This window comes from Barbatula barbatula (genome assembly GCF_947034865.1).
Source record: "Barbatula barbatula genome assembly, chromosome: 3".
NCBI lineage: Eukaryota > Metazoa > Chordata > Actinopteri > Cypriniformes > Nemacheilidae > Barbatula > Barbatula barbatula.
This window is the reverse complement of record NC_136764.1, coordinates 9,859,071-9,912,315: the sequence shown is the minus strand read 5'-3', so window position 1 is coordinate 9,912,315 and position 53,245 is coordinate 9,859,071. Positions and strand designations below refer to the sequence as shown.

The 53,245-nt window shown below is 38.3% G+C and overlaps 4 protein-coding genes across 10 annotated transcripts in view; all 4 read right to left on the bottom strand.

The window, feature by feature from the left end:
• Nucleotides 1-2,694: 2,694 nt before the first annotated feature.
• Nucleotides 2,695-4,993, bottom strand: sdhc (succinate dehydrogenase complex, subunit C, integral membrane protein). Its single transcript, XM_079451502.1, has 6 exons — nucleotides 4,948-4,993; nucleotides 4,379-4,438; nucleotides 4,188-4,289; nucleotides 3,353-3,414; nucleotides 3,051-3,214; nucleotides 2,695-2,930 (listed from the first exon to the last, which is right to left on the bottom strand). The coding sequence occupies exons 1-6, from the start codon at nucleotides 4,962-4,964 to the stop codon at nucleotides 2,826-2,828; spliced, it is 510 nt and encodes a 169-aa protein (XP_079307628.1). The 5' UTR covers nucleotides 4,965-4,993; the 3' UTR covers nucleotides 2,695-2,825.
• A 1,558-nt stretch (nucleotides 4,994-6,551) lies between these two features.
• On the bottom strand, nucleotides 6,552-22,244 carry atp1a2a (ATPase Na+/K+ transporting subunit alpha 2a). Of its 2 annotated transcripts, XM_079452365.1 has the most exons (24): nucleotides 22,112-22,244; nucleotides 19,329-19,424; nucleotides 19,128-19,187; nucleotides 18,616-18,819; nucleotides 17,272-17,385; nucleotides 17,046-17,180; nucleotides 16,848-16,965; nucleotides 16,476-16,744; nucleotides 15,755-15,953; nucleotides 15,262-15,371; nucleotides 13,862-13,996; nucleotides 13,633-13,712; nucleotides 12,549-12,658; nucleotides 12,295-12,470; nucleotides 12,061-12,197; nucleotides 11,718-11,868; nucleotides 10,628-10,796; nucleotides 9,898-10,052; nucleotides 9,607-9,730; nucleotides 9,100-9,245; nucleotides 8,174-8,304; nucleotides 7,959-8,060; nucleotides 7,761-7,852; nucleotides 6,552-7,550 (listed from the first exon to the last, which is right to left on the bottom strand). In XM_079452365.1, the coding sequence occupies exons 1-24, from the start codon at nucleotides 22,121-22,123 to the stop codon at nucleotides 7,522-7,524; spliced, it is 3,054 nt and encodes a 1,017-aa protein (XP_079308491.1). In that variant the 5' UTR covers nucleotides 22,124-22,244; the 3' UTR covers nucleotides 6,552-7,521. The 2 variants fall into 2 exon arrangements, with proteins under 2 accessions (XP_079308491.1, XP_079308492.1); XM_079452366.1 differs by lacking the exons at nucleotides 12,295-12,470; nucleotides 12,549-12,658; nucleotides 13,633-13,712; ... (9 more) ...; nucleotides 19,329-19,424; nucleotides 22,112-22,244 and having other exon boundaries at nucleotides 11,718-11,836; nucleotides 12,061-12,187.
• A 1,520-nt stretch (nucleotides 22,245-23,764) lies between these two features.
• Nucleotides 23,765-33,741, bottom strand: mpz (myelin protein zero). Of its 6 annotated transcripts, none has more exons than XM_079451485.1 (6): nucleotides 33,594-33,741; nucleotides 32,581-32,744; nucleotides 31,042-31,255; nucleotides 30,284-30,413; nucleotides 29,991-30,039; nucleotides 23,765-26,978 (listed from the first exon to the last, which is right to left on the bottom strand). In XM_079451485.1, exons 1-6 carry the CDS (start codon nucleotides 33,637-33,639, stop codon nucleotides 26,943-26,945), a joined length of 639 nt encoding a protein of 212 aa, XP_079307611.1. In that variant the 5' UTR covers nucleotides 33,640-33,741; the 3' UTR covers nucleotides 23,765-26,942. The 6 variants fall into 6 exon arrangements, with proteins under 6 accessions (XP_079307611.1, XP_079307609.1, XP_079307613.1 ...); XM_079451483.1 differs by having other exon boundaries at nucleotides 23,767-26,706; XM_079451487.1 differs by having other exon boundaries at nucleotides 23,767-25,378.
• A 7,685-nt stretch (nucleotides 33,742-41,426) lies between these two features.
• The window catches only part of lig1 (ligase I, DNA, ATP-dependent), a 12,689-nt gene continuing 870 nt past the window's right edge, over nucleotides 41,427-53,245 (bottom strand). Inside the window, exons 3-27 of the mRNA XM_079453208.1 lie at nucleotides 53,048-53,216; nucleotides 52,768-52,930; nucleotides 52,468-52,599; nucleotides 52,080-52,379; nucleotides 51,831-51,936; nucleotides 51,600-51,695; nucleotides 51,391-51,447; nucleotides 51,232-51,290; nucleotides 50,896-51,009; nucleotides 50,178-50,344; nucleotides 49,975-50,051; nucleotides 49,658-49,749; nucleotides 49,340-49,439; nucleotides 47,942-48,027; nucleotides 47,731-47,846; nucleotides 47,512-47,607; nucleotides 45,937-46,047; nucleotides 45,355-45,426; nucleotides 45,094-45,238; nucleotides 44,913-44,995; nucleotides 44,349-44,501; nucleotides 44,213-44,266; nucleotides 43,984-44,127; nucleotides 43,765-43,857; nucleotides 41,427-42,432 (exon numbers count right to left, since the gene is read on the bottom strand). Of these exons, the coding sequence (XP_079309334.1) occupies nucleotides 42,358-42,432; nucleotides 43,765-43,857; nucleotides 43,984-44,127; nucleotides 44,213-44,266; nucleotides 44,349-44,501; nucleotides 44,913-44,995; nucleotides 45,094-45,238; nucleotides 45,355-45,426; nucleotides 45,937-46,047; nucleotides 47,512-47,607; nucleotides 47,731-47,846; nucleotides 47,942-48,027; nucleotides 49,340-49,439; nucleotides 49,658-49,749; nucleotides 49,975-50,051; nucleotides 50,178-50,344; nucleotides 50,896-51,009; nucleotides 51,232-51,290; nucleotides 51,391-51,447; nucleotides 51,600-51,695; nucleotides 51,831-51,936; nucleotides 52,080-52,379; nucleotides 52,468-52,599; nucleotides 52,768-52,930; nucleotides 53,048-53,216 (2,860 nt within the window). The 3' untranslated portion in view covers nucleotides 41,427-42,357. The remainder of the gene's footprint in view (nucleotides 42,433-43,764; nucleotides 43,858-43,983; nucleotides 44,128-44,212; nucleotides 44,267-44,348; nucleotides 44,502-44,912; nucleotides 44,996-45,093; nucleotides 45,239-45,354; nucleotides 45,427-45,936; nucleotides 46,048-47,511; nucleotides 47,608-47,730; nucleotides 47,847-47,941; nucleotides 48,028-49,339; nucleotides 49,440-49,657; nucleotides 49,750-49,974; nucleotides 50,052-50,177; nucleotides 50,345-50,895; nucleotides 51,010-51,231; nucleotides 51,291-51,390; nucleotides 51,448-51,599; nucleotides 51,696-51,830; nucleotides 51,937-52,079; nucleotides 52,380-52,467; nucleotides 52,600-52,767; nucleotides 52,931-53,047; nucleotides 53,217-53,245) is intronic.

Genomic DNA, 53,245 nt, shown 5'->3' with positions numbered 1-53,245 from the left:
CGCACCATGAAACAGATTTGACAGTGGAGAACTGATAGGCCGTGTCATCTCGCCCAAAGCACAAATGAATCGCTTTATGCGATAAATAAAAGATACAGCTTGTAGTGTTATCATCTTAGCCTGTTTACGGACGTCAACAGTGTCTTCATCACTGATACGGATGAGACAGTAGTTACATCTACTGGTCAGGAGACTGTACTGCGAGAATTCCCAGAAAGCGCCGGGTTACATCATTCCACATAGTGCAGCCTATCGGGTTGTGTTGTTATTAGACGCCTATTTTTATCTACGACGTGCGTCCCGATATACCATTAAATGCTAGTGTTCTGATCAGCCCATTCCCATTTGAGAGAGCTCGCATCATTTTATAGAGATTCTGACGTCATTCTCCGCAGAGCTGTGACAGTCTACGCGGTCGAGCGCGGTCGCCCGTGACCTGCGCAATTCTTCTTCCTCGTCGTGCGAGTGTCCATAAACGCAGAAAACAACACCCATTCCTACCGGCCCGGGATTGCGCGCGAGAGAGGAAGAGCGCGATAGGGGAAGAAGATCGTCTCGATCATCAATTCAAATTACTTCAATCTAAGGTCAAGTATAAATGACATCAAATGGCCATCAAAACGAGCCCTCGTGTTTCCCCTCACCAGCCCAAGAGCACTTTGATACGCAGATTGCTTGAGTGGAAAAGAGGTTGATGAACAAGGCACAAAAAAAGGATTAATACCTTAAATTATGGGCCAAGTGGCACATGGACTGAAAATAAATTGTAGATAAAATATTCAGAAGATTGATTCTAATGAGAAGAGGAGTGGATGAATGAGAGCCCAGATGTGGAATGAATAAGCATGAATGAAAAGGAGTTCCTGTAAGAGGATTTCCTGTAGAGTTTGATCAGGCAGCACAGAGGTGATACCCCTCTCTATCTGTATCCCATAATGACTGGGAAGAGCCAATCACACCACTCTCTGGAAAATCAATAGACTGATGTCTCTCTCCATCTCTTTGACAGGCTTTCATTCTTTCCCTCTCTCGCTCCCTCTTTTTGTCTCTAACCAGTGCAATTCAGGTTAATTCTCTTCATGTTAGACAGACCTTATTGGAAAGACCACGGATGAGAATATTAGATGAACTGATCTGTAAGGGCAAAAGGAACACGGAATCATGCAAATGAAAATATGACCATTTATACCGCATTGGAAAGGATAAAGGCGTTTAAAAATAAAAGAAAGGTTGTGCCATTTCTTGTAGGAATAATCCAAATATAAACTCTTCATTATTTACATAAAAATAAAAGTTCAGAATAATTATTTTGAATATTCGGTTTCTGATAATTATTTGTTTAATCTCAGAAAGGAAAAATATGTCTTGGCAGATTCAGATTTCATTCCATCATCAATGCGTTAGCCGTACTGCTGAGTTAATACGTGCCTCATCACAAAAATACTGCAAAATTATACTTCAAAAAGCCATCACCCCCTCTGGTGACATTTCGGACTCATCTCTGCCGGGACTCGAACCCGGAGCCTCTGGATTAGAAGTCCAGCGCGCTATTCCATTGCGCCACAGAGACTGAGCCACATGATGCAACGTAAAGCGAGGTGATATATTCTGCTTCCCAACCCATCCTGCAGCATCAGGACCAATGCACGGTATGTGTTGTAATTGCTAGACGCACCGCTAGGGGCCGCCCGGCGCTCTTGTCTTGAAGTGCGTGCAGCAATGGCGGAGAACCGCATTTAGCATCCGAGAGGAAAATGGTTTATTTAATCACACATGAAATAAAAGTAACATATCGGGGATATCAGAGTACACATAAGAGCATGAATATTTTGGTTACAATAACGTTAACATACCATCTAATTCACAAGGCGTTAAAGCATCATTGCTGCGATCACGCACAGCATGCGGATCCTTACAAAAATAAAAAGGAACAGTAAAAAAGCTTTATCCAACGAATCTTGGTTTTATTAACATTATTCACGCATGTTTCTGATGTGAAAGTAGCTCAAGAGTTTAACTCCTGTGATTTATGCTATTCTTGACCAATTAATCGAGAGGACAAGTTTATAGATAACCCAGTTTCAGATAGAAACAAATGTTGATCTACTGGTTTAGTTGTTTTTACTGGAGGGAAATGACAGAACAGGAACGAGTGTTTCAATACACATTAACTCAAGTGATTGCGTGTAGTCTGTAATCCAAACCAATCCATTTTATGGTTTAACCATCTAAATGAAAAAGCCCAAAGCCATCTTTGACATTATCATTCAGGTGAACAAGAGGAGAATAATTTACCCTTTGCAGTCACACTTAAACATTTTACGAGGAGTTGTCTGGGTTCATTTAAAATACTAACAATATTTTAATCTGCATCCTGCTTATTATTTAAATTAAAACATGATTTTAACATAAAACTGCAAACAAACTAAAAATATAAAATAAATGTTTATCTTGAAACATGTGCAGACTACTGCATGGCTGGCTAGGAGTTGCTTTTGTCCTGAGACTGGAGTTTTGATAGGTATTTGTTACATGAAGCAATTTGGGTGACCACCAGAATTTGCTCATCAGTAATTCATTTAATTACTGCAAGGGTCACCCCAAATGCCAAGATAATTGCCCCATTCCAGTTTAATTTATTTTTTCTAGCAAAGCAGAAGGCAGTTGACAGAGAAAACACTGAGATGATATATATAGTGTTTATACATTTTTACATTTATTATATTAATGAATTTGGTCGATACAGACCATAACCAAAACAGACATAAAAAAAATACATTTTGTCGTCTTTGTGCGTTTCACTCAGTCCTCTGACAGCCACTTGTTTACATGGCAGCAAGAGCAACCGATGTGAGAACTGTCAAAGCAATGACAACGTATCCAGAACGATTGACTTCCGGTACCTTAAAGCCTTTTCCAACATCCCAGATCTGTGAGACAGACAGAAAGAGAAGGAGGGATTGAAACTAGATCTTAATATTACTTCTTTTATAACTTCAGGAGCCAAGTGTGTGAATGTACTCCACCAATGGATGTGTGTGTGTGTTTACCAAATGGCGGATGCCGTTGAAAGTGTGGTAAACCATTGGAAAAGCCAGAGCTATTTTGCTAAAAGCAAGAAAATGGGGCCCATATGACATGGAGTGAATCAGATCAAGGTAATGTGGGTAATTTTCCGGTAACACCAACGCAGCGACTGCAAACGCAGAGATTCCTGAGGAGAAGCCAGACAATATCATTATTAGATATTAATACACAAGCACTTAATCATCAGTAGAGAGAGGTTCTTTAAATGTCACTGAAGTACAGGCATTCTCATGAGACAATTATTGAGACAAAGTGTGTTCATTACCACCGCTAAGCCCCACTCCTGTTCCTCTATGTATGATTGACATCATCATAGGGATAGACCACCTGCAAAACAATTTAGTCATTACAATAACAAATATAGTAACAAAATAAAAAAAATACAAGAGAAGATCTAATTATTTAATTATATTATAAACTTTTAGAATGTAAAAGAATGACATAAAACATTTTCCATAAACCGGTAGTTAGGATTAAAAACCTTGAAACTAGAACGTGAAAATCTCTCCATGTTCCCACCCAGCACATCTGACCTTCACAGAGTGTTTCAAATGTCGGACACTCAATATCAATAGTGATTTTTCATAAGATTGATAAAGAAATTTGTTGATGTACAGACTCCCTAACAGACAGTTAGATGGGGACATACATTTGTGGTTTTAGGTGAAGTACAGAAATACAGACACAACGAAAGGACGTTGATTTAAAACAAAGGCACACATGACAGCTAGTATTGATAAATGCCTCAGGTCATCCAATCAAACAAGCGAAACTGATTAGCATTAACAGGTGGTAGAAACGTGTATCTAATCTGCCCAAGTAGGATTGGATTCTGTGACAAAACACGACACTCAAAAGGTCAGTTTGTTATTGCATGTTGTCGAAAAAGTATTCTTTCAAATATATTAATATATATTAATCAGAAACAATGGTTTACCGAACTTCACATGTTTTTCACAAGACCTGTTTAGGTTGATATTGGACGAACTAAACATAAGCTGAAAGTTTTCAGAATGTACAAAGCCGTTTTAAAAGCACGGCACACTGTGATTGGATGTTATTACTACCGTGCCAGACAGAAAACACTGTTATTAAATCACCTGTAAATGGATATATGAGGCGAAACAGGCCGGTTGAGTCGTGTGTTTTTTGCCCAGAACTTGGACATTTCTTCTTTAGCCGTGGTTCCCATAGGTGCAGCACTGGACAATACGGTACAGATGAACTTGAGTTAAAAAAACATACACAAACACTTTAAAACTTGTAAAAACGTTTATGCAAAAATACTCACTGTCTGTAGACTAAGCCAAACTGTGACCGTGACGAATATAGACCCTGTCGGGCCACCGTCCTTAACACAGAAAAAAGGACATTTCAGACAGATGACAAGGAGAAGATAGTAAATACACAACTGAAAGCCCCGAAGAAAACTGTTAAATATATGATACATTAAATGGCTTGTATCAATGCCTGTAAAAATAAGCCAACAATGCGAAATATATATTTCAGATCCAAAATAATGGCATTATGTATGAAAGCGTGATGCACAGGTAACGTTAGGAGACAAAGTAGGATACATGTTATTCTTATTAACACAAGAGCATATCAATGAAATAATTAGCAAATCAAATTGACATGGAATAATTATAAACTCCCTCTTGCATATAACGTAGTTGGCATAAGACAGACCAAAGTGCAGGACACAGCTGTTACATATGCGACATATTGTCAGTATAAGAATTCCCCAAACATCACGACTATCAAACTCCAGCCGTCAGTTTTTACGAATGTAAAAGCACTTTTACAACCAAACGAGAACGCAAAACTTTCCGATTTAAATTCGAACTTGTTCTTACTGACCTTAAAAGCAACGCCATGTTTTGGAGCTTGACTACCGGGAAGTGACGTCGGCGGATATGGTGACGCCAAGAACGATTACAAGAACTGTGGCCATTTTGATAAGGTCAAAACCAATGAACGAGTTTTATTGAGTTTTTACAACAAGTAAAGTTATGTACAACAATAATGTGAAAAGGTTTGATGGATATATTTAATATAAATATATATAATACAGCGTGTAGAGTACTGCAAATGGTTTATTGCACAATAAAGAGTTTTAACAGCTCAAGTCAAACATAATCAAATTAAGCTATGAAAACTGTTCATTGTATATTTTTCAAAATTATTGAATAGTTTACAGGTCTTGCATTTATTTATATATATATATATATATATTCTGATTTATTTTCTCTTTCTCCCCTGGTTGTATTATGGAACAATTTTATTATACATAACTGCGTGCACAAGTTGTTTTCATTTTTACACAGACAATGCGTTGTCCCTGTCAAATTTAAAAAGAAAACACAATTGGGGATTTGAAGAATGAAAAGGCAAATGTGAAAAAGAAATTGCCAAAACATTTTTACAAAGGTTTTTATTAAGGATCAAGCAATAATACTAACACGATTAAAATTAAAATTTGATTTTCATTTTATTAATTTTTTTATGTTTTCAAAGTCATGCAAATTACATGTTAATTAGTGGGTGTGTATGACACAAAAACGTCATATCCGTTTATGCCGTGGGGGAAAAAAACCATTCGAACATTAGAGCTGTTGATTTCATTTCATTTCATTGTTAATCTTGTCCTCAATTAATTAATTTATTTAATTTCGCCAGAATTTGGCTTCCATAGGGAGTGACTGCTGTGTTATTTTGTTGAATGGGATTTTTTTGGTTATAAGCATAATAAAAAAGTCTAATCAAATGACATAAAATCTCTTAGAAACCACAAATTAGGAAACATTGTAAAAAACTCAGCAACCTCAATTTATAAGAAAAACAGCTCTGAGTGTTTTCTTTTCAGTCTGGTGAGGTTTGAGAACACATCAAGAGTCATCCGAGTACATTCCTCAATAAAGAATTTCCCCAGATACTTCAAACATTGGTGCTCCCTCTTCTTCAGTTCATCACATTAATTTTCTAGGATTCAGGTCAGGGAACTGGAATGGCCATGGCAAGATCTTGATTTTTTGTTCAGTGACCCATTTCTGTTGATTTGGATGTTTGTTTTGAACCAATGTGCTGATGGAAGAAATAACCACGACCCATTATAATATTTCTATTAGAGAAAGTCAGGTTTTGATTTTTATATCTACTGGTATTTTATATAATACACGATGCCATGTATCTGAACAAGATGTCCAGATCCTCTGGTATAATATAGGTTCACAACAATAAATATCTCCCGACATTTTTAACTGTGGACATGGGGGGCCCTTTTTATCTCTGTGTGTATCAAATCTTGTGTTATTGCTGCCAAAAAAAACTATTTTTCATTTAATACGGCCATAGACCTTATAGTGCTTGAAGTTCCACTATATGGCAGATTAATATAGAGGAGTTTGTTTTTGCATGAGAGCAGAAGATTTGTTTCTTGAACAGTGTCCAAAACAACTTGTGGTGATGGAGGTGCAGTTTTCCTTTATTTTTATTAAATGCTTTCTGAACCCAAAATTCAACACATTTCTGCAATTCTCCATCTGTGATCTTTGAGAATTCTTTGGCCACTCAAAATATTATCTTTGCTGTGCATTAACACAATATAAACACACATTCACTTTCAGGCAGATTTTCAACATCTCCAGTCCATTAAAATGTCTTTGATCATTACCCTGATGTTGGAAATGAGAATTGTTATTGTTTCAACCATTTCCTTTTAAATCCACTTTCTATTTTTGGTAGCTAAACAATCCTTTGCTCCACATCAGAACTATGTTCTTTGGTGATGAATGATTAAGGGGGGGTTGGGCTTTGTGTTACGTAATGTTATTCTCCTGTGAACTAAGAAGTCCTGACTGTACAGCATCATGTTTCTAGTTACTTTAGTGTGCTCAGACAATTGAAATATTAATGGGAAAATACTTGGGAGATATTTTACTCATAAGAATTTCTAGTGGTGCCAATATACAGTATGTGGCCAGGGTGTATTAGTGAAAAACATTATTTTCACAATGTGATATTCCCCCCAGATTGTTTTACTTGAATGAAATGTTGGAATTTTGTAGATTTTTTAAATAAAAGATAAAAATGAGAAACAATTCAGATTTATTTTTACAGCCTTCTGCGTCATATTTACCAAGGATGCCAATAATGATGGCGGGCACTGTAATTTGAACCAAAGTTGGACTACATTTCACACACCAAGTGCAAACTTGATAAAAAGAGCAAATAGCAAAAGAAAGGCTACACGGTAAATCGGTAAATTCACAGCAAAAAAGGTAGTTGAAACATAAATATGCAGAACACGTATTGGTTGTAAATCATCAAATAAAAACGAATAGTGATATTCAGAATACATATTGTAAACATATGTCTATGGATGTAACATCACACATACATAGAGGGAGAGAGAGATTGCACATTATTTGCTTGTTAATAGTAGGTCTCTTTTTCCACCCAACCTAAAAATAAAAGAGAAAACAGGCAAAGTATTAGAAAACTTAGATTACAATTATATACTTTTTGTAGAGTTTTAAAGGAATAGTCATGTTGGTAAACTATAGCTTCACCCGACCCATATATCATCAAAAAAGTTTACATGTTTTTACATTGTTTTTGTCAATTACTGAAGGCTCCGGAAATTCTTTTGTAAACATTTGTGCTTCGCTCACCTCCAGGATTTCGGCGCAGGATTAATTTACGGATCTCGTCATACACAAAGATTAGGAGACTGTACGGAAAAGCACAGAACCACCACATAGTCCTGCACAGAATAGTAAAGGTGAAAGTTGAAGAAAGAAGAAGAAAATAAGCATCTCCAGGGAGCGGAATAGAGAAGTTTATACACTGTGTGTTTGTGTGTGTCTTACTTGAGGGGATACATCCTAAGGGCAATGTCCATACCGGGGCAATAGGACAGGAAGGCTGCCAGAGCTGTCTCTGTAAACAGCCCAAAAAGGAGAATCCTATTCCTGCAAGAACAAATGTCAGACAGCAGCATTTTGAGATGTATGCAAATGCCACCATGCATTCACAAGCATGGGCACACAAACACAAAGACGTAGACACACAAACACAGACTGACTTCATGCCCTGCTGGAAGACAGAGTTCCTACGCGTCTTGCAGATGATGAGGTCAGCCCACTGCACCACGACAATGCTGATGAAGAATGAGGTGTGACAGGTGAACTCAATGACCTTGCGCTGCTCGTAAGTCTGTAAGAAATACAGAAATATTCTATGAGCTATGTGATAGATACATTAACACATATTTCAAAGATGACTTTCAAAAGTCAAAAGTGCCCCAGAACTGTTTGCTTTACTAGATTTTTCTAAATATCTTCTTTTGTGTTCAACAGAACAAAACAATTACAAACATTTTGTCCTGGTAGTCATTGGTGGTCAAGAACTGTTTGGTTACAAGCATTTATTCATGTGTTTTTCACAACAAAGAAATGTTTACAGATTTGGAACAACTTGAGGATGAGTAAATGAAGACAGGACTATCATTTTTGAGTAAACTACTACTCTCTTTTTCCGGCCAAAGAATTACACCATGTCTACACCGGACAGGAGGTGACAAAAGACATTAGAAACGCATTAGAACCCATTATTTATTATTAATTTTGTCCACACGCTGTAGGTGTAGACAAGTGTAGACACTGTGCTACTTCAGTATTGGACAGAATGAAGTATACCATAATTTGTACATAACTTGTACAGTTTACTGTAGCTATTGGGTGAATGTCATGTTAATTTAATTAATAATCATTAGCTAAACTGATTATGTCCATGGTTTAGAATATTTATTTGCAAAGAAAGGGTGCTGAAGTATAAAAGGATTTGTATCTCCCTCATGGTCGAGTAGAAGTGTTTTTGTTAACTCACAGCAGAGTTGACTGTCTTGAGATTTGTATGGGATCTACACCTCGGATTTGTAGGATTTAACATTTCAGGCATCTAGTTGCATTGCACTGTGCCAAGAACATATTTGAACTTGTGTGTGTGTACCCATTGCTGTCCATAGGCATCTTCTAAGTCGTTCACTGAACGATCATCCCAGTCCAGCCGAATCCCGAACAACCATGAGGGCAAGAAACCATTCTCAGCCATGATCACAAAATAGGTAAAGAAACCCGCTAGTGCCTGGATCATACCTACACAAACACATGATCGGGACTTTTCATTACTTCTAAAGTTGATATACTTTGCTAACAGCATTTTACCCCTAACACCCCCCTCCCCTTGTGGGGGCATCTGTTACCCTCAATGTGGGCAAAACCTTACACACAGACAGATAGCCAAACGCCTATACAAAGATAAGCACATGCACATTCACAAAAAACGACTTCTCTATAAATACTTGTAAACCCCCAGAGCGTGAAAAGCTATTTTTTAGGTATGTTAATGTATTTTATCTGCAGCTCCTCACACACTATGAGGACATAAGCGTAACGGTTATAAAGGCAATGTGTTTGTGCCGGGTGATGTTTGCATGCAAGTTTGCACAAGACTAACCGATTTGCCCATAAGCCATACTGATGAGCCTCTCATTCACCAGTTTGTCAGTTTTAGGGTTTCGGGGCTGACGCTTCATAATATCACTCTCTGCAGACTCGTATGCCAGAGAGATTGCAGGAACCTGAGAGACGGAGAGAGAGAAAGAGTTGCTTTTTTGTCCTGCAGACAGATGTTATGTGTGTGCGTCACAGAGATTTTATGTCTGGTGCCCGAGGGTGATATCATACTTGACACGAGGTGGAAGTATGTCTGAACGCAAACGTGCGAGAGTGTACATGTATCTCTCACCATGTCAGTGCCCAGGTCAATGCAGAGGATGGTGACGGTGCCCAGGGGCAGCGGCACGCTGGCGATGATGAAGAGCAGGAAGGGTGTGATCTCAGGGATGTTACTGGTAAGTGTGTAAGCAATCGACTTTTTTAGGTTATCAAAAATCAGGCGACCTAAGATATGGCGAAATAAATGGTTTTAAAGATTTGTATATCTTTACAAAATAAACACAAAACAAACTTTTTTTTTGTTTTATGCTAATTTGCTTCCAAAATGTTAAACAGATGAATTTAACGACACCTAACAAATAACTGTATATTTTTTACTACAAAAAGGAATCTGTCATTAACAACTCACACTCATTTTTTACTGTATAAAGAAAGCCAAAGTGACAATGGCTGTCAAACCCCAAAAAGATATACAGCATGTATAAAAAGAGTGTAATATATAATATAATACATTTCTGTATGTTATCTGGCACCATAAAACATCACTGATATCAAACCCCATTTGTTCTCAAATGTGTGCTATGAATACAATACAATTTGAAATTCTTGCCACAAACATGAGCTTAACACAAGCTAGGAGATTGCAAGACTATCGAATGGCTTAGAATATATTATTCAGTATTATCCCCCTTGTGTTCTATTTTCACTGTCCTTGTCTTGATAGTTGGTGTTAACACTCCTCCACTTCACTCTCTCTCTCTCTCTCTCTCTCTCTCTCTCTCTCTCTCTCTCTCTCTCACCTTCCTCCACTCCAGTAACAATAGAGGCAAAGTTGTCGTCCAGCAGGATCATGTCAGCAGCCTGCTTGGAGACGTCTGAGCCTGCGATTCCCATGGCAACACCAATGTCAGCCTTCTTCAAAGCAGGAGAGTCATTCACCCCATCACCTGTGACTGCCACTATAGCACCCTGGAGCCAAGGTCAGTCAATCAGAATCAGAGTCAAAAATCACTCTGCAAATCGGGAAAAAGAGCTTTCAACAAATCATTATCAAGGACTGCTCTGTCGATGCTTCATAGGCCGTTAAAAGGGTAAAGAATATGTATGCTTAAAGTGATAGTTCGCCCCAAACATCAACATTAACTTAACACTCATTGTATGACTACTGCAGACCACAAAAGAAGATATTTTGGAGAATGTTCAGTACGGCACAAATTCACTTGCATTGGTTTTGGGTCCATACAATAGAAGTGAATGGGTGCCCCCAATGTGTGTTAACGATTTTTTTTTCAAAATATCTTTTGTTGTTCTGCGGAAGAAAGAAAGTCATACAGGTTTGAAATGACAAGAAGATTTTTTTGGGTTGAACTATCGCTTTACTGTGAATATTTATGCGGGGTGCGTTAAAGGAGTAGTTTAAACTTTAAAATAAGCACCCATTGACTTTCCATATAGGAATAAAAATGACTATGGAAAGTCTATGGGGGCTTATTTTGAAGCGAACTACTCCTTAAATGTGTGTGTGCACAGTAAGATGTGTATGTATGTGATTTTCTGCATCATGAGCATCACTAAATTGAACTACATAGGTAAATGATTCTCTTTAAACAGATTTCTTTAAACACGTGGCTGGACAAATACAGCAAACTTACACAATTGGTTAGATAAGAAAGCTCAAACAGAGCAATGTTTTGATGTGTTCCTCTTTAGTAAAATAATAGTTTTATTTTAATTAAAGTTTTCTCTATAGAACAGATAAGTAAAAGTGTTTCACTAAAGAAACAATAGACCTCAGCTTTTAAGACTTGATATTTCAGTTTGGCCTGCAACATGTGAATCAGAATTTTATGAAAGTTCTTCTATATGTTAACTTTAAACATTCTCACACACCTGTCTCTGGAAGCCCTCCACGATTATGAGTTTTTGTTGAGGTGAAGTGCGGGCAAACACAATCTCTGTGTGGTTCCTCAAAACATCGTCCAGATATTCAGAGCTCATGTCCTTTAGGTCTGAACCATGAACCACACAAGCCTTGGCGTCTCTGAAACACACACACACACGCACACACACAGACACACACACACGCACGCATACACACACACACATACACACACACACACATACACACCATTATGATGAAGCAATAAAAGCAGACCCATTCAAAATAAAATGATTACACCCACACACATTTGCACCCACGCTCTCCCGTAAACAGATAGATGCACACACAGACCGTGGGTTGACTTGGCTCAGAGGTATATTAAGTCTCTCTGCGATATCTTCCACCGTCTCGTTGCCCTCTGAGATGATGCCGACACCTTTAGCGATGGCCTTTGCTGTTATAGGATGGTCACCCGTTACCATGATCACCTGTTAAAAAGGACTTTTGTCACTATTGAGAGGGACTGAATAAAGTTCAGCCACAGTTAACGCTTTACTGTTAAGGGATGGACGGAATCTTGAATACCTTAATGCCAGCAGAGCGGCATTTGCCCACAGCGTCTGGTACTGCGGCTCGGGGGGGATCGATCATAGACATTAAACCCAGAAAACAGAGCTGATTGATGGGGAAATTCACATTATCGGTGTCAAACTCAAATCCACGTGGAAACTGAGAGGCCGAGAGATACAGGTGACAGAAACCTGGAGAAAGGCAGAGAATTATGGATGGATAGATGAATGGAAAGGAGGAAGTGAAGGATAAAGGGAGTAGGGACCTACCAAGAACTCTCTCGCCTAGTCCGCCCAACTCAATGTAGGCTCCTTGAAATGCGTCTTTCCAGTTTTCGTCCAGGGGTAATTCTTGACCATTGATCAAAATGGTACTGCACCTGCATTACCAAAGATCAATAATCACTATTGATCAGCAATAAAATTGTTACATATTGTCAATAGTCACAGGTATTAAGTAGAGTTAATGAAATAGGATTTTATGGCATCATGTATTTCATATGAATTTATGTTAATGATTACAGGTGGTAATAAAAATATCATAATTATGATAAATAAACAGCGTAGTTATTGATTAAATAAACAGCGTGATAAATAAGTAGTCACACCGCTGTTCATTTCCTATATTAACATTCATGAAAGACTGGAACTATTGCTTAATAATGATAAGGATTGTTGTGTTTTATATATGGACTGTATTTACTGTATAGAGTAGTGCAGAGAAGACGTATTTTTGTATGCAAACCCCAGAATTGAATTTTCATTTAAGAACTTCATCGGCCCAAAGTGTATGTTTTTTAAATGGGTTTTTGGTTAACAAAACCTTATTCTATAAGATAAAACACACCAGTTATAACCCGCTCTTGATTTTTTTAAGCTTTATTGTGTCCTCAAAACAGGGGTTAGCTAACAAGTTGCGAAAATCGGCTACATCCTTCGGAGGTGGCGTAAGACATTATAGCGCATATAAATCTCATAAATAATGCAACATGGACACAAAGCTCTTAAAACATAGATGGAGATTCATTACCGGAGTAACTAATTATCAGGAAAGTTTTAATAAAGTTTTTAAAAGTTGTCAGCGACAATAGTTTTGTCTGTTTATAGCCTCATCTTAGCTTTTTACTTCTGGTGATTGTATTTAGACTTCAAAAGTAATCGTTTTAAGAAATTTGTAAAGACTAAATTGAAAGACAAAACTTATAAATATCATAAAACTTTGTTGATTACAGATCCTATTTTTGAGTCTATAGGAAAATACATAGGCTTTTGTTCGAGGAAACCAGTGTGGTGCTAACTTCCAGGTTGGCCTACAAAAACACGAACGGTACTCTATTGAGATCTTATATTGCACCTCTCCAGAATTCTCTCCGGTGCTCCCTTCATCACAAGCAGATACCCAGTGGGACTGTCCTCCAACTCATGAATAGACAGCTGAGAAAAATAACAATAAGAAGGGATTTTAAAATACTTTTAATAACATCTGTATCACTAACCGAAGTATTTCATGTTTAAAAGAGGCCTTTGCTAAAGTTACAAGAGACTTACAGCAGATATGTTTTTTGACTGTGCATGTACTGTACCTGGTATTTGTTGGTTGAGTTGAACGGGATTTCTGCAACTTTAGGGTTGTTTTGTCTGAGTGTTTCAACACTGCCGGATGAGAGCTCAACACACTTTAGTAGAGCAGATTCTGATGCGTCACCTGATGTATCCCTCTACAAACACGCACAGACACAAAGAATGAAGTCACTATAAATAATTAAACATGTTTCCAAACGTATAGTTTTCAATTTGACATCACTTATGTCATGATTCTGCTGCATCATGACATGTTTTTCTTATTATAGTGGCAGGATCATGACAGAACCTCATGTTTAATGTGGAGAGAGGCCATTATTGTTATGGTCTTACAGAAACTCTCTCTGGTCTCGTCTTTGTTCCCATCCTCTCGTTATTGATTCATGCCCTTCACCTGTTCCCCTCTTAATTTGGTCCATTATTTAATGACCTTGTGTCTTCTGTCTTGTGCTGGTTCATTATGTCTTGTACTCTAGTTTAGTTATTTGTAGTTCATGTCAAAAGTTAATTTAAGTCTTGTTTAAGTGTAGTTAGTTTTAGTCCTGTCATGTTGTTGTATCTATCCCTGTTTTGTTCTGTTACCCCCACGTGGGTCTATGTTTTATTATTTATTATTAAAATATGTTAACCCCTTACCCGCTGTCTGCACCTGGGTCCTCTGTCCTTGTCTCACCACTCGAGAACCCGAGAACCATGACAACTTATTGCACCAAATAGAAAGTATTATGTTTCTTTTAGTGTCCAAATATGCTGGACAAAACAGTGTTGGCTTAAAGGGATAGTTTTTCCAAAAATGAAAATTCTGTCATTATTTACTCACCTTTAAGTTGTTCCAGATTTGTACAGATCTGTTTTTTGTTCTGAAGAACAGAGACAAAGATATTTGGAATGCTTGTAACCAAATAGTTCTTGGACCCCATTGACTACCATAGTAGTAAAAATGACTTTATAATTTGTTGGTTCTGTTGAACACAAAAGACGATATTTTGAAGAATGAAGGACAGCAAGCAGTTCTGGGGCACTTTTGAATATCATTGTTATTCTTAATGGTAGTCAATGGGGTCCAAGAACTGTTTGTTTACAAGCATTCGTCCGAATATCTTTTCTGTGTTCAACCAAACAACAAAATGTACACAGGGTTGGAACAACTAAAGAGTGAGTAATTCATGACAGAATTTAAATGTTTGGGTGAACTTTCCCTTTAAATAATGACTTGAGTTTGGAGAAGATCCGCATTGTCTGTTAATTGTCCAACCGATGGAAGACGGATGAAGTGTTTACAGCTTTGGAATGTATAATTATGTTTGTTATTCTTTTTGCCGTTTCGGGTGGCTTAGAAGAAAACACAAAATGACACCTCAGGCACACAAATGTCCAACAGATAAACTGTTCATGAAGGTACCTTGCGAAAAGGTATGTCGTCTTGTCCAGGTTTGAAGATAGCACGGTTACAGAGTCCTGCCACTCGGGATAGAGAGAACCAAGTTGCAGAGCTTTTATCGAACCCACAGCCTATACGTGCACACACAGACATAACAAAAAGAAAGGATTTGATCGAGTGTACCCAAAAAATTTAAGAGTATGTTAAGGGACACAATTTCTTCCAGCAACTGTTTTAAATACATCCAAAACACTGCCATTGATTTTCAGTCAGCGCTAATTAAAGGGACAATGTCCCCAGAGGATCAAAGGTAAAGTGCCTCGCTTAAGTACAATTCCCAGCAGAACTGTGATTGGAAATTGTAATTGACACTGAAACCTTTTGTTTAAGAAGCTGAGATTCCTACGTCATCAGGGACGATGTAACAAGTTTCCAGCAACAAGTAATCTTTCTGTCTACACTGAAAGCAGCTTGACTGCTGACCTAACCAGATTTGTCAGTAATGCATTCTAACCGGATTGGTCCTCTGTAGTATCAGCCTCATGGATCTGGTTGTCGAACCACATGTGAGCAACAGTCATGCGGTTCTGAGTCAAAGTTCCAGTTTTGTCGGAGCAGATGGTGGATGTGGAACCCAGAGTCTCAACGGCCTCAAGATTCTTCACCAGGCAGTTCTTACGAGCCATACGCTTGGCTGTTAGAGTCAAACACACCTAAGAGAGCGAGAGAGAGAGAAAATAAGAATTTACCATGTGCATTTTGCTAAGCAAAAAATGCGATTAAGGTGCGTTTTAAGTGAGTTGACATACAAAGTATTTGTGACCTTCAAACGTTTGTTTTTAACGGGATGGTTTACCCAAAAATGACAATTCTGCCATCATTTACTCACCCACTTATCATTTCAAATATGTATGACTTTCTTCTACAGAACACAAAATAACATATTTTGAAGAATGTCAGTAACCAAATAACAGTGGTGCCCATTCACTTTTATATATGGACACAAATCCAGTGCAAGTCAGTAGGTACCGCTGTTACCAACATTTTTTAAATATGTTCTTTTGTGAAAGTCATACAAGTCTAATATGACAAGAGGATGTTTAAATTATGACAGATTTGTTTTGTTTTTAAAATGTGATGGCGAGATAGAGAAACGAAACAGCCACAAAGGACAGAAATATAGAAGCAAGACTGAGAAAAATCCAAATAAATTTAACAGTATAAATGTGTCTCACAGTAACAGTGGCGAGCAGCCCTTCAGGGACATTGGCAACGATGATGCCGATGAGAAAAATGACGGCCTCCAACCAGCTGTAGCCCAGGATGATAGACAGGATGAAGAATGACACGCCTAGAAAGATGGCCACGCCCGTGATGATGTGAATGAAGTGCTCGATCTCCCTGTTGATGGGGGTCTGACCCACTTCCAGACCTGACGCTAAAGACGCAATGCGGCCCATCACTGTATGATCACCTGTGTTAATGACTATACCATGGGCTGTACCTACACAAACACACACAAAACATATATTAACAAATGACTATGTCAAAGTAATTGGAGAACAACATTCTGCAGAGGATGGATACGGGTTACAAGAATGATTGACCTTCCACACAGTTGGTGGAGAAGAAGCAGATGTTTCTGGTCTCCAGGGGATTTTCATGTGTGAATTGTAGAGAACGGGTCTGAGGTTCTGATTCTCCCGTGAGAGAGGAGTTATCCACCTGAGGAAGAGAATGTTCTTTTACACAAGGGTTGAACTAAGATGTATCTCTTGGTATCTCTCTCTGTCTTCTTTTTCTACCTTGCATCCGCTGGAGGAGATGATCCGAAGGTCTGCTGGGATTCTGTCTCCACCCTTGATCTCCACCAGGTCTCCCTGAACCACCTCCTCTGCATTGATCTCATGTTTCGATCCTTCACGGATCACCATAGCTTGCTAAAAGAACAAGAACAATACGTAATGTACAATAATTTGTGATATTCAGTGACATTCTCGGATGTTCTCACATTGCAGCTTTCACCCTGACCTGAGGCACCATGTTTTTAAAAGACTCCATGATCCGGGAACTTTTGGCTTCTTGATAATAGGAAAAGCAGCCAGTGACGATGACCACAGCGGAAAGCACCACACCCAGATACAACTGCAGTAAAGAAAGACAGAAAAGTCTAAGGATTGAAATCTGTATTTCATTTATCTTATCCTACAAAGAACTAAGGAAATATTTACATGCCATGTTGTGCATTTTTGCCAATTTTTACAGATGTTTTACATTCTACTCATGTACATTTTATGCATACTTTATGGTAGTACATTATAACTTATATTTACATTAAACATTATTAATGGTACCATCAATACCATCAAAATAGTTTTCTTTTAAATGATCTTCTTTTAAAACAGACAATTATTATACATTAAGCATCACAAATATATACCGTTTACTAATCTGTTTTAGTTGACTTATGATATTTTTTACATATTTTGATTTGATATTTAGACAATACGGTACAGCCAATGTGCTTTTGTAGTAATATGACATAAATGTTTCATACACATGTTATTTATTTACTTATGTACATACAGTATGTAAATGTTATAACTGTAAAACTGCTTTGATACAATGAAACTTTGTGTGTTGAAAGCTGTTTGACTATGAAAAAAAACTATTAAAGTGTAAAGCCTCATGATCGGTGGGCAAAACTCATTATTATCCAATCTAGGAAACTGTCTAGATTTATGCACCTACCTGTCTCTAAATTGTAAATGTTTTCATTTATTTAAAGAATATTTAATTTTCATCTTTCCACTTCAAAACAGCTGCACAATATGTTTTCCAAATCTGGGAATTATTCAAGGTCAAATGCTTTTAATTAATCATTGTTTTAACACACAAACATATCAGTGTAAACAAATAGAATACACCTATCGTGATACGGAAAAACATCATAAAGTGCGTCCACTGTTGAGCTCACATGTTCAATAAATTAACATTGACCCTGAACTGTCCCACAAGCAGCTGGGAGCCCAGTACACAAACTGGGACTCATTCATCTCTGGATATAGAGCAGCATACAGAACCAAAAGTAACCATACCAGCTCACCTTATTAAAATGTGCAGATTTTAACCCATTAGACTGATCATAGTTTTATTGTTTGCTTTGTTTTTTAATCGGCTTAGCTATGTGGATTTGAGAAAATGTATATAGTACTATATGGATTTGTAAAAACAGAGCTTGTGCATTTTAGAGTCAGCTGGGTTGCAATGACTACAGAAGTTATCTAATATGTAATCTAGACCCAGGTTCAAACCCACCACTTCAAACGGCTCATTGTATCTTATCGGCATTGGTTGGGCGTTAAGTGTACTCACATTGTCATTGACGGGTTCATCCGCGGTGGCCGCTTGAATACTATACGCAAGAAAGCACAGCATGGCACCGATCCACAGCAGGATAGAGAAACCACCAAACAGCTGCTTACAGAACTTCACCCACTCTGGTGTGGTAGGCGGCGGGGTAAGTGTATTCGGACCATCGCGTGCCAGAATTTCCTTCGCTCTCTTATAGGTCAAACCCTGGGAGAAAGAATCAAAAATACCTAAGATTCCCAGCAACAAAACAGAAGCTTAAACCAGCCTGGATTTGCTTTCAACAAAACTAACACTTAGATGGGTTAGATGGTCAGGTTGGAAAACCAGCTGAACGCCAAGCTGACCAGCAGTTAGAGGTTAGTTTAATACTGAATATGAAATTGGTTAGCCTTGCTTCATTTCCATGATGTTCAAGTGTTTATGAAACGAAGGCGGCCTGGCTTAAAATTGTTTGTGGATAAAATGTCCAATTCATTATTGCAAATGTCAGGGTCAAAGTTAAGATGACTCACTGAGGTGAGGTCAACTCCGTAGCGAGCGCTAATCTCATCTAGAGACAGCTTATGATCATCCTGTAGAAACACACACACACACACACACAAACATATATCAAGTAACAATGTTTCTAACCATTTGAAACCATTAAAATGCATCACATTATTTGATAAACACCTATTGTTTTCTAACATTTACACACGTGTCCAGATACGTACCAGCGAGACCTCTTTCTTCAGCTCATTTAAATCCTTATCTTTCTTCTTTCTCTTTCCTCCCACTGGAGCAGCCTCAGGGCTGCCTTCATGTCCGTACTGAAAGACAAAGAGAGAAAACATTTTATTGCTCTGTGGTTTCTCTGTTACGGGACTCCGATGTCTCAGATTTTTCCAGCCAATTTTAGGAATGCAATAAACATTGGTGGCATTTATTAGAGATGCCAATCCATTCCTGTACATTACAAATAAAACCCTACATCAGGTCCCGACAGTCTTATGATTCTACCCCGTTACTGCATCCGTCAGTCATTTAACCCTTTTACTGTTATTGTAAGAAAAAATGACAAATATCATGTATGGGAAACATTAGATGATCAATAAACTAGAAACCAATATTTGGTCCCAAACTAAAAGTGTGCATTTGTATTATTTGCAGTGCTGTTTCATTTTCCAGTGTAACTTCATGTCTTCTCATTTATGACTACTTTTAAAAAAAATGTATTTAATGTATTTCATTCTTTAGGAGAAATAAAAGGCACTATAGGAAACATACGATTACATTTGATACGATTCTGAGGAGATGAACATTTACCTTAAGTCTCCATTCACTCTTTAATATTGTATCTATCAATGAGAAACATTTAAAGGTCCAGTGTATGAAATTTAGAGGCATCTTGCGGTGAGGTTGTGCACTGCAACCAACGGCTCACTCCACACCCCATTGCGAAGCACTACGGTGGCTGACACAGGATTAAGGGGCGGTTCACATTTCGAATCTTTTGCGCGCCCAAGTTCGTTACTTGGAATGTAGACACGCGGTAGCTGCTAGCCTACGTTTTTTCTAGACGTGTTGGCGTCGCATCGAGATGGAAATAGTTCAACTTCACAGAGTGCCGCGCGCACCGCAGGTCATTTCCGCAGTTTTAGACCCGGAATGTGAATCGCCCCTAAGTTGTCATTACATTTTCGCTTCTTCACCGAAAGAGATAAGATAGGCTATTTACAAAACACGCTCTGAGCAGTTAGTCCGTTTAGAGCTACTGTCGAAATAACATGGCGAATTCCATGCAAGGGGACCCATGGTGTATGTAGATAGAAATAGCTCATTCTGAGGTAGTAAAAACATAACGCTCCATTATGTAAGGTCTTTGTACACCTCTTTAGACATAGTTATGTATAGTCTATTATATTGCATTTTGTCAATACATCCTCCAAAACATTACACACAGCACCTTTAAGATAAGATCTCATTTGGTTTTGTTCCCACGAGTATGTACACCATGTAGCACACCTTTGTAAATCGAATTTTACTCTGGACTCAAGTGCCTATTTCACAGAACATCATGAGTACATATGTCAAGCTATACGAAAGTATGCCAGATATTTGACAGTGTAATCAAACACGTGAGTATGAGTCTGTAAGCAGCAGTTGGATCATCTAACATAGTGTACAGGCAGTAAATGTGCTCTTTGTGCTGACACACTAGGTCTTGGGGAACAGGGTGTCATGAAAACACCTGGTCCTGTCACTCAGCTGTGACTCTGTGTTTCTGAGACACGCGTATGTGCAGAACCGCATTGACGGGAGATGATCATTCATTACTTGAATCAGACCTATTTACCAATTAAATTCCAGTCAGCCTACTAGATTAGTTTCTTACCCTCATTACAAGCAATGACAGCATCAGGATATCAGCGAAACAACATTCAGATAATCACCAACCTGTCATTTCACAAACATTTTAAAAGGCCTCTCCTGCAGTGAACCTCATTAAATTTGTCATGATTTGAAATGAAAATAATCACACTTTTTCATTTTGAGCTAGTCTACTGCACTACACACTTATTACAATATTCACACAATAATCTCATTGCTTATTGCATCATGCTCAAAACTGCTTAAAAAGCTGCTATTTTTTACTTCTCTTCAAATAGATCACGTTTGGTTCAGTAATATTTTGAAATGTAGTACATATCAATAGCGAAATACTTGAGGAATGCCTTTACCGTGGAATGTTTTCCGTGTATATACTTCAATTATCGTGGAATAAACGTATAGTTTATTCTCCAAATTTCAATAATTTGATGTCTGATATTCAATTACGATACATATTACGCTAGACCCAGCCTTCCACATTCTACTGAGAACATGACATTTTGAATATAAAAGTTTCAAAAAGGGGCACATTTTTATTGTTTAATTGCAATAAATTAAATCGTGTCATTCTAATTCACATACACCCACTTGTGCTTACGGTTGTAACTCTCAATGGTGTAACCTTCACTGTCGATGATCAATAATACAAAGTTCAACAATATGACGTTCACTGATAACAGTCACTGGTAATATGGACGCAATGTTCGCACAATGTTTGTTGAGAATTTTAAATATCAAAATGTTTGCTAGGCCCAGAGATATTAATGCACCAATCTACTGTAAGCTAGCAAATGAAAAACACTTCACCCTGGTGAAGGTCTGTATAAAAGAAAGTGAGACAGACACACATCCAGGGCCAAGCTTTTGATCTCATTTTAATTATCCTAAAATACACATATTTTGGTGAATCCAACCAATTCATTACGAGAAGATCTTCAGAACAATGTCTCTTTCTACACAAATATATTCCTACATAAGCACATGGTATCAAAAGAAATTCCAGAGATTCAAAACTTATACATTATTTAAGTGTACATGGCACTAATAACAATGTGTGAAAGATAGGTTGAAAGCCATAGAAAGACAGAAAGAATAACTGATGAAGCAGCACAGAAAATTCACTCACCCCTTTTCCCATGTTCTTGGATAATGAATAACTGACCCACGGATCTCTCCCACTCCCTCCTCACACGTGTAGAAGACACTGGTGGCTTTTTTGGGAGGTAACATACCCTCATGATTTAACACACACAGCCTGTTCTCTCCCTTGATTTGCGCCTGAGGGTAACCCGAAGCTCACTTTCCAACCCCTGCCCTTACACACACACACATACACACACCTTCATGCCCATTGGAGAGGATTTCTTTGTACCTTCACCTGCTACCATTTCAGCCCGTATTCCCTCTATCTATCACAAGCACACTTACAGGATAATAATATTTAAGCCGATGGCAGAAAAAGATTGATTGATGGCGAACACTGTCATCGTGATCTGTTGATGCTCAGTTGGCTTGAGGGTTTGCTTTGACATCTGAATCACGTTTTGAGACTGTGGGAACTGTTCTCATGTCTGTGCTAGATCTGTTAAGAACTTAACCAGAGAGAGTAAGTGGCCTTCCGACCCCTTCTGTATACCCGGACATCATACACCGCTTACAAAACATTTGCTATATTCATATACTGTACGTGCAGTCAAACCAAAATGTATTCAAACACATTCAACATGCCCCATATTATCACAGTTTATACGCTATAGCTTTGAAAATGGTGACAAAATTGTCTGAATAATTTGTACCAACATTTTTACACATTTTGTAGAAGAATCTTGGGGTATAATATGATACAGTTTACTTTATTTAGCTTTCCTCATTTAAATGAACTACCATGTCCTGCACTCACTAGTAAAAAACGATATCTACTTTCTGTTAACATTTTGGTTTGACTGTATTATGCACTTTATTAAGTAAAGTATTAAGTTTTAATTATATCCTAAAAGGCCTTTGTTTATTTATATCCTAAAAGTTTTAATTATATCCCAAAAGGCCTTTGTTTATTCTGCTCCCTTTACATGGAATTTGCTGCAGAACAACTTAAAACTTAGTAAGTTGATTCCTTTGAGTGTTTTTAAGTTAAGAATGAGATGTTTTGAGTTGGACTCCCTCACATGTAAATGTTTTAATTAAGATTTCATTGTAAGTGCAAAACTGGCTTTCAAATTGTTTCTATTAATTTTTTGTTTTATTTTTCATGTTTTTTTTGTTTTTTGTGTGTCTTGTACGTATGTAATGATGTGTTGTAAATTCTGCTGCCTATCTTGGCCAGGTCTCCCTTGTAAAAGAGATTTTTAATCTCAATGGGCTTTTCCTGGTTAAATAAAGGATAAATAAAATAAAAAAAATAAAATGTCCCTGAAGAGATGTTGAATAAAAAAAAGAAACTGTTTTCAGTTGTCCCAGAAAAAAACATTAGCAAACAAATTAACAATTAAGATAGTGTGTAAATTTTCACCGGCCTCTAAATACACCCAAGTGATCAAAAGTAGAGTTTTCCTGCCATGGTAACCATCGCAACAGTACGCTGCTGGGTCAGTTTCGGACAATGCAAAATACTAATACAGCCGCTGACCCCGTGAAAGTCAATGTATAATTTAATGGCTGAAGTTAAACAATTTTCCAGCTATGCAGTTCTTACTTTAGCAAATGTCTCTTTAACATATGCAGTAGCCCACAGGGTTTGCTTTCTACTCGTGCTCATTATCTTTAATGCAATGCACGCAGTCACACGGGATTCCGCTTTTTATTGACATTTTTTTGAAATTATTTGAAATTACTTCTGAAAGTATTTTCTTTTTACAACAAGGCATTATACAGAAAACCAACATTAGCCAGGTTAAAGTCAAAATAAACATAAAAAGATTTGATTAGAAGTTTACATTACGTTTGAGGAGAGGATGGTTACCTAGATCTGCACCAATGCAGGTGCACAATACATACAACGTGAAAATTCCTCGATATTTAAACACAGTTTAATGGCAGGTACCATGTGGCTGTTCGACATTTACTCTGAGATGCATAAAAAGCATCTGTCTGTAGGTTAACAAACACAAGCCCTCGCAATCCTACAGTATTTCCAAGAACAGGTGGGAGCCCTTCTCTGGCTCACGCTGGACAAATATAAACACGAAGACTTGGAAGGAATGGCATATCCTATGAGATTGAGATGTTTGTTGGACTTTGGCTGTGAATTTGATCCAAATATGAATAGTGTCCAAGTGTTTCTCATTACACTTCCTATTTGTTTTTCTCGTAAAATGTCCTTTATCATCCCAATGCCCCGATGATAACCATTGCTTTCTAGAAACAACCACATGATTCCCGTCACGTCAGTCAAACGAAAGTGCAGAAATATTATTAAAAATAATTAAATTATATTACATTTCTGCTTCCAACACTCAAACAGTACCAGGATGCTAACGCACATATTCGCCATTGCAAATTTACCTACAATGACATTGTGAATATTTCTAGAATTACGTTTTTTGTTTTATTTCCTTTTCGTACCCCTAACATGTTGATAGATTACAGACATGCAGTCGGAATAAAAACATACATATGCAAAAGCATGGAGAATCACAAATCTTTCAAAATCAGCAGAGAGCTAGCTAGATTTCCTTTGTCGTTGTCGTGACGATATGGCCGAATGAAAATTTTCTGCCTATGGGCAGCAGGGGACAGGAGAGAACATTGTGGTTTTCTGACCAGCACGAACAGGGAATGAGAAGAAGTTGTGGTGAATGAGCGTTTGCGAAGTTAGCGAAGAGGAGGTTTAGAAAGAGGTGAAGTCAAACTATGATTTGTGATGGGGATAATGGGGTGGCCGAGCCCTATGTGTCCGTCACGTGACGGCCGTTTATAAAGACAGTGGGGGAAAGGTAGAGCGAGCGGAGAAGAGAGAGCTTTCTCCAATTACAAGTGTAAAAATAATCGTCTGTTTGTCAGACAGACATGAGAATTTGGCTTTGAGTTTTCGGTTACTCTGGATGCGAGTTTGTGTCTCTCTGCCAACAGTATCGACGTCATTCTTTGGATTTCAGTCACTGCAGTCAGAGCGAAAACACACAAACAGACACACTAACACTCTTTAAATGAAACCAAAACAAACCACTTCTGCTGCTTTGGATTCTTGGGAAGGCTCTGAAAGTGCATGATGGGATACGTGAGATCGAACATGAATGTTAGTTTGTGTTTGTGGAAAGATGGAGCAATTTCATTGGACTGATAATGAACTTGTTTTGAAGGTGAGAAAGAGCATGGTTCAATGGCTAAAAATACTAGTGATACATTTAGCTCTCAGTAAATGAAGGGCTGCAGGGGGCTACTTTGAGGGGCCGGCCTAGGGTGGCAGAGGAAGTGATGTAATAGCACCAGTGTATCAGATGATGAGAGAGGTGAATTATAGATGAAACAGTACAGAAAGCAATCAGAAATACGTAAAAAAAAGAGGAGCCAAAGAAAGAGTAACATGCAACAGAGAAATGTACGTTTATATATAAACAAGAAAAAACAAGACATAAAGAGACAAAGAGAAAAGAGAACGAGAAAAAAGACAGTTAATATGAAGTTTAAAATAACTTTTGAGTACAGAGTGTGAAAAATGTGTAGCTAAAATTTTCTGTTTGTGCATTATACGGCATGAGTGTACTGTGAGAGCTGTAAAAAGAGAGCGAGAGAGGGAGAGATGGCAAAACAGTCTGTCACTTACGAAATAAAAGCTTACAGGATTCTGCTAGTTTTACAGCTCTCGCAAAAACATCTGTCAGAGTTTGTGTTTGTGTGTATGGTAAGGGTCTCATATGGGATTTCTTGTAAAATGTGATGCTGCTGAAGTGTTCAGCATACTGAAACGGTGTCCTAACCAGGTGTGATGCATCATCTTTGAAGTGGCAAGCGTTTTTAACAAAAATCTCCAAACAGACGTGTACTGTAAAAATGTAACCCGGCTGAATTGTTTGTAAATTCAACATAAAAATATTATTTATTACATGGATTTGATTCAACATTGTTATGTTAACTAATATTTTTATGTTGAAATAGCTAAACAATATTTATTTTAATAATTTTTACAGTGCAGCTGTTTTTCAGACGAGCGAAATTTTTGACCCTTCTCAATGAGACAAAGAAAGGAACCGAATGAGCAACAAACTTCGTCTTCGTCACAATAACCACATTACAAAGTTATTTGCCATTTAATCAATGATGTTGTCGCACCCGATTAGGGGAAGCCGTTTGAATTGAAGGAACTACTACTTCTTTTTATTAGAAATGGGAAACACTTCACCTTTCTCCTGTCCTCCCGTTTATTGGAATCGTCTAACATTCCTCGCCTCCAAAACTCTCCACCACCCCTCCTTGTCATACCCCTCTCTCTCACTTGAGAGCGATTTTGCGTGCTAGTCGAGAAAATAAAGCGGCGGGGCCCGTTTTTGTTTGTTCTCCCTCTTTTTCCTGTTTAGTGAGCTCCAGCTCAATGGTCATAAGTACCCTGCTCTGCCCACCCACCCCCGCTGCCTCTTCCTGGGCTTGGGTCTGGGTGGAGGCGACCCCACTCTGGAGCTCTAGCTCTCTGCTTCTTAACCCCTATTTCTTCTCCCTGCGCGACTCCTGTTTCTTCTTCTCAGATGCTGCAGCCTTCAGCTTGGCCGGATCCATCACAGCCGAAGCCTGGAAAGAGAGAGGGAGCGTGGAGAGGGAAGGAGTGAGTCACTACGGGAGGAAAGCGAGCTTGAGAGAAAGAGAGGTGGGGAAAGAGAAACAAAGAAAGAAAGATAAAGAGAGAGGGTTTGCGGTTAGGCTGGGACGGTCGGATGAGTTTAATGGAACTAAGAACCAGAATAAGGAAGGTAGTTTCAGAAGAAAGAAGAAAGTGAGAAAGCGTGAGTGAAAATGTAAACGAGTGGTTAGAAGGAGATGAACACCGGGGGAACTTTTGGTTTCTGGAAGGAAGGACAAAACAGGAAGTGGCCAGTTAGGAAGTGACTGCCTGACATCACAGCACCTGAATAAAAGAATTCAAATACAGCTGAACTTTCACCTCTTCACCTGAAACATGTTTGATAATTTTGTTTAGCTCGAGGCTCACTTTCTCTTCCTGTAGCAGTAACTCGAAAGATGAAAGGGGAAGTGTGTAATTTTTGTGTGTAAGTCCTTGTTTACTGTGAAAATAGGAATATAAATGCACTATTGGGAAGTCAAACATTTTCAGCTTGTTTGAACAGTTAATCTGTCGACATCTGCCACAACCAATGGTGTAATTTCGGAGACAGTATTACCTGTTTATCCAAACAGTGGTAGACGATGGGTGGGAAGAGAAATTAAAAATGTCATGACCAGTGATACACAAATTACACACTTCACATTTTTAGGAAAATTACAGGATCAATACAAGTTATGCTTCACATGCTGTCGACAGAGCTTTAAAGGGATAGTTCACCCAGAAATGAAAATTCATTTAACATTTACTCACCCCTATATTTTGAAGAATGTTGGTAACCAGACCAACTGCCCCCATTGACTTCCATTGTATGGACACAAAACCCCTGAGACATTTCTCAAAATATCTTTTGTGTTCCACAGAAGAAAGCGTCATATACATGAGGGTGAATAAATGATAATAATTTTTATTTTGGGGTGAATTATGTTTTTCAAATGCTGCAAACGATTGCTTTGTGAAATGGCATCAATGAAGTGTGTGACTTAACTAGACTATAAACTACAATAAAAATGTAAACTGAGACATTTTTGTTTAGCCAATCAGAACGCATTTGTGTTTGTCGGTTCATTATTAAAGAACAGTATTCTGTTATTTTTGTCAACTAACATTATAAACGTCAGTGTGAAGTGGAGTTCACATCTCTTTGTGGGTTCAAGTCTTTGGGCAGGGGCTTGTCTAATCGCTTACAGCATCTTTAACTTGTATTTCATCCCGAATATGTAATAATTTAATGCGATGTCCACCCTAAAAAAACATGTATATAGTAGCAACTCTACACCCTTACTTTTACTGGTTTTACTGGTTTGCCCTTAAAGCTTATAAAACTGATAAAGCAGGTGGACACTTTATCAATCCGAATTCAATTCAGTGGAGGTTGGACTGGGTTTACACATTAGACATATCCAAGAAATAAAGCAAAGAAAGAGAGAAAGTGGAGCTGACAGACACAGAGGAATGTATATAGAAAGAAATAACGGAACGAATAAAGAAAGGTAATAAAGACCGAAAAAACATAAACAATCTGGTAAAAATCTGCCATTGTGGTTTGATCCTGTAAGAAATGTGATGACTATGGTGTGATTGTACATGAAAGAGTTTGATGTGATTAAATTTGACAGCATCTTACTGTTGACCTGCGGAAGGAAGAAAGAGAGAAGCTAAGAGCTGGAAAAAGACATCTGAAGACGAAAAATGAGTGATGGAATGAAAGGGAAGCATAATGGCTTTGAAAGTGTGTAGAAGAACAAAGAGAGAGATTCAGAGAGAGTTTGAAAGTACATTAAAACACTATATAGATGATTTGAGTGTTAGCGAAGAAAGAGACGTGTGAACTTCATTTGAATGCCAGCACACGCTCTGAATGACATTGGGGAGCTGCACTGATGCAACCGAGACTCTGTGTTTCTGTTGTTTAATTAGTAGCGCATGGCACTAGCGGGATCATATTCCCAGGAAACACAAAACTAAATTAAATGAATGCCGCTTTGGATAAAGGCATCTGCCAAATGTGTAAATGTTATTTTAGAACTGGCTCGTTTTTATAAATGAAAAATGACTGTTAATTTATGTTCCAATAATGATTCTTGAACATCTGCCGACGTCAATAGAAAACAAAAATACCCACAGTTACTGTGTTTCCTGCATCACTATTTAGCGTGCTGCACTTTGCTTTAAGATGCAATTTGTAACTTTTGTCTCTCTATCGCCATCTGTCATACAGTTGCAACATAAAGTTGCTGGTGACTTTACACACAATCCAATCATTGTGCTTATGAAGTTTACGACCTATGCTGTTAAACACCAACTGCGCTTTTATCTCAGTCTATTTCTTTCTATATTTTTTACGAATTATGTCATTCATTTTCATGAATTCTTCAATTTGTCATGATTTGTCATTTCAAACATGTGTGACTTTATTTCTTCCGCAGAACACAAAAGAAGATATTTTGAATAATGTTGTTAACTGGCCGCCATTCATTTCCATTAGTTCTATGTCCATACAGTAGAAGTGAATGGGGACCAGTGCTGATCGGTCACCAACTTTCTTCAAAATATCTTCTTTAGTGTTCTGCGGAAGAAAGAAATTCATACAGGTATGAAATGACATGAGGGTGAGTAAACGATGACAAAAATCGTACTACTCTTGCCGTGAATATGTACCGTATATGTGCTGGGTTACTGCATCTGGTCTAAGGTTTTGAATATTGTGTGTGACTGGCATGCAGACGGAAGCACAGACGCTGAGGTAGTTGTAGATTTCTCTAAAGTCCTACATCAGTTTCTTCATATAATATTTTGCATAATGCCCGTGAGCACCTAAAACACTTCTGGACATGCAGTTGTGTTACAAGGGTCTGCAATGTGCATGTTAAACTAAATTGTGGAAATTTTTTGTTGGAACATTTTCCGTCCATTTCTGTATAAAGTTATCTTTCAGGTTACCCTCAGGTTAATTGGGATGTGTCCGATTCAATATCCACTGTGGTTACACCCTGAGTAAAATGCGGAGACATGCCACTTTGAAAAATTAAGGAATGCAATTACCAATTTTTTTGCCATGTTATTAAAAACCAAAGGAGCTGTACTTGCTCATTGAAAATAGCAGAAAAAGAGAGGGAGAACAGCGGAGGACAGGAGATCTAACAGAGCAAGAGACTTGCAAGCGTTTGTACTGAATGCGTGTGTACTGTATGTGTATGTTTGCGTTTAATGATGGAGGCAGGTGACCACTTGCCTGTCTTTGCTGTGATCCTTCTTTTCCTTTGCCCTTCTTGCCATGTCTGCTAAGGGAACAGAAAATACAAATAAATGCATGAAATTGCCCTCTGGTGGCTGGATGACTCAAGTGCACGTTAGCTAGTTGGTCGGTCGAGTGGTTCAGTCCACGCCTTGCTTGCAACGTGTGCAGTTTTGTGTGGGGATCTGGGCTGTGTTTTGGTAAGCGTGTGTGTGTGTACATCAGTGTGTGTGTCAAGGCCAGGCAGAGGGTCAAGTCGGGCTTGAGGGAGCAGAAGCTCCCAGACTGACCTCATGCTCAAGCTGAACACTCGTCTTGCAACCAGGAAACGCATCAGATAGTAAATTGCCACAACCAGGATCAGCAGTCCCAACACTACACCAATAATGGACCCTGTTATCACGCCGGCCTGAACAGGAACTGAGACAGAAAGAGAAATATAGAAGGTAAGGCCGGAACTGTCGAAGTTTCCGGATTGCTGACCTCTTGTCCATCCTTCAAAGTATTACACAGTGGGAAAGTTACAGGCGTAGCTATTTTACTGAAAATACTCCCAAGCATCATCAATCACTGTTTAACTAGATTTATTTACTTTTTTTTTTTGCCACAAAAAAGGAAAATCAGATGAGCAAAAAACATTTGTTTGACCCATAAGACTAGCGAGAGGCTATTTTTCACAGAAATTGTATTCTCAGAAGTTATGACCACACAAGAAAACCACTCCAGTTCCTGCTTTCATGCTATTTTGTGTTTCCATTAGCCGCCAACTTTCATCTCTTGCCACATGATCTCCTAGATTTTTTATGCCACTCTGGAATAAGATGAGCCTACAGGCAAAAAGCAGGTCTTCTTCCTAGTTACGCACCCAACCGTAGCATGAGAGCAAAAGAAAGGCGACCGGCTAGTTTTCTTGTGGAGCCATAAGTGTTCTTACTACCGCGGTTTTTCCGCAAGGCAGCCATTACAATTTCCACAGAACAGTAATCATTTATTATGTTTTGTTCTCTTACAGTGGCTGAAGACATAAATGCTCATGGGGACCAATTACCTTTCTCAACCACTAGCAGACGAACGTTGGATGGATGGCCACTTATGTCAGGTGGGTTCTTGGCATCACAGGAGAAGGTTCCATTGTCATTGAAGTCAACGCTTCGGAGCAGGATAGAACCATCACGCCGACTGGGGTTCCCCACGAAATCAAGGCGGTCCCGGAGAGGGCCTTTAGTAGCAATATAGGGAGCACCGTTTGTGTAGTGGAAAATCTAAATGATCAAAGGAAGATTATTTTTTATCATTTCATTTTATAAAGAGATGTTATCAGTCATGCAGTTTTAAAAACTGTGTGTATGAGCTTCAAAACGAAGACGTTTTTTTTTTCTTAAAACTATTTCTATAGCGCAGATTTCCCAGTAGAACAAGCATCCACAAAATCATTGTAGCTGGTGGGCCAATTTACAAAATTGCGTACAACACTTAAATTTAGAAAGCAGAGATATACCTACAAGGCACTAATATTTATATTTCCAGTAGTTTTTATTTGTTTTTGTATTTGTTAAGATCATAGTAATTATCTCTAAAAACCATACAGACACAAGGGTATTGTGGGGATGTTTTCATGCAGATGCTAGAGTTGCACTACCAGTAAACACACATTTTAAGCCACACTTGATTTTTTTTTTCCGGCAGTATAAATAAATACTGCAAGGCTTTGTACCGTACTTAAAACAATTATTAAAATCTCATAAACTAAAGTGGCTGTTCCTAAACCGAAATGTAATTAAATAATAACACTACTCCGAAAAATGCTGGGTTGTTTACACAGCATCGGGTCGAAAAGTGGTTAACCCAGCCGTTGCATTGTAAATGAACATGCTGGGTTGTTTCAACAAGAAATGCTGGGTTGTTTTAACCCATTGTTGGGTGAGATATAAGCCTTTTCTCTGTTGATTTAACCCAACAGTTGGGTTTGTCTTTTTTTCGACCCCTCGTACACATTTCACTTCATTTAATTGTGAACTTCATTTAATTGTGAACATCATTGCCAGTGTAACACAATATAGTACCAAAATAGTTTATCACACAAAAGAAGGAGGCATCTGCTTATTCTTCTATAACGTCCACAACGAAACACATATCAACCATCTTTTCTCTTTTAAACATAAATACGCTTCATTATTGTGCTATCCTAACTTGATTATATATTTTTTTGCATGTTATTGTTTGATTTTTGCATTTTTTTTCCACCAACTGAGAAATAACTACGAAACAAAACCGTTATTTGCACCTATTATTTTTTAAATCACTTCTGCAGAAACACTGTTGTTTTCCAGCTATTATTTATGAATGGCATGGCATTCAGCAGAAACACCTTGAAAATAAATTAAATCACTGCAGTTCAGTGTCCAAATTGCATCCAAATATTTCTTTTTGCGTCCCCTATGTGTGTTTATTCTTATGTAAATGCTTTTCTTTGCGAACATTGTTTGGACACAATTCTTGAATAGCAATAATAGATAAGAGTCTGTCTACCAAGATGCTGTTTCTGAACACGGTGTGTGTTAGAGAGAGAGAGAGAGTTTGTACATACTGAGAGGCTTTCTTTAGCCCCATCTGGACGGTAACTCCAGGAGAAGGTCACCTCTGCAGAGGTCCAGTGCCAGGAGAAGAAAGAGCAGGAAAGTCGGACATCTGATCCCACCAGCGCATGTTTCTCCCAGTCTGTGTACACCTTTATAGCTGTGCACTGAGAGGCTGAAACACGCAAACCCACAGAGTTAGCAATACAACAATCACAACAATTGATGTGGAAATATGAATTGTGTAATTAGTTTGTTCGCAAAAACATTTTTTTATTTAATATCTCATTTGATTTAAGTACTATAAATCAAACTGCAGTTGTGTTGTGTTGATAAGGTAATGACAACTACAAAAATACCACGAACTAACACTATAAAAAACACAATTACATTATAAAAGCATGATTTTAAACTGTTCTTGCAAATTCACTCTTCAAGTGTACTGCATAAACAGTAAAAACATACACTGTATTGTTGGTTCTACTTAAATAAAGTTACATAGGTTAATTTAGATTGGAAATAATAGTCACCTCAACGAGAATTCTTTTTAAGTTGAACCAACAAAAAATAAAAAACAATTTACAGTGTATGAATGTAAAGTTATGTTTTTACGTCATTTAATCATTGATGAATTAAATCTGTAAACGTGAATAAAATGATTAGTAGGAATATAAAGTATTGATATAAAATAAAGTATAAATGTAAAAACTGCAAGGTATTTAAATGTTTTAACACACATTTGAAATAATGTTCGATTTACTAAATTAAAGATATTAAATCATTCAATATAGCAAATTAAAAGTCAATTTTTTCTATGTTTTTCATCTCTTTAACGGGTACACGACAGGTGCACAAAACACAGGTGCAATTGACTAAACACAACTATAGTTCTGTTAAACTGTATAGAAGTTAGGATTCAACTCTCCGTTTTGCAAATAAAGCGTAATTTTAGATCGTTAACAATACGTTGTAAGTAAATTCAGCATTCAACATTTTTCAATGGAAAGTTTTGAAATGTATTTACCTATGCCCAAGAGCACCACGGACGTTAATGCCAGACCAGACATCATGATCTCTCTCTGATCTCCCTGCTGGTCAGTATATGAGGGGTTCCTGAGAATGCGAGGGATAGAAAAAGAAGAGATGGAGGGATGAGGGGATTGAGAGCAGAGGGCATCAAGATACAGTATTCATTCCTGGACTTTATACGCAACCACACCCTAAACATTAGCCACGCCTCATTATCGATTTGGCCCCACCCCTAAAGGGCTGATGTGGTCCGATCTCACCCTCCCTCTGCATCATCTCTCTCTAAAGACTCTCTGTGATTAACAGAGAAGTGATACAATACACTGAAAATGAATCTTCGCTCTATGCTAGTTGATAAGAGCATTATACTGTGTGTGACAAGAAATGATGAGATCTGAATGGCAAAATAAAACCAGAGCAATGAAATGAATCTGTAAGTGATTGGGTTTGTATTTGGAGTTCAGCATGCGCATCTGTGGTTTAATACTCTGCTAGCTCTTTTCTTTTCATCCTGTCACGGCTGAGCGGTGTTTGTCTGTAATCTTTCCTCTCTTATGCGGATAGTTCAGTTTTATAAACAAAACAAACCCAGAGATGCCGCATGCCAGTATGAAAATGCAATGAGCCGCAGATCTTCTCATCTCACCTGTCTTGACCCGATTGCCAACCTGCCATTCACAGTCTCCGAAAGAGGAAAGAAAGCGGTTAATTGTGAAATCTGTGGTTTTTTAGTTGATAGCGTCACCAAACAAAATAGAAAAATATAATTGTGTCTATATTCACATCATTGGTGGAGTCAATATTGCGATAAAAAAACAGAGTATTTTACCTTTGGAAAAAATTAAACACAATCACTTTCCATCATGGATGCACAAAAAAACGAAACTTTTTGGGGAAAATGTGTTGGAAACAAATGTGGACAGAAATCATATTTTAACACATGATAACGACCATGTGAAATGAAAAAAAAAAACGAGAGATAAAGTCAACTCTTGACCCTGTTTCGCCTCTCTCTGCCCTTTCCCCAGGCCACGTTCGCGAGCTGAGACAAAGATGTCTCTTGATTCGTCCTCCTTTTTTCAATCTCTCCCTCTGCTGACATTCCTCTCCTCTGCTGACGTCTTCCAGAACCAACAAAACACAGGGAGCGAGGGACAGATAGACAGGGGGCGAGCAGGCGGGCCTAAATTAGAGCAGCTTTCTTTCTTTTCCTCCAGCCCTCTGCATCTAGGCAAAAGGTTTGCATTCTTCACTCCTCCAGTTTCTCACCCACTTCACTTATTCCAGTAAAACGGACACAAATTTAACACAGGGGGAGATATAAATACATGAGTGGATATGAGGACACAGTCTCATTGACTTGAGAAGGCCTGAATGAAAGAACAATTTGAGATATGAAAAAATGTATAGGGCAGATAAGATCCCCACTAGCCAGGCCGACTATTGAAAAATTGACCCGCAGGGACCTTACAGTTATCTATCTGTACATTGTCAGATGAAATGTACCCCAGCTGTCAGTGGAACGGTCCCCTTCGAAACGGTCTTAGTATTAATAATTTAGGTAAAGATATGCATTCATTTGGTACCAATACCTTTGAGGTCCTTATATGCACTCTTTCGGTGCGAAGATGTACTTTTTAAAAGGCAAGCACTCCAGTGAGAGCCTGGTACATTTTCTCTGACATTGAAAGATAACATTGACTGGCTTAGTTAGCAAGACCCTTTACTAGCTTGAACACCAAAACTATTTTGGTCCACCATCTGGATCACTATATTGGTCTTTCATGTGTCAAAGACCTACTTGGATCGCCCCAAGTGAGGCTAAAAGGTTAGATGTATTCCACTGTCCCAAACCAGCGGCTTCTGTGAAAGATAAAATTAGATACTTTTCATTTCATTAGGGAACGCAAATGCAAATTTGAGCTACACGTCTCCTTTCCAATACTGCCATTACTTTGAAAGTGTAATGGTTGTCTTTTAAATGTACTACTACTATGGTATACATATCGTCGCTGTCTTTTCGAAAACTCAAATGAAAAAAACACTTACTTTTTTGAATTATTAAATACTGTTGCCGCCAAAGTTGACAAGCACATTTTAAAGGTCCAATGTGTAATTTTTGGGGGCATATATTGATAGAAATGCAATATGATATACAGTACATGTGTTCAGAGGTGTTTAAACACTGTACATAATCAAGCATTATGTTTTTATTATCTTAGAATGAGCTATTTCTATCTACATACACAGCAAGTCCCCTTACATTAAACTTACAGTGTTGTTTCTACATTAGCCGTAAACGAACAAACTGCTATAGACTGCATTTTGTAAATACCTTATCGCCTTTGGCAAAGAAGTGACAATGTGACGACATCGAAACCCCGATTTTTATTTCTGCATCGGACCTACGGCGTAGGCTATGTGTAGGTTTTCAATTTATACATCTGCGTTGTTGTCCGCGTTGACATGCAATGACCACTAGGCGTCAATGCCGCGAGTGTTGCTTGTGTAACTGTGTAAAGACCCAAAGAAGAAGCAGCTCGTTTGAGAACCATTAGCAGTGATAGCGGCAAGTAAACAGTCACTTTTGTTGCAGCTTTATGCAGAACAATTTTTTGTTTATAAATAATTTACTTCGATAATTCATTCGGAAAAGCGTTTGAGTAAACATGACGCTATCGTGGAGTTTTTTTTTTACCTGAGGGAGGGTTCAAACAGAGCAATCACAGCAATTGCGGTCCACCTAGGGTCACAATTGAGTTGAGGTGCGCGTCACAACCTATGGTACGCAGCTCTGGGTACGACCCACGCACGTGCATAAACTGGGCTTTAGTCCTATTGTCAGTTGCCATAGTGCTTATAAAGGGAGGGGGGAAGCCATTGGATGCAATTCGCAATTTCACCCCTAGAAGCCACAAAGGCTCATACTGGACCTTTAATACTTTTTATTGATTAGATATTTGCTAAATCCAGTCACAAACATAAATGGTGACTAATAACAATGAATTATGACAAAACAATTTAATCATGAAATAAGGAGATAAAAGGCTTCTTTTAGACTTGAGTTATCCTTAGACTTATGTTGATTCTTCCTTTTTGTGTTGTTAGACAAGCTAGCAACAGATAACAGGCTAGCAACAGCAAGTAAATAACACACTTGCTTTACAAATACATTGGAATTCCAGCAAATGACACAGTTTGGTCTGCTTGAGAAAGAAATAGACCTATATTTAATGGTGTCCAAAGACCAGCAAGCTTAACCCAGTGCCAAGAAAAAAATGACATTTCCACTTGTTTCCAAGGTTACGGATCCTTCTCTCCTTTATTCATTTCAGATCTACAGGGACAGTGAACCTTATTAGACATCTCTGTAAACGTGCCAGATTAGCCATTCGGACCAATTCTGAAATCCTTGCAGGTACAACCGAAAACAGAGAGATACACAGAAAATACACAGAAGGTAATAGAAGACAATACAAAGGGAATTACACTGATGGGAGCACATTAGGCAAACATGTTTGTTACATGCGGATTGAAACCGCCAGGCATGACCGCACTGTTGACATTGGCTTCGACATTGACAGCGGGACCAATCAAAATGCACCATCAGCTGAATCTCAAATGAGAACTACAGAAAAGCACAGTCTTGATGGACAGCTGTAGAACGAGCAAAGGGAAAGGCCGATAGCTGGAGAGAAACCTTTAAAGAGAGAAAATCGAGAATAGATAAAGGATGAGTGTGTGTCAATGACCCTTAGATAAAGCAAAAAATACATGATCAAAAACAGGGCGCAAAAATGATTTAAAATGGTTTCATATGCGCTTTGTTAAGGGATAAACCTTTGCAAATAACTGCGATTTGCAAATAACCTTTGCAAATAAAGTGTGGTAATGACAACAACAAATGCATTCATATACAGATTCACCATCTAGAAATGAGAACGTGGAGAGACATGACCAGTACAATTGTACTAAGCAATGGGACGGAGTGCTATAGAATCACAAACCATCAGAAAATAGTATGAGAGCGATACAAGGCAGTCTCACAAACACAAACGCACATTGTCGTGGAAAAGGTCTTGAAACAAACGCTGAGCTTTTAGCAAAACTGACCCATGAGCAGACTTGCACACTGTACGACTATGTGCCTAAACACACACCAAACAAACGCGGGTATCACTGAAAGCAAATCATTCCATGTACGTTGCGTCTGATGACATTAGGTCTATCTCACCAAACACACACACCACAGCAAAGGAGCCTTCAAAACTGTCTGACATCATCAAAATCAAGCTGTAGGGTGCCGCAAAACACACACACACGCCTAAGCGCAACAGAGCTGACATTCAGCACGGTCGCGTCGGGACAAAGGAGCGATCTGTATTCTCCTCCTCCCTCCATTCGACCCTCGGCTCTTGTTCTCACATGGCAGGGATGTCACTGGGAGCTCCAAAACAAGGGATGCTGGAGGAGAGAGATGAAGAGATGCAGAGGAGGAGCACAAGATGGAGAAGAAAGCCATTGTTCGGCCTCAAAGATGAGTTATTGTGTCGCGGGACCCTGTCCGAGAGTGGGAGCGAAGAATTAGGAGACAAACTTTAGTGTCGTTTTGTTGTTGTTCTTTTTTTTGTCCCCCGTCGATGGAGGAAGACAAAAAACGGGTCTAGTTGCGTAGATTCAAACACTCTCGGGGAGCGTTCGAGTCTGTTTGCTGATAAGTTAGTTGCGGATAACAAACACACAGTCCTCTGTGTAGCGAGTGCCTTATTTACCCCGAGGAAACACTCACACACAGATATTGAAGTTCCTACTCAAGTAAAAGAACACCACCTCTGCGAAAACAGAAGGAAACCATAAACTCGTATCCTAGTTTCTTTTTTCATACTATATATGGCCAAAAGCCAGAAAAACGTCCTTCTGTTAATTTTTTAAAATGCATGCTCCAACTTTGTGAAGAGCTGTTTGTATTCCAGCTCAAAAACTGTTTCCAGAATGGTGTGTAAACCCAACTAAACTACTCCAGTGGGACACACTTTTGTGTCTCAATGAACACATTCTACATGTTCCAGCATCTAATAGAAGGTCTTCTCAAATGACTAGAACCTGTTAAAGAGGAAATAAAGGGATACTCTCCACAAATATGATTTACTCACCCTTGGACAGTTGTTCCAAACCTGTATACATTTCTTTGTTCAACTTCTGATGAAATATATTTGGGAAGATTTTAGCAACTGACATTTCTGGGACATCACTGACTACCATAGTAGGAGGAATTTATGTATAATTTTTTTGTTCTGTTGAACATACAATTAAATCTGGGTCCTGGGGCATCTTTGACTACCATCTGTACTATGGTAGTCAATGGTGTCCCGGAAATGTCACAGCTAACATTTTTTAGACAGAACAAAGAAATGTTTGGAACAGCTGGGAGAAGGCTATATGATAGAATTTCAATTTTGGGGGGAGTATCCCTTTAAATCATGCTTCTTACTATGCTTTAGAATGTAAATGTTCAACAAGAAATGAGAAAATGAAAAAGAGTCAGTGCTCTGATGGGGCCCACCTGGCTTCTATAATTTTGTGATGCATTCATTTCTCTGTTTTCATTTGAATCACAGGAACGGCAAAACACGTTTGGTGGCATCTAAGCATGCTATTCTAAACATTGCCTGTGTGTTTATATTAGCAGACCACAACACATTTACAGAGTTTAAAGAATGGGTTTCTAAGACTTCGTGATTAATGATTGACCAAGGACATAGCTTGAACACTTCAAGGCCCTAAAAAATCTGAAACCCAAACAAACAAACCAAATTTTGCTCGTGGGCACATTGAACATCAACTGTTATTGATGACAATAAATTTTTATTAATTCAGTTTAATGCCAGTCTCAAAGACTTTCAGATTGGTGAAGCCTCGCCTTTGAAAACTTTAAGAAGACTGTAAGCCAAACCCACACTTTAAAATTCTCTTTACAGTCTTAGCTGACAGTGTCAAACCAGCTTATTTGAGAGAGAGAGAGAGAGAGAGAAAGAGAGAGAGAGAGAGAGAGAGAGAGAGAGAGAGAGAGAGCGAGAGAGAGAGAGAGAGAGCGAGAGAGAGAGAGAGAGAGAGAGCGAGAGAGAGAGAGAGAGAGCGAGAGAGAGAGAGAGAGAGCGAGAGAGAGCGCGAGCGCGAGAGCGAGAGCGAGAGAGCGCGAGAGAGCGCGAGAGAGAGAGAGAGAGAGAGAGAGAGAGAGAGAGAGAGAGAGAGAGAGAGAGAGAGAGAGAGAGAGAGAGAGAGAGGCATGGAAAAGAAAGGAATTCTTTGAAAGGAGCAATGAAGAGTAAAAAAGCTGGTGATGGAGAGAGAAAGAGCTGGATAATTTCATTTTCCATCTTCAGCCACTGACAATGGAATAGTTCCCCAATTCATCACAAAGCCACTACACACACACTCCAGCATGAACACACACTCACATAATCTCAACCTAGCCTAGCCACACACAGAGAACTAATTGGCTTCCATTGACACAAACACATTTCGATAAATAACAAAACCTGAACATAAAGGGAGGGAATAGTATTAATTTGAACACAACAAAAATTTTATATCGTTTTAATTTTAGCGATTTTGGTTCCGATTCTGCTTATCGAATCCGGTTCTTATGAATTCTCTGTTCCGATTTCAATACTTTTAGGGGAAGAAAAAAATGGCAAATAATTATAGAAAAAAGTTTGCACCTTTTATTCTTGCCTCATTTAGGCAATAACCAGCATGCTGTAACTGTAAACTGTGACGATTTGTCAAATAATGAAATAAACAACACTTCCATTAAGGAATAATCAGAATCAATTACAAATCCAAACAATTTAAGTATAACACAAAACACAACATAAAATATATAACATGTAGTTGCTAGATCGTCGATCATCTCAACAATTATTTGTGAATAAAATTCTGTTTTAAAAGGCAATTGAATTCATTATTCAAATCAATATCATTTCAAATAAACTAAAACATGCTGTCCTGTAGCTTCCCGAATGTATTTAGTTGTGATCACTATTTAAAAAATTAAGTAACAAACCAAACGGATTGTCTTTTCATCTCTATCTGTATTTTGTAACGTTACCCGAGTGTGAGACGCTGCTCTTGCTGCTAATAGCTATAAGTTATCTGGTGCATTGTAGCAAGAGGACTCCAGGCTGAGAGACTTAAACAAAGCATTCTTTCAGATTAATGATGTATTTCATCATATAAGAGGTACTTCCTCTCTTGTGCGTAATGAGATAAATTCCTTGTCGCAGGTCCTGGCAGACAGAGACAACCGTAAAATGATCACTGCCATTCGCGAGGGATTGAAAAAAGTCAGGATTTGATAAACAGAACCGAAAGGCTCGCATCCTATCGAATCCCTGGCTCTCTTAAATTTGGAACCGGTTCTTGATACCCAGCCCTACACTTAACACAAAAAATACTTTTTGGACATTGATTGCCTTTTTTCAAATATCATAGTACATACATCTTGCACAGAGGGATGCACAGATATTGTCATTTTGGTCGATAACCGATAATTCTTTAACATTGGAAGCCAATAACCGATATATCGGCAGATATACAGTATCTAAATATTACTATAAAATTCCCTTAGACGGAAACAAAAGGCAAAAAGTGGACAACTGCTTCTACCCCTTGAAAATCATGTACCAAGCATACTTTAACCGTCAAAGTTTCTTGTATATTTATTTATTAAACAAATTATAGATGTTCTTCCAGAGCAACCCAGAAAAATTTTCTTAATAGCAACATGTCTAACAGGTCTCAAGACAGAGAGCATTCAGACAGCAGTCTGATTCAAACAATATTCTTTTATTGGTATACTTAACACATTCGTAAATACTGTATCTACATACTGTACCTACATCAACATTGTTTTGCTAATAGCAGTTAGTGAATGATCACGACAGAAATACAGTACTGTACTGTATTTTGACTGTGAGCAGCGTGCAGTTAAAGAAGTTTAACCAGAGGAAATGATCATATATCGGCTTAAATTGTATTGGCAGATACGATAACATTACAATTTTAAATTTATCGTCCGATACCAATATGGCCGATAATCCCTACCTATTTAATTACCATCTGATAACCCCATAGTACCACCACAGTTCTTCAAAGAGTGAGTTTGGGACACAAATGCAGACACGCATGAAAGGATTTTTGCTTCTTGGGGTTTATACTCCATAAACAAACATTGTAAACTTAATTTGTGCATTTAACTTTAACATATACGACCATTTGCATATCATGGTATTATCGCATATTTTTCTGGTATAATTCCATTAAATATTTTTCAATTGAACAACTTAGTTTGTAACAATCAAACATAGTATTCCAGTTAAATTTCATTTTTGCAACTTGTATAAATAAATCTTGCAATAATATCAGGTGTTCTAAAACCATGCAATGTCTTTGATTTTTTCATCTATTGCTATTCTTATAATTAACTTATAATGTATGTAAAGCTGTTTTGCAACAATAAAACTGTGAAAAGCAATGCATAATTGACATAATACAATTGACATAATACAATTGACTTGACCTGAACAACAAATATCACAGACTAAGTTTGTGAATATCAAGTATTTATTTTAGCTCCATAACATCACTGAAAGACTATTTACATGTTAATTTCTCATCGAATCGACAATATCACAGCATTAAAACATAGCTCATGTTAATAGGCTACAAAAACTTTTACTGCCCATTTGGTGAAGGATTTAATAGTAATCCTCAAGTTCAGTTTTGTCACCCTGGTTTTGAATCTGCTGTTGTTTTCTGTAGAGATCAGCAATCTGAAAAAGAGAAAGAGTGTTACGAAAGAATATGCTTTGAAACTTAAGATGGATACGATTATAACATCACACAAGCTTCAAACTGCATTTCCTAATCATCTGTACAATTGTAAAACTGTTTTGAATTATGAAAATGGTGCAATAGCCAGCATATCTGCAGTGTGGATCTCAATTGCTCAAAAGCACATTTCACCAAGTAACAATGTTTGACATTGACGTGCTTTGAGGAGACCACTGACTTTGAATGTACAAGTTAATACATTCAAAAGGAATGCAAAGAACAAGCAAAGAGTTAGGGAGCTGGGTTATTTTAGAGCGGTCTTGTATTTGGCCTTTTATATGTCATTGCATTTACTTTATATCATCAGTGTTAGATGTTCTATCTACTGACACCAGCTGTAGGGTAACTGGGTCTTGAAAAGCAAGGACACTAACAGAGAGCATATACCAAATATGTGTGTCTAAGTCTTGATCCAACAACACTGGAACCTTACACTTCAACAAGTTTAAAGTTGCATTCAAAAACACATTGTACACACACAACGCTTTTATTGTCATCATCCTATCATTATTATCCTAATCTTTTCTATAATGATAAAACCCAATGTTTATCTGTTGTCTGTAAAATCAATAATTGCTATAGTTTTAATGGAATACCAATGCAACAGATTATGCAAAAATTACAGTTTAAATGAATTTGTTGGATACAGTCGAGAAGGTCAAAAAACGAAGAAAGTAATTTTGCTTAATAATACATTATCTCAAAACAAATTACATGATTTGCACTATTAATGCTTAAACCAAGAAGTGAGGCAGCAACGTTCTCTTTATTAATGGAAAGTGCCTTATACAGTATCATCTCTGTAAGTGTATGTTTGTGTGCCTCCAACCACCGGGTGACAGGAATAAAGGAAAAGCAAAATAAATGAAGTGTGAAAATGAGGGGGGAAGGAGTGAGTGGAGACAGTGTGACACATAAAGAGATGGATTTCCTTTAACGGATCCACTCCACTTGGTCCACTAAATCACAATGTCACGACGATCTGAACTACACCAATGTCATCACGTTTGACTTTCAAATGACAAACTACATAAAAATGTCACTCTTCCGGAGGAACTACAGCACACGCATGCTAGGAGGCACGAGTGCTGTTATTTCCTGTTCCATAAATACTGCATAAGACATTTCCCTTCAAAATAATTCCTGCCGTGTGTGGAGTAATCGCTATCGACCCCGCATGTTTCTGTGAGCCTATCAGAGCCGATTCAAGTAGGGTTTGTCAGTTTTCCATGTGTCGACTGTTGCCTGCCGTTCTGTGTTTTGCATCATACCTGTGCCCCCGTGGTAGCATCTTCTGGCTTTTTGTCATCTCTGATCCTGAGGAATCTTGGGAAACGGAGTGAAATCCCTTTCTCTGGGTCCACCTGATGGCCAACGAGAGAATTACACCATGACCACCCGACACTGACCCATACACATCGATCCAATCAATGAATCAGTCAACGAAAAACATTGATTCAGCTTGTTTCAAACATGCGTGGTGCACTGACCAATCCCATCGCTGCTTTGTAGATGGGTGAGAGAGAGAGGTCAGCACATTTCACCTCCCACACTTGCACAGCTTCCAGCCAAACGTCCGGTTCTGCCGATTGGTCCATGCGGTAATATGGGCGTGGTTTAGGTAAAATGTGCTCCTGTTAGGCATCATGAAAAGACATTAACATACACTACACGCTGCCCGAGACAAACCCACAACCAAAACACAAAATGTTGCTGTACCTTCAAGAAATTGTAATGTTGCTCCAGATCTTCATCTTTAAAGCCTGTTCCGATCTGCCATGAAACAAAAATGAGTGTCATTTTAGAAAGCACACAAATGCGTTGAATTTGAACATATGATGATACACTCTCAGACCTTGCAGACAGACTGGAACTCTTCGTTGTCCTCATCGTAACAGGCCAGTAAAAATCCTCCATAGCTGCCTGCTCTCTTTCCTTTGCCCAGATAAGCACCAATCACACAGAGATCGACAGTGTCCCCGACACCCTCCAGATAATCCTTCTTTAGCTGCACAGAGAAAAACAGGTCATTAGAAACAATACAACACACATCAATGGAAATGACCGTTTTGGCAGTCGGATAAACTGCAAAACTACACAACAAGCACCATTATGTATCTCCAAACTGTTTTTGAGTAAAAATATCTATCAACATAAAACCCTGCTTGCAGAAAGCACATCTTTTTGTAGTGTAAAACATAAATGTATTGACTTTCTTGACAGAGATATGCAGTTGTTATCCATAAACGTCATTACGTTTATCACTTAACGGTGTACTGCTAGTATTTTTCTCTGTGGACAATTCTGCATATTGCGAAGTAAAGAGAAACACGATTTGAATGTCCAAAAAGTGTTAACCTATTATTTCTTCACTACCAGCACTAAAATGCAGACAAATCTAGATATTTGTGCATAATACCTTCAGCCAATTATGAGAGCGTTTGGCAATCTCATACGTTGCATGTTTGTCCAAAGTTTTCACCATTAAACCCTCACAGGAATCTGAAAAACACACAATTTAAACACTGGACAACACCATCACTTATACCTGTGCAGTTCTGCTCTCTTTATAACTTCTGTCAGTAAAGTTTAACACACACCTCGTACAGACTGCTCCAGGAACTCAGCGATACATTCTGTATTGTCAGAATCGAGGGATTTCGCGAAGACGAACTCCCCTTCTCTCTCCTCGAAACTCTCTCGTAACAGAGCCCTGCGTTTGCTCAAAGGCTCCCGCACCAGAGACTGACAGAGACAGAACCAGAGATCATTAAACCTAAAATAACACACAGCTCAGCAAAAATCTGATTTTTGAAACATTCTCAAAAAGAAAATGCCGGCTGGCATCATTATGGTCTTACCTCTCCGTTCAGGTAGAGCAGGTCAAAGGCGTACACGCACACTTGAACCTTGATCTCAGAGGCGTCCACATCCTAAAAAACACACACACTTCTGCTCAGTTCATGCCTCTTTCTCACCATCTGTGCATTTCTTAGCACCCTGCGTTTTCAGATTCACACTTCCCCATTCATCTCTTCTGTTACCCTGCGTCTCCATGTGTCCCTCCAGTCGCCTTCTGTCTTTATTTTACATTTATGCTTTTGGTAGACACTGATTCAAAGCATTTTACGGTGCATTTGAGATTTATCAGTATGTGTTCCCCAAGTGTTAAACCCATGACCTTTGTTCTGCTAATACAATGCTCTACAAAGTAAGCGAAAGCCTTTGTTTAAAATTAGAAAAATGTTAGTGGGCTGATTTACTCATTGTCAATATCTTACAAAAAAAACAAGGTTTCATCTTTCATTCTGTTGTTTTTATAAGATTTTAAAGGGGTAAAAACTACCATCTAAAACCAAACTCTTATCGCCCCTTCAAACTGTTGTTAAATATCTCTTCAACCTTTAGCTCTCCCTCCAGTCTCTCTCTCCATTTCTCCTCACCTTTCTCTTGCGTGTGGTGAGAACCTGAAATGGCTGAATCTGTTTCTTTTCTCTGTCCCAGGCCACCGCTTCTGAATCTAGTACACAGGAGCGCACACTCGCTTTCTTCACCTGCAAAAGAGAAAGAAGGGCGAGAACATTTATTAAATCCCCCCCTCAACAAACCAATCATACATGAGTGAATGAAGCCCAGCCCCAGACATGCCCATCCCCACCATTACATCTTAAAATCTCTTGTTTAGAAGGTCATCTCAGCTTTAAAAACTAACACTTCCCACAAGCATAAACAGACCCTCGGGCTGTGTGACATTTACACTTCAATTGATGTTACGAGTAAGCGCATATTATGTGTGAGAGAAATGCTGTGACGGAGGAGAATAATGCCTGTAACCATAGCGACACTGACAAAAGTAAATGTCACGGAACAGCAGAAAGTTTTGCAACAGTTGATACGACATTATTAAATAATCGCCCAATAGAGGAGCATATTCATCAGTCAATACAGAAGTTGGTTGTCGCGCTCATTCACACCTGACGAGAGTTGTAACCTCCAGAACAGGATCAACAACTGTATTTCGCTGCTGTGGACCGCAGCTATTTATTTCCCACATGCCAATATGCTTAACTCGGACAGCTTTGATCCTTTTACAATATGTTTAGACATAACATTGCATAGTAAGAAAAGAAAGGCAGAAAGAGATATTCAGGTGCGGAGATGGGATATGGACACAATGATAAGCAAAACAACAGAAATGTTGTATTGATTTGTCTCCGTGTGTGAGCTTGTATCATTCATCACATCTTTTCATTGCTTTAGGGCTAGAATCCATTATTGCTTTTTGGAGGGGGCGGTGGTGACAGAGGACAAATACAGCCTTTGAGAAAGAAAGAGGGAAAATAAGGCCGACACAGAAAAAAAGAGAGATGTACAAAAAGGTGTGAAGTTTTCCCTCTCTCCCAAGTAAGTTCTTATCAACAGTCTCATTTTAGTCTCCGTAGCGCCGACCACAATGAAATCTCATTGGTACAAAAATCCTGCTTATTGAAGTCATTCAACTGCATGAGGTCTCACTTTTTCTAAGGATTCAACTATAGAGGATTCAGATGACTGGCAGTGTTCACTTTAAGTCGTTTTAAGACATCAAATGTAATTTTAATAAACAATGTGAAGAAAATCCTAATTACTTTCATATTTATAATACACATGTTGCAAAACAGCCTAAATAAGCATGTAAAAGCAAGCATCTTGTGTCATCGAGTGCTGCGCTCCAATTTGAGTCAATGGGAACCGTGGGATCAGTGACACTGCATGAGCGCTAACCAACATTTCTGACAACATAAGAACTTCAAAAGCTAATATTCAGCACAAAAGCAATTAAGCAGCTGTGTGTGAGCATGTCACACTAACTGATCTATGACTGATGGCAAAAAACTTTTACGATCCACAAAATTAGTTTAAAAAAAAAAACTGTTGCAAAATCACAGTGTGTACCCAGCTTTAGACATGGAAAAGGCCAATCTTTGTAACCCTCTAAAATCCATCACCACTTTTCTGCTTGAATTTGTGTGTGTTACCTGTGGTATTCGTGCGATAATATCTGGGTATTTGCTCGTGTTATTCTCCTGGTTTCGGCTAAAAACGTGCACCTCTCCATTCTCAAGAATATGGATCTGTTATAAGCAAAGTCAAAACAATTAACAATTCAGGGGTTTGATCAATGACATCATTATGGTCACGGAAACACTTGTGTGACTAAAGCGCCACCTTGTGGAATGAATTTCAATAACACGCACCTGAGCTCTCTCTCCATCATATTTGTATTCGCAGGTGAAAGAAGCCTCATCGAATCGTTTCATTACCTCACCGACACCTTTAGTTGGGTGAGCCAACATGGGCCGTAAGGGCACACCTGGAAAATAAACACAGTTTAGTATCATTTCTAAAAGAATACTTTGATAAGCTATTGGCTGGAAGAAATATAGTGAAAACTGTGATTGGTAGTACCTGGGGTGAGCTTGCAATGATTGGGCAGTTCATCTATGCCTTCTTTCAGCAAGACAGGAATGATGGCATCATAATTGGGCATCTCACTAAGAGGAGAAATATAAGTGAAAAACGGAAACAACACGGTGTACTGTAGAAATCTGTGTATTCATTGCAACACCTGTATAATTTGTTTAAAAAATCATATCGGTGCAGGGTGCAAATTCTTATTAAACGGGTAGTTGTTATGCAAGGGACACCTAGTTATAATTGTAAAATTGTTTGAAAAATGGAGATAATTTAATCTGGCAGCAGTTTGGGGTTTGTGTTTACCAATAACACTTACACAAAACAAAAAGGCAGATAAAAAAATAAGCATAAGATATTTTTTTTAAATTTGATTCAAATATATTTCTATAGAAGCTTTCACAATTTTCCATTGTTGCAAAGCAGCTTTACTTTAAATACAAAGTGATGTTAAACAAGTGCATTTATGAAAATGTTTTTATGTATATTAGGTACAGATTAGGGATATTACCTAAATAATTGTAAGATTTAGTCAGTTTTAAAAGAAAAAGATCAGTGAAAGGAACGCTTCTTAAGCAATGCATGAGAATTAAAACGTAGTTACCACAATGCTTTATGACAAAAACAACGTAACCAACAATATATACCTCTAGATATTTAGTCAATTAGAATGATGGATGAAAATTTAAAACCCTAGAATTTGCAATAATATAAAAATTTAGATAAATGTAGATGTGCATTAGCATTATCAACTGTGGAAAAGACTGTAATCGAAATAAGCTTTTTCAGCCTTCTGATTCTATTTAGCATACATCTACCTTAGACTATATTAAATATATCAAGGTTATATTTTCACAGAATGTTCCTAAAATTATTTAAGATTATATGTAGAAAACAGTAAATCACAATAAAATGTAGCTGGGATTTCACAGACTGGCTCATACTTGTGCTTAATTATTTATATGTACCAAGTTAAGGATCTACGTGTTTATATAATCAGATATATGTGGCCTATATTTGCTCGAAATTTAAAATGAGATGAATTAGAAATAACCGGCAAAGACCATTAAAGCAGTTCTATCAATATTTTGTATTCAAAGATAAGGAGCCAGTGCGAGACTAGGCTACCCAAAAAAATCTCATTAGCCAAATACAAAAGGTGACCGCAAGATTGTGGTGTTCATGAAACTTTCACTATATTGCTAAAGTGATAAAAAAGGGCCCACAATGCAGTATTCTCTCGAAGATATTTTACAGGTCACCTGGTTGACCAGCAATTACCCATAACTGTGCAAAAACTACCCACATTTGACTGGTGGTGTGCGTTTATTTCAGCCCTGTTATCACCCGGACCTAGAGGCCAGGATTACATTTTGTGTTGTGTGTTTTTACCAGTATGTCTGTTTCAGGATCAGTGCCTTCCCTTCCAGCCAAACTCTCCTGCTGTCTGTACTCATTCCTTTACCAGCATCCAACACAGCCGGTGGAAACTCTGAACAAACAATTTTTTAACATCACAGCAAAGCTACTGCACTAATGGGCTGATTAATATTAACATTTGTAAACGTTATTCATTTTGATTCATTATGGAAAAGAGTAATCTAATAGTAATTGCTTGATGCCTAGAGGTTCTTTCAGTGCTCTGATTATGATGTGTGTTAATGGGCGATTCATTAGTGTTAATGATCATTAAATGTAAATGTTTCAAACCTTGGCCTGGGGGCGTCAGACACACAGCCTGACTGAGACCTGCGAGAACACTCTGTTCAGCCAATCCGATTCTCAGCTTCCCTGCCAATGACCTGTCAGTCAAACACCCAACCAATCAAATGGACGCATTTCGTTTCAGCATTAATATTTATATAAAGCCGTCATCCAACAGTAGTATGCCAAGCAAGGCAAGCAATTGCAGAGGTAAATGTAATAAAAACGACATTGACATTATTCATTAAGACCTCATGCAGTGATTCTGCAGAGAGCATGAAGCACACAAACACATATCATAAATGAGTAATGAACTGACACACCTCACAATGTAGCGGGCCTCAGAAAAACGACAGGCCACAAAAAGGCCTTTAATAATGTCGATCTTCTTATTCATTGCCTGGGAGAGAGAGATGTTTAATCTATTTGCACTGATGCTATAGCACAACATGTCAATCTAGAGAACTGTGTACATGCATCTTTGTGGCAAACGTTTGGTGTAAGTTAACACATCACATCTACTCACAGAGTTGCCGCTCATGTTGGCAATCTCCTTCAGTTTACTGAATACGCCACGGGCCATCAGACTGGCTGGCACAAACATCATTCTTTGGTTGCTGCGGGAACTCTCAGCGACCAATCCCAAATCTCCCTTATCTTGAGCTTCCGCTTTGATTTTGTCCAGCTGTCGCCCTGAAAACAGAAGTAAAGAGGATGTCAAAGCTGAAAGACATTAGGTACCACACTGTGGGCTAGTTGCATGTAGTCGCGGTTTAGGTTTCCGATCAGCATGTGCGGGCAGGCTTAGGAGAAGTATGATTTCTGGCTTGCAAGTATGGCAATTATTTAAGACAAAAATAAGAAACCGATACATCGGTGATATAACAGAAAAACCTCTTTACATTACAGGGCACCTCGTTAAACCTACACAACTCGATATAACTAAAAGAAAGACTTTCATTCTCTCTACGCCTGTTTATTCTATTGTCAATGCTCATGATTTGTTTTGTTAAAGAAGAAACGTAGAAATGCAGGGATTTTCTCAGACTGGTATTAAACATCATCAGCCTTTTTTTGCTGTTCTATTGAGTTGCATTGGCTTAACAAGGTACTTAGAAATGTACAGAGGATTTTCTGTCATATCAGTATCTACCGGAAGTAAACATGCCCACACTCACTGATCGGAAAACTAATATGGCGGCTTTGTACAACAAGACCATTACAAATGAGTATGTTTTGCACACCTGTGGCTTGAGCGACAGCTTTCATCAGGACAGTTTCCCCGACACCCAGCTCGAGACCCTCATATGCTGGTCCGAGCTGGTTCAGACACAGGTAAACACAGCACTGCAGGTCATCTAAACAAACAATAGTAGACAACAATGAAATAATAAAGAAGGAAACGATTGAACAAATGCACAGAACAAGCTGTCCCCCTCTTTGTATTTAACTGTGTATAATATAAAGTTTCAGGCTTTATAATATAAAGACTTTTATTTAGTATGTTCAATATAAATACACTGTAAAAAAAAATAAGATTTCATTACAAAGGCAATTTAAGCACAAATAACTACACTCACCTGGTGAGAGCAAGATTACAGAGCGTAGAAGGTTAGAAAGTGTTTCGATATTCTTCAGTCTACAAAAACCAAGAACAGAGAATTTTAAAATGCACACACATTTGTGAACTCAAATAAGTAGATAAACACTTAAATATGTAAAAACATGACGCTTCATACCTGCCTGAATCTTCTTCAATCTTCTCAAATGTCCGAGCAACAGCCAAATATGGCACTCTGATAAAGAACAAAAGTAAGAAATATCAAACCATACACTTTTAACAGTAAGAATAAGTCTGAAGTTCATTGTTTACTAAATCAATTTCTTTAAAAACTATTGTTTTAATGTTCTAACAATGGCATTAAGCAGCTAAAATAGGCAGCTTTACCTTTCACCCCTTTTCCAGCAGGCGTGGTCAATGGGATGGTAATTTGTTCTCGAGGGATCATACTGGCTCTGAGCAGCAGAGTTCACTTCCTTTTCACTGTGCAAACAATAAACAGCCTTCACAATAAACCACAGTATATTTTCAAACAGTATAAACTAATAAAAGAAATGAAATTAAATAGAATTCAAGCTGCTTTGCAGTTAAACATTTGTTTATTTTCAGAGTTTTAACCTTTTGTTGTCTTTCTGTTGAGAGATGGCAGAGGTCTCTCCAGTCTTCTTTCTCTCTCCCTCATTCTGTTCCTCTATCTCCAGTTTAACAGCTGCTTTTCTTGGAGCTAAAAGAGTTTGGGTAAAAGAAATAGCTTACAAAAACTACAGTCATGTCACCACTAAACCCATCTGACTTACTTTCATTTGTGGAATACTAAAGTGGAATGTATTTATAATGACACAAGAGAGGTAAAAGAAAAGTTCTTACCAAAAAAACTGCTGATGGATTTTTTCTTAACTGATCCCTCATTTTCTTCTGTGTCTTTCTCCAGCACTCTCTCAGGGCTGCTCTTGACCTTCTCTTTCACAACCTCCTTTTCTTTTTTCTTACTCACTCCATTTAACTTTTTCTCTGGCCCATCACTGTTTTCACCCTTCTTCGCTTTCATCTTCTCATTGACATGCAAATCTAAACTTGCTTTTGCCTCATTCTCCTCTTTCCGTTCTTCTACCACAAGCTTTTCATCTCCGCTTTTCTCCTCCACCTCCATCATCTCTTTTTCCTTCTCTGAGTTGAAGAGAGATAATAAAGCATAAGGCAATGTTTAGGGATCACTGAGAAGTCAGTAGTCTGAGAAAACAGCTGTTTTTCTCACCTGTCTGACCTGGTGAGTCCTCTACTCGAGCTCTTTTACTCTCCTGCTTTTCATCTACTGCTTTCTCCTCCTCTTTTGTTACTTCTCCATCGCTCCTGCTTTCCAGCTTTCTCTTAGGGAACTGCTTCCGTGCTTAAGGACAAGAAAGAGACTTTAAAGTGAACATGCAGATTTGTTTTTGTTTTTAACAAGAATATAATCTGAATTATATGAATAATAACAGAACTAAATTGAGTGTTGAACAAAAACTTTTACTAAATTTCAATGAAATGAAAGCGGTGAAGAGAGAATAATGCAGACCAGTCTGTCGTTTGGGAATGCCTGATGGTGATGTCGATGTCGGAGTCGCTGGTGTTCCTGGAGTGCCCGAGGAAGCAGGGGTTACCATGACAACAGAGTTACTCGAAGTGACAGGTGTGGACGGAGTTATGGGGGTTTTTGGAGATGTTGGAGTGGACGCAGCCTTAGTAACATGAGCATGCGTGTGAATGTTCGGGCCAGAAAAGCAGAAACACAATCATTAACAACAATCCAGAAACAGAAAAGGTTGTAACAAACGATTCGAATAACAAATCCTTACCTTCTCAGGCTTTACCGCTTGGGCTTCACTCTCCTTGGGCACTTGCTCTTTTACTACCGGTTCATCTTCTTCATCGCTGTCTATGATTGGTCGGCTACGCTTGTGAACCTTTACTGGCGAATCACTTTCCTGAACACCATTCTGAATTTTGAGAGGGCTTTTCACAGGTCTGGAGAACAGAGCGATCATGTTTTATTT

Excerpts from the sequence above, each read along its gene's own strand:
- sdhc (XM_079451502.1), bottom strand. Across the intron at positions 3,415-4,187 it reads CCTCATATATCCATTTACAG|GTGGTCTATCCCTATGATGA; the intron begins GTGATTTAATAA and ends ATTGTTTTGCAG. Across the intron at positions 2,931-3,050 it reads TCAACGGCATCCGCCATTTG|ATCTGGGATGTTGGAAAAGG; the intron begins GTAAACACACAC and ends TCTGTCTCACAG.
- atp1a2a (XM_079452365.1), bottom strand. Across the intron at positions 17,181-17,271 it reads TTAAAAACATGGTGCCTCAG|CAAGCTATGGTGATCCGTGA; the intron begins GTCAGGGTGAAA and ends TTGTTCTTTTAG. Across the intron at positions 12,659-13,632 it reads CCGGAGAGAATTCTGGAGAG|GTGCAGTACCATTTTGATCA; the intron begins GTGCAATATAAG and ends TTGGTAATGCAG.
- mpz (XM_079451483.1), bottom strand. The coding sequence starts at position 33,639 with ATGATGTCTGGTCTGGCATTAACGTCCGTGGTGCTCTTGGGCATAG. Across the intron at positions 32,745-33,593 it reads CGTGGTGCTCTTGGGCATAG|CCTCTCAGTGCACAGCTATA; the intron begins GTAAATACATTT and ends TGCGTGTTTCAG. Across the intron at positions 30,040-30,283 it reads GTGTTCAGCTTGAGCATGAG|CAGACATGGCAAGAAGGGCA; the intron begins GTCAGTCTGGGA and ends CTGTTCCCTTAG.